At 48.6% G+C, this 70,671-nt stretch overlaps 3 protein-coding genes across 20 annotated transcripts; all 3 read right to left on the reverse strand.

Annotated features, from left to right (window-relative positions):
• Positions 1 to 3,166: 3,166 nt before the first annotated feature.
• Positions 3,167 to 17,118, reverse strand: ACRBP (acrosin binding protein; the record flags this gene model as incomplete). The annotated part of the gene is made up of 10 exons (XM_080705354.1): positions 3,167 to 3,289; positions 4,097 to 4,180; positions 7,496 to 7,663; positions 7,735 to 7,914; positions 11,441 to 11,573; positions 12,557 to 13,058; positions 15,361 to 15,502; positions 16,328 to 16,422; positions 16,581 to 16,799; positions 17,076 to 17,118. 10 exons carry the CDS (start codon positions 17,116 to 17,118, stop codon positions 3,167 to 3,169), a joined length of 1,689 nt encoding a protein of 562 aa, XP_080561480.1.
• Positions 17,119 to 18,904: 1,786 nt separating this feature from the next.
• On the reverse strand, positions 18,905 to 35,450 carry ING4 (inhibitor of growth family member 4; the record flags this gene model as incomplete). 4 transcript variants are annotated; one of them, XM_080705369.1, is made up of 8 exons in its annotated part: positions 18,905 to 18,944; positions 19,041 to 19,102; positions 20,120 to 20,267; positions 20,527 to 20,632; positions 20,778 to 20,892; positions 21,039 to 21,205; positions 29,270 to 29,341; positions 35,414 to 35,450. In XM_080705369.1, 8 exons carry the CDS (start codon positions 35,448 to 35,450, stop codon positions 18,905 to 18,907), a joined length of 747 nt encoding a protein of 248 aa, XP_080561495.1. The 4 variants fall into 4 exon arrangements, with proteins under 4 accessions (XP_080561495.1, XP_080561494.1, XP_080561496.1 ...); XM_080705368.1 differs by having other exon boundaries at positions 20,527 to 20,635; XM_080705370.1 differs by lacking the exon at positions 29,270 to 29,341 and having other exon boundaries at positions 20,527 to 20,635.
• A 3,840-nt stretch (positions 35,451 to 39,290) lies between these two features.
• ZNF384 (zinc finger protein 384) lies at positions 39,291 to 53,110 on the reverse strand (the record flags this gene model as incomplete). Of its 15 annotated transcripts, XM_080705329.1 has the most annotated exons (10): positions 39,291 to 39,701; positions 40,509 to 40,667; positions 42,707 to 42,785; positions 44,846 to 45,028; positions 45,703 to 45,927; positions 50,577 to 50,669; positions 51,439 to 51,772; positions 51,979 to 52,026; positions 52,257 to 52,494; positions 53,045 to 53,110. In XM_080705329.1, 10 exons carry the CDS (start codon positions 53,108 to 53,110, stop codon positions 39,291 to 39,293), a joined length of 1,836 nt encoding a protein of 611 aa, XP_080561455.1. The 15 variants fall into 15 exon arrangements, with proteins under 15 accessions (XP_080561455.1, XP_080561465.1, XP_080561462.1 ...); XM_080705339.1 differs by lacking the exon at positions 51,979 to 52,026 and having other exon boundaries at positions 51,439 to 51,655; XM_080705336.1 differs by lacking the exon at positions 51,979 to 52,026.
• Positions 53,111 to 70,671: the final 17,561 nt, after the last annotated feature.

The raw sequence follows: 70,671 nt of genomic DNA on the forward strand, positions 1-70,671 counted from the left end.
ACTAACTCGCCTCTGCTCCTGGTTCTCACCGTGCCCTCCCCCTCCTTGTAACTCTTCCTCTCTTGGGGCTGCCAGGTGGTTTAGCCCGTGCCCCTTATGGCTGGTACCTTCCCCAGCCCTGGATCCCTCTGTCCAGGTTTGGCAAGGTCCCCTCCCAGCCCTCCCAGAGCTCACCCGACTCCCCCATCTCGGGCTCCCCCATCACTGCCATGAGGCTAAGACTTCCTCTTTGCTCAGGTCTGTTTCCCCTGGGCTGGGAGCTGCAGGAGGGCAGGGACCAGTCCTGGCCTCTGTGTCCTCCACCATCACAGCCCCATCCATAAACAGGCTGTGCTCAATAAACAAAATTTAAGTTTTCCAGTGGGAGGAGAATAAAGGCTTGTGGCCACATGAGTTTGGGAAACACTGGGTTAAACAGTTTCTCCAGTATGGAGCTTGGTCAGGCCTTTAAGGTTCTATTGAATGACGGGCCAGGTCACGTGTTTAAACTGAAGTTGGGGTGAAGGGTGTAAGTCACCCAGGAAATCATGGGTGTGTTTGTTTTTGCAGTACTGGGGATTGAGCCCAGGGGCACTCTACCACTGAGCTACACCCCATTTTTTTTTTTTTTTTTTTTTTTTTTTTTTGTTCTTGTACTAGGGATTGGACCCAAGGGCATTCTACCTCTGAGCTACATCCTAGCTCTGTCTTTTTTTTTTTTCTTTTTTTAATTTTGAAACAGGATCTCATTAAATTGCCAAGGGCCTCATTAAGTAGCTGAGGCTGGCTTTGAACCTGTGATCCTCCTGTCTCAGCCTCCCAAGTACTAAGATTACAAGTCTGTGCCACCACATCTGGCTGTTTTTTGTTAATTTGCGGTCCTGGGCATTGAACTCAGGGGCATTCTACTTCTGAGCTATACTCCAGCACTTTTTTTGTTATTTGTTTTGGAACAAGGTCTTGCTAGGTTGTGGAGAGTCGCTTATGTTTGTGAGGCTGACCTTGAACTTGCCATCTTCCTATATCGGCCTCCCAGATGTGGGATGACAACTGTGTGCCACCATACCCGGCTAATTAACAGCACGCTGGGCATGGTGGCACACACCTGTAATCCTGTACTTGGGAGGCTGAGACAGGAGGATGGCAGGTTCAAGGTTCAAGGACAGCCTCAGAAACTAACCAAGACTCAGCACCCTAGCGAGCTACACCCCCATTTTTTTTTTTTTTTTGTGGTACTGGGGTTCTTGGAAACCCTTCTACCTCCGGGCTACATTCCCAGACCTGTTTTTTTTTTAATTTGGAAACAGGGTCTCTTCAGCCAGCGAGGTTGGCTTCAAACCTGTGCGATCTTCCTGTCTCTGCCTCCCAAGCACAGGGATTACAAGCGTGCGCCACCAAGCCCGTCCCCAGTCCTATTTTTTATTTGGAAACAAGGGTCTCACTAGGTTGAGGAGAATCTCACTACCTGCTGAGGCTGTCTTTGAACCGGCAACCCTCCCATCTCAGCTTCCCAAGTACTGGAATTACAAGCATGTGCCACCATGCCCAGCTATGTCTTCATTTCTGAAGCTCTGGCCCCCGTGATCTAGATATGAGTGTAGAATTGTCCGTCTGTTTGATAAAGGCCAGAGCCTAAGATCATGTCCACTGGGATCAATACTTGGGAAATAGGGTGTAGCTTGTACGTGTGTGTGTGTGTGTGTGTGTGTGTGTGTGTGTGTGTGTGTGAGAGAGAGAGAGAGAGAGAGAGGGAGAGAGAGCTTAAGAGGCAGACAGACAAGACAGGAGATAAACAACACTGGGGTGCTGTACCACTGAGCTACACCTCCAGCTTTTTATTTTTATATGGGAAGGTTTGAACCCAGAGGTATTTTACCTCTGAGCCACATCCCCAGCCTTATTTTTTTCGGAACTGGGAATTGAACCCAGCAGCATTCTACCTCCAAGCTATACCCCCAGGCCTATTTTTTAATTCTTAGAGTATCACTAAGTTGTGGAGGGCCTCACTAAGTAGCTGAGGCTGGCCACGTACCTGCAATCCTCTTGTTTCAGCCTCCCAGTTACTGGGATTACAAATTTGTGCCGTCATGCCAGATGATTATGAGGTGTTAAATCTTTGTGTTGCTTTTTTTTGTTTTTTGTTTTTGTTTTTTAGTACTGGGGATGAACCCAGGGGCATTCTACCTCTGAGCTACACCTCAAGCCCTTTTTACTTTTTTGAAACATAGTCTTTCAGCTGGGAGTGGTGGTGCATGCCTGTAATCCCAGTATTTGGGAGGATGAGACAAGATCACAGGTTGAAGGCCAGTCTCAGTAACCTCATGAGGCCCTCTGCAACTTAGTGAGATCCTGTTTCCAAATAAAAAATAAAACAGAGCCGGGCATGGTGGCACACGCATGTAATCCCAGCATTTGGGAGGCTGAGGGAGGAGGATTGTAGTTCACAGACAGCCTCAGCTACTTTGTGAGGCTCTTTGCAACTCAGTGAGACCCTGTTTCAAAATAAAGAATAAAAAACAGGGCTAGAGGTGTAGCTCGGAGTTAGAATGCCCCTGGGTTCCATCCCCAGTAACACACACACACACACACACACACACACACACACACACACACACACACACACTGCTGAAGTATAGCTCAGAAATAGAATACCTCTGGTTTCAATCCCCTGTGTGTGTCTGTGTGTGTGTGTTTGTGTGTCTGTTTCTCTCTCTCACACACACACACCCATACACACAAAGAAATGAAGACACAGGTGCCCTCATGAACCACATAATCCCCATGGCTCCAGCCAGGCCTTCTTCAGTCTCACTGGCTGCTTAGTCCTTCCCCTTCTCCTGACAGATGGCTGCTTTCCTCAGCACCATCCACATGAGATTCTGTCATCTGCAGACAGATCCATGAAACCTGGGGCGCTGGGGATTGGCTCCCGGGGCACCAAGTGGCAGCGATGACAGTGGACATCAAACCAAACAGGCCACTCATCAGGCTGAAAATAAACACTTTATGGAAAGGCAACCTTGCGGGCAGGCGGAGCCCCCATCGCGGCCCTCTCTGGGACCGCCGCCCCCGCCCAAGGAAACCGTGAGGAGGGGCGAGCAAGAGACCCAGGGGCGCAGCGCCGAGGCAGGCTGATGGTGGAGGCTGTGGAAGGTCAGGCTGGGGTGGGGACAGCCTGGACCCCAGCTCATCCGAACTGGCCGAGTGTCAGGGTGCTGAACTCCTGGCTCCATCGAAGGACGATGTCCTCGCTCTTACTCAGGCTCACTATGTTGTAGGTCTCGTTCTGCAGGCACCTCATGCGGGACACCTGCATGGATGGAGGTGTGCAGAGGGCCCGTGTCACAGAGCCGGGCACCAAGGACCGGCAGGTGAGGACCAGAGGTGGTGGTCAGTAGAGGGGAGGAGGAAACTCAGACAGGGGTTTCTTTCTTTCTCTCTTTTTTTTTTTAGTACTGGGGATGGAACCCAGGGGCATTCTACCTCCCAGCCCCAGCTACACCCCCAGCCATTTTTTTGTGTGTGGGTCTGGAGGTGGAACCCAGGGGCATGTGACCTCCAAGCTACACCCCCTGTCCTTTTTTTTTTTTTTTTTTTATTCTTTATTTTGAAACTGGGTCTCACTGAGTTGCAGAGGGCCTAAGTAGCTGAGGCTGGCCACGAACCGTGATCCTCCAGTCTCAGCCTCCCAAATGCTGGGATTACAAGCGTGTGCCACCACGCCAGACTTGGGGGTTTCTTTTTAAGATGGAGAACACCAAGTAGTCTAACCTACTTGGTTAGTCTTTTGGAATCAGGAGGGTAAGGCTCCTGATTCCAAAAGAAGGGGGCGTGATTTATCCTGGGCTACCGCCTGAGAATGGGGTCAGACTGAAACTCAGCTCAGGCATTAGCTGTGGAGTCCTTACGCCCCCTCTGTGGCCCCCCTGCAGGCTTCTCCTGACTTGGAGGGCCTTGCCTAATCGGGGACCAGGGGACCAGAGGAGGCCTCTGCCCTGATATGCAAGTAGGGAGCTGCTTTCCACAGCCAGGCGCTGCAAGAGGAGACTCAGAAGAGACTGGCTTGGGGGCGGCTGAGGGGCTGCGGGGAGAAGGTGGGAGCAGGGTGGGGACCCACCTTCCGATTCCGGTTTCTCATCAGACACTGCTGGCTTTTGAAGGAACAGTAGTTTGGATACTGCATATAATCTGTGTCACACACCTGAGCCAGAAACCAGGGAGGAGGGAATTCAGAAGCCCACCAAGACAGCATCCCCCAGAAGGTACGGCACAGCCAGGATTGGAGGCAGGGGAATGGCCTTTGAGAACCAGACCCTGCACACCTGGGACACTTCTTATTGTGCCCCTTCCTTCCTTCCTTCCTTCCTTCCTTCCTTCCTTCCTTCCTCTTTCTTTCTTTCTTTCTTTCTTTCTTTCTTTCTTTCTTTCTTTCTTTCTTTCTTTCTTTCTTTTTTTTTTTTTTGTGGTACTGGAGATTGAATCCAGGAAGGAGCCTTCTACCTTCTACCTGGGCTACATCCCCAGACCTATTTTTTTTTTTTTTGTACTGGGGATGGAACCCAGGGACATTCTACCTCTGAGCGACATGCCCAGCAATATTATTTTTGGGGGGGTCTGGGGATGGAACCCAGGGGCATTTGACCTCTGAGCTACACCCTTTGCCCTATTTTTTTTACTCTTTATTTTATTTAAATTTATTTATTTATTTATTTATTTATTTATTTATTTATTTATTTATTTTGCGGGTCTGGGGATGGAACCCAGAGGCATTCGACCTCCGAGCTACACACCCTGCCCAATTTTTCTTCTTTATTTTGAAACCAGGTCTCACTGAGTTGCAAAGGGCCTCACTAAGTAGCTGAGGCTGTCCGTGAACCACGATCCTCTGGTCTCAGCCTCCCGAATGCTGGGATTACAAGCGTGCGCCACCACATCTGGCTTTTTTATCATTATTATTTAATGTTGAAATGGCCTCACTAAATTGCTGAGGCTGGCTTCAAACCTGCGATTCTCCTGTCTCAGCCTCCCAAGTACTGGGATTATATGTATCCACCATGTCCAGTTTCCTTTTCTTTTTCCTTTCTTCAAAACAAACGTTTTGTGGTATTGGTTTTGAGCTCAGAGGCATTTTACCTCTGAGCTACACTCTCAGCCCTAATTTTTTTTTTTTTTTTTAGTTTGAAACAGGGTCTCAGCTGGGCATGTTGGCTCACACTTATAATTATAGTCCTGGTACTTGGGAGACTGAGACAGAAGAATCACAGATTCAGAGCCAGCTTCAGCAATTTAGTGAAGTCTTCAACAACTTAGCAAGAGCCTATTTCCAAATAAGGAATAAAATAGGTCTGGGGGTGCAGTCCAGAGGTAGAAGGCTCTTTATTAACTTTATTAACACACACACACACACACACACACACACACACACACACACACACACCAGCTGGGCCTGGTGGTGCACACTTGTAATCCCAGCATTTGAGAGGCTGAGACCAGAGGATCGCAGTTCGCAGCCAGCCTCAGCTATTTAGTGAAGCCCTCTGCAACTCAGTGAGACCCTGTTTCAAAATAAAGAATAAAAAGAGGGCTGGGGGTGTAGCTTGGAGGTCAAATGCCCCTGGTTTCCATTCCCAGACCCGCAAAAATAAATAAATAAATAAATAAATAAATAAATAAATAAATAAAATAAAAAACAGGGCAAATGCTGGGCATGGTGAGGCATGTTTATAATCCCAGTACTTGGAAGGCTGAAACAGGAGGATCAGGGATCATGGCCTCAGCTACTTATTGAGCCTCTGTTTTGTGGGGGGTTTTTTTTGTATTTTTTTTTTTTTTTTGTGGTACTAGGGGTGGAACCCAGAGACTTTCTACCTCCAGGCTATACTCCCAGATCTAGTTTATATTTTATTTGGAAACAGGGTCTCACTAAGTTGCTGAGAGCCTCACTAAGTAGCTGAGGCTGGCTTCGAACCTGTGCAATCCTCCTGTCTTGGCTTCCAAAGCGTGGGGATTACAAGCGTGCACCACCACACCTGGCATGATTCTGTTTTAAAATAAAGAATAAAAAAAAAAAAAAATAGGACTGGGGGTGTAGTTCAGAAGTAGTACCGCAAAAAATAAAGAGTGCCAGGTGGCCAGGTGTGGTGGCGCACGCTTGTAATCCCAGCATTCCGGAGGCTGAGACCTGGAGGATCTGAGACCAGAGGATCATGGTTTGCAGACAGCCTCAGCTACTTAGTGAGGCTCTCCGCAACTCAGTGAGAACCGGTTTTGAAATAAAGAATAAAAAATAGGGCAGGGGGTGTAGCTCGGAGGTCGAATGCCCCTGGGTTCTACCCCCAGACCCGCAAAAACAAATAAACAAACAAAAATGCCAGGCATGGTGGCACATGCTTCTAATCCTAGCATTCAGGAGGCAGAGGCCAGAGCATTGCGGTTCGCGGACAGCCTCAGCTACTTAGCGAGGCCCTTCACAACTCAGTGAGACCCTGTTTCAAAAATAAAGACTGAAAAATAGGGCTGGGGGTGTCGCTCAGAGGTGCAATGCCTCTGAGCTTCATCCACAGTACTGCAAAAATATAAAATAAAGAACAAAAAATAGGGCTGCAGTGTCGCTCAGAAATAGAATGTCCCTGTGTTCCATTCTTAGTACTGAAAAAAAAAAAAAATAGGGCTGGGTGTGTAGGTAAAGGTAGACTGCCCCTGGGTTCAATCTCAAGGAGAGAGAGAGAGAGAGAGAGAGAGAGAGAGAGAGAGGCGAGGGACTTTTGCTCCCAGTCACAGCAGCTGCCCACTGGTCAGCTTGCGGGGAAAGGGACTGAGGAATGGGAACAAAGAGGGGGCAGTGAAAGGTCTAGAGCGTGGGTTTGGGATGTGTATTGGTGGTAGGTACTTGCTTAGCATGCCCTTGATTTGATCCCTGGCACAAGAAAAAAAAATCCAGCTGGGCATGGTGGTGCACACTTGTAATCCCTGCGTTTGAGAGGCTGAAACAAGAGGATCGGACAGGTTCAAAGCCACCCTCAGCTACTTAGTGAGGCTCTCAGCAACTTAGTGAGACCCTAAATAAAGTATAAAATAGGTCTGGGAGTATAGCCCGGAGGTAGAAAAGTCCCTAGGTTCCACCCTCAGTAACACACACACACACTCACACACACACACACACACACACACACACACACACACACACATATATATATATATATATATATAATTTTTTTTTTTCAAAAAATAGTACCAGGGGGAGTAGCTTGGAGGTAGAATGCCCCTGGGTTCCATCCCCAGTACTGAAAAAAAAAAAAAAGAACCCCTATCTGTCTCTGGCTCCTGCACCAGCTTCCTACTAATTTGCCCCCCAAGTTTTTGCTCCACTGGGGAGAGTGCAGTGGGCCGTTGGAGATAATCAGGAGGTTCCCCCAGGACCCCCAGCATCCTTCCCTGTATCAGGGCTGCATGAAGCCGGTTCTTAGGAGGAACTAGGGCGCGGGCAGTGGGCTGGGCTCTGGGGAGAGGGCCTGACCTTGGTGGGGAAATCGCCATCGTGGAAGCTGAGGAACTCCTTCTGCAGCCAGCTGGACACACGGACATCTTCGCAGCCCTTTGTAGCCAGCCGAGCGCACCAGAAGTCCATGCGGAGCCCGCCGTACATGTCCAGCCCGTAGAAGCGGTCTGCAATGGGGGACTCGACCTGCGGGCGCAGGAGACAGCGGGAGGCGCGCCCCGGCCGGCCGCCCAGCCCCGGGCCGCCCAGCCCCGTACCTGGTTGCCGATGGACACGGTCTGGGCTGTGAGATAGCGGCTCAGGTACGGCGTCTTGTGGGACGTGTCGCACTGCTGCCGCTGCAGGTTGGTCTCCGAGTGGCACTGCTCCAGCTTCAGGGAGCAGAAGGCGCAGAGGGCACAGGTAGCGATGTGCCGCCGGCCGAGATTGTCACAGACCTGGGGCCGGGGTGCAGGTGAGAGGCTGAGGCTGGGGCTGGGCGGCTCTCACAGACCCCGCCCCTGAGGCCCATCTGTCTGCCTGCCTATCTATCTATCTATCTATCTATCTATCTATCTAATCTATCATCTATTGCTGTACTGGGGATGGAACCCAGGGGCATTCTACCTCTGAGCTACACCCCCAGTCCTATTTTTTTCTTTATTTGGAAACAGGGTCTTACTGAGTTGCAGAGGGCCTCACTAAGTAGCTGAGGCTGTCTGCGAACCTCGATCCTTCAGTCTCAGCCTCCCAAATACTGGGATTACAAGCCTGCGCCACCACATCCGGCTTCAGGCTTCATTTATTTTTGTGGTGCTGGGGATTGAAACCAGGGGGTTTTTTTTGTTTTTTTTTTTTTGCGGGTCTGGGAATGGAACCCAGGGGCATTTGACCTCCGAGCTACACCCCCTGCCCTATTTTTTTTTTTTTTTTTGAAACCGGGTCCACCGAAAATGGAACTCAGGAACATTCTACCTCTGAGTGACACCCCCAATCCTATTTTTTATTCTTTTTTTTTTTTCAGGTCTGGGGATGGAACCCAGGGGCATTTGAACTCTGAGCTACACCCCTGCCTATTTTTTATTCTCTTTTTTGAAATAAGATCTCACTAAGTTGCAGAGGGCTTCACTAAGTAGCTGAGGCTGTCTGCGAACCGCGATCCTCCAGGTCGCAGCCTCCCAAATGCTGGGATTACAAGCGTGCGCCACCACACCCGGCTAAACCAGGGGTGTTCTATTTTCTTTCTTTCTTTTTTTTTTTGGTGGTACTGGGGATGGAACCCAGAGGCTTTCTACCTCCGGGCTATACTCCCAGACTTTTTTTCTATTTTATTTGGAAACAGGTTCTCACTAAGTTGCTGAGGGCCTCACTAAGTAGCTGAGGCTGGCTTCGAACCCGTGCGATCCTCCCGTCTCAGCCTCCCAAGCACAGGGATTACAAGCATGCACCACCACGCCTGGCTATTTTCAATCTACAACCCCCAGCCACACACACACACACACACACACACACACACACACACACACATTTTTTACAGTGCTGGGAATGGAACTTGGGTCATTCTACCTCCGAGCTACACTTCCAGTTCTACTTTTTATTCTTTATTGGAAGCAGGGTCTCCCTGAGTCGCAAAGGGCCTAAGTAGGTTTGCGGTGTAGGTTCGTGGCCAGCCTCAGCTACTTAGTGAGGCCCTCTGCAACTCAGTGAGACCCTGTTTCCAAATAAAGAATAAAAAATAGGGCTGGGGGTGTAGCTCAGAGGTAGAATGACCCTGGGTTCCATCCCTAGCACCACACAGAAAAAGAAAAAAAAAAAAGCTTGGGGATATAGCTTAGTGGTAAAGTGCCCTGAGTTGAGTACAAGCCATAGTACTGGGGAAAACAAAACCCCTCAGCCAGCGTAGTGACACAGGCTTGTAGTCCCAGTACTTGGGAGGCTGAAACAGGAGGATCACAGGTTTTCAGACAGCCTTAGCCACTTAGTAAGGCCCTCTGCAACTCAGTGAAACCCTGTTTCAAAATAATGAATACAAAATAGGGCTAGGGGTATAGCTCAGAGGTAGAATGCCCCTGTGTTCAATCCCCAGAACTATAAATAAATAAGTAAGTAAGTAAGTAAATAAATAAAGTAGCTGGGCGTGGTAATGTGTGCTTGTAATCCCAGCACTTCAGAGGCTGAGACAGGATGATGGAAAGTTTTTAGCCTCGGCAACTTAGTGAGACCCTGTTTCAAAATAAAAGAATAAAATAGGGCTAGGGTATAGCTCAGAGTAGAATGCCCCCCTGGAGTCCATCCCCAGTAATACACACACACACACACACACACACACACACACACACACACACACAGAGTAAACCAGGCATGGTGGCACATGCCTATAAACCCAGTACTTGGAAGGCTGAGACAGAAGGATCGCAGGTTTGAAGCCAGCCTCAGCAACTTAGCAAGGCTCTCAGAAACCTAGCAAGACCCTATTGCCAAATAAATAGCCAGGCGTGATGGTGCACGCTTGTAATCCCCGCGCTTGGGAGGCGGAGACAGGAGGATCGCACAGGTTCGAAGCCAGCCGTGCTGGCATAAGAGACCCTATTTCAAAAAATATAAAATAGGTCTGGGAGTGTAGCACGGAGGTAGAAGGGCTTCCAGGAACCCCAGTACCACCAAAAAAAAAAAAAAAAAAAAAAAAAAAAAAGTCAGTTGCGCTGGCTCAAAAGACCCTGTTTCCAAATTCAAAAAGTATTAAAAAAAAAATAGGTAGCCGGGCGTGGTGGCGCACGCTTGTAATCCCCACGCTTGGGAGGCGGAGACAGGAGGATCCCACAGGTTCGAAGCCAGCCCCGCTGGCTTAAGAGACCCTGTTTCCAAAAAAAAAAAAAAAAATAGGTCTGAGAGTGTAGCCTGGATATAGAAAGGCTTCCAGCAACCCCAGTACCACCAAAAAACAAAACAAAACAACAACAAAAAAAAAAAACAACATGTCTGGGAGTGTAGCCCGAAGGTAGAAGGGTTTCCAGGAACCCCAGTACCTTTAAATAAGAAATAAAATTGGGCTGGGAATGTAGCTTGTAGGTAGAATGGCTCTGGGTTCAATCCCCTGTAAAACACACACACACACACACACACACACACACACACACACACACACAAAAACAAAACATAAAATAAATAATATAGGGCTGGGGTGCGACTCAAAGGTGGATCACCCCTGGATTTAAGCCCTAGTACAAAAAAAAATTGCTACTTAGAAGCTGTACAGTGGTACACTCTCAGAGTCCCAGTTACTCAGGAGGCTGAGGCAGGAGATTATTTGAATCCAGGGATTCAGGTTCAGCCTAGCCAACATAGTGAGACCCAATCTAAAAAAAAAAAGGAAAAAGTACAGCTGGGCGCGGTGGCGCACGCTTGTGATCCCAGCATTCGGGAGGCTGAGAAGGGAGGACCGCGGTTCATGGGCAGTCTTGGCTACTTAGTGAGGCCCTCTGCAACTCAGTGAGACCCTGTTTCAAAATAAAGAATAAAAAAAAAAAATAGGGGCATAGCTCAGAGGTAGAATGCCCCTGGCTTTTATCCCCAGTACCAAAAAAAAAAAAAAAAAAAAAAAAAAAGGAAAAGAAAGAAAATCCATTTTTTGGGGAACAGAGTTGTTGGGTATTGGAGATACCCTGAGCCTGGAATCTCTTTACAGGGTTCTAGGAACCTTCTGGGAGGAAGAGGAGCTACAACTAAGGCACGGCTAGACACTGAAGATGCTGAACAGGATCAAGAGATGACTGAGGGATGTATTCCCTACTAGGTCTTGAGAGCCCTCTTCCTTTATGGCAGACAGATGCCCTTCCCAAGTAGGGCATCCCCCAAACAATAAAAAATGAAGAAGGGTACCCTAGTTTCCCCAAATATGCCTAGGCCCCCCACCACGGCCTCGCACAGTGCGGGGACCAAAGGACCCGGTGGCGTGTAGCCATTAAACAGCCCGCCAGGCATTACCGCCTTCCCGAAACCAGACATCTCCTCTTCCAAGTACTTCCAGGCCTTGGCCGTGGGGGTCATAATGCAGGTGTTCTCCACGATAGAATAGCACAGAATCAGCAAGGCGTCCTTGTGGGGCAGCTGCAGGAGGCTGCAGGAAAGACAGTCCTGACTAGTGGGTTGGGCCAGAGGAATGGGACAGAAAACCACACCCGCTGCCTCGCCCCCCATGAGGGCCTGCGGGTCTGTCACGCACACACATCTTGAAGCTGGTCTTTGTCACATACATGTGGTGTGTGCAGCATGGGGCTTTCACCTGCCTGCTTCTACAAACAAGGAACTGGGGTCCGGAAAGGAGAAAGAACTGTCTCAAGGTTGCAATTGCTGATCAGGGCCAGAGGCCAGACCAGAGCCCAAGCCTGGTGGCTCCAGGTTCTGGGCTCACTGTGCCCCATTGTGGAGAGGGACACCTAGAGCGGGCCGCAGGCCAAGGAGGGGCACAGGAAGGGGAGGCCTGCAGTCGCTAGATGTGCCCGAAGCCCAGGTAGGTCTGAGCAGGCCTGGAGGACTCAGCTAGGAGAGTGGGCTTCGCGTTTCCAAAGAAGGCAGCGGGGGAGAGCCAGGCGTGGTGGCGCACGCTTGTAATCCCAGCATTCGGGAGGCTGAGACCTGGAGGATCTGGGTTGGTGGACAGACTCAGCTACTACTTAGTGAGGCCTTTGCAACTCAGTGAGACCCTGTTTCAAAATAAAGAATAAAAAACTAGGGCCAGGGGTGTAGCTCAGAGGTAGAATGCCCCTGGTTCCATCCCCAGTACCGCAAAAAAAAAATTAAAAATAAAAGCAAGCAAGCAGCCGGGCGCGGTGGCGCACGCTTGTAATCCCGGCATTCGGGAGGCTGAGACGGGAGGATCGTGGTTCACAGACAGCCTCAGATACTTAGTGAGGCCCTCTGCAACTCAGTGAGACCCAGTTTCAAAATAATGAATAAAAAAGAGGGCAGGGGGTGTAACTCAGAGGTAGAGTGCCCCTGGGTTCCATCTCCAGACCCCCTCCACACACACATACACACACAAAGCAAGCAAGCAGGCAGCGGGGATGGCAGGGCCCATGATGGAGCCAGGGCTTCCTGTACCTGCCAGTGTTTAGATTTCTCCAGTAGTTCTCCTCGTCGTACATATCATTCCTTTCATCCATTTCCTGGGCCGATCGGATGAGCTCCTGGATATTCTCCATCATCACAGGCGCCGACTCCACTTCCCGGACCCGGGGAGTGAAGGAGGGAGGGTTGGAAACCAAAGGTTCAGGCTGAAACTTGGCCTCTGAGTCAGCCTGTAAATTGGACGTGGCCTCTATGCCCTCCTCGGAGGCCTCCTCCTCCTCCTCCTCCTCCTCCTCCTCCTGCTTCCCTTCCTCCTCCTGCTCCTGCTCCTGCTCCTCCTCCTGCTCCTCCTGCTCCTGCCCTTTGTCCTGCTGGTGCCCCCGAGTGCGCCCTTGCTCGGGTTTGCGCTGCTCCTGGCCGAGCTCCTGTTTGCGGCCGGGCTCTTGGCCTGCCAAGGACAAGGAGGACTGCAGCAGTTCCTCCACGTTGCTGTTGAGCCGCTCGGGCCAAGGCTCGAAGACCTGTCGTTCTGTAGCTACTGTGGGGTTTGGCAAAGACAGAGGGAGAGAGGCTTAGGTTTCTGGCCCCCGAGTGTCTTTGTTCACTGAGGAACAAGCATGCACAAACAAAATGGCGGGGGAGAGCAGACTGAAGTCACACTTCTGTTCACGGTGAAGTATAAAGACCAAACCAAAGCCAGGCATGATGGCACATGCTTGTAAGCCCGGCGTTTGGGAGGCTGGGACCGGAGGATCGCGGTTCACTGACAGCCTCAGCTGCTTAGTGAGGCTCTTTGCAACTCAGCGAGACAGCTTTTATAAGATGTTATCTTATAAAAGGCCTGGAGGACTTCCAGGGCTGAAATGTCAGGGTAGGACTGTAAACCACGACAGAATATACTCTGGGACAGGAAAGCCCTAATCTGTAGTCATAAAAAGTAGCTGGGAAGCCAGGCACGGTGGCACATGCCTGTGTCTCAGTATTTGAGGAGGATCACAGGTTTGAGGCCAGATTCAGCAATTTAGGAAGACCTTCAGCAACTGAGTGAGACTCTGTTTTAAAATAAGAAATAAATAGAGCTGGGGCTGTACTTTGAAGTTAGGATGCCCCTAGGTTCAATCCCCAGTACCTCCTCTTCCCCCTCAAAAAAAGAAAAAGGTAAATGGCCCCCTCCCCATTCTTTCCTTCTTTCTTTCTTTTTTCCTTTCTTTCTCTCTCTCTTTTGTGATACTAGGGATGGAATGCAGAGGAATTTCTACCTCTGAGCTATACCCCAGCCCTATTATTTTATTACTACTACTACTACTATTATTATTATTATTATTATTATTATTATTATCTGCAGTACCAGGATGGAACCCAGGACGTTCTACCTCCAAGCAACACCCCCAGCCCTATTTTTTATTCTTTATTTTTTTTAATTTAAATTTATTTTTTTAATTGGTGCATTGTAGTCATATATCAATCACACTGGAGTATAAGACTTGAGAGGATATACAAGCACACATCATCCAATTAGCCCTCATCCAGCCCCCATCCCATTCCCTCCCCCTCCCTGGATCCCATGCTTCTTTGGTGATTAACTTTGATACATTTGTTTATGTACCTCCTGCGTTTTAAAGAGGCTCCGTCCTCCACTATTCCATACCCTCTGATTGGTCACATTAGTTGCTTCACTATAGGGCCCTTTCTATAGCTCAACCTCTTCCTGTTGCCCCTTTTCTCCTAGTTATTGCTGATTAGGGGAAGCATCTGATTTTTATTTTCTGTGATATTTCTCTGTGCATGCCACGTTTCAAGTACCGATCCCACTCTTGACGGCCCCAATAGTGGCCTGGCTACCCGGTGGACTGATCCAGACCTTGCTGGCTCAAACAGCGGCCTTGCCTCATGGGAGGCCCCGATTCTGGTCTCGCTGGCCCCCACACCAGCCTAACCCCTCAGCTGGCTTCAATCCCGGCCTCGGAGGCCGCAGTAGTGGCCTTGCCTCACGGCAGGCTCCGATGCCGGCCATTGGCCCCGGCACCGGCCTAACCCCTTGGCAGGCTCCGATCCTGGCCTCGGGGGCCCCAGCACCAGCCTTGCCTCACGGCAGGCTCCCATCCCAGCCTCGCTGGCCCCAGCACCGGCCTAACCCCTCGGCAGGCTCCAATCCCAGCCTCGGAGGGCCCAGTAGCGGCCTTGCCTCCTGTCAGGCTCCGATGCCGGCCGTTGGCCCCAGCATCGGCCTAACCCCTCGGCAGGCTCCGATCCCGGCCTTGGAGGACCCAGCACCGGCCTTGCCTCATGGCAGGCTCCAATGATGGCCTCATTGGCCCCAACCCTGGTCTAACCCCTCGGCAGGTTCTGATCCGGCCTCGGAGGCCTCAGTAGCAGCCTTGTCTCACGGAAGGCTCCGATGCCAGCTGCTGGTCCCCACACATGGCCTAACCCCTCGGCAGGCTCTGATCCCGGCCTCGGAGGCCCCAGCACCGGCCTTGCCTCACGGCAGGCTTTGATGCTAGCCGCTGGCCCCGGCATAGGCCTAACCCCTTGGCAGGTTCCGATCCTAGCCTCGGAGGCCCCAGTTGCGGCCTTGCCTAACGGCAGGCTCCGATGCCGGTTTTATTCTTTATTTTGAAGCAGGGTTTCACGGAGTTGCAAAGGTCTCACTAAGTAGCTGAGGCTGGCTGGGAACCTGCAGTCCTCCTGTCTCGGCCTCCCAAGTACTGGGATTCCAAGCGTGCGCCACCACGCCCGGCCTCATTTAATATTCTTCCCCTTCCCCATCACTCATGTCTTCCTTACCTCCTAGGCTCTGGGAATTGCAGTGTCCATAGGGGCTGGCAGGGTCTCACCTGTGGCTTGGGATGAGATCGGGGAGGCGATGGGGGAGGCGACGGGCGAGGCCTTGGTGGTGGACGGGACTTCTACTGCAGCCTCTACCTCCTTGGCTGTGTTAGGTGACAGGATGGACACTGGCTGGGAGCACCGGACCCTCTGCAGGGAGAGAAGAAAAGTGGGAGGCGTTTTCTCCCCCACAGGTCAGACTTGGGCTCCAGTCGTCCTCGGGTCCTTCTCCCAGCTGGTGGCATGGCTCACCGTTCCTGGGCAGGGATGAAGGAACAGGGTCCTGCTGCTGGGAGCCTCTATTCTGAGAAAGGGTCCCTCTAGAAGGTAAAGTCTTGTTTGACTGGTCTATCTTGTTGCATTTTGACTAGAACAAAAGAACTGACCTAGTTGGGAGTGGTGGTGCACGCTTGTAATCCCAGCATTCAGGAGGCTGAGACAGGAGGATGGAGGTTCACAGACAGCCTCAGCTACTTAGGCCCTCTGTAACCCAGTAAGACCCTGTTTCAAAATAAAGAATAAAAAATAGGCCTGGGGGTGTCGCTCAGAGGTTGAATGCCCCTGGTTCTATCCCCAGTACTGCAAATAATAATAATAATAATGATAACAACAACAACAACAACAAAACAACAACAACAACAACAATAATAACAACAACAATAATAATAATATAGGGCTGGGGTGTAGGCTGAAGGTAGAATGCCCCTGGGTTCCATCCCCAGTACCACCAAAAACAAAACAAAAACCACTGATCTGATTGAAAAAAATGATAGAAAAAAATGAAAGGAGTTCTGTCTGTCTCTCTCCCCTACTTTTCTCCCAATGACAGGGTTGTTCAGACACAATGAGTGTCCTGTCCACGGCGAGACTATTCACACACAATTTGGGTGAATGCTTGGCAACATGGCGCTCCTGGGGCCCCACTGCCGCTGCCTGGACCCTGGGGCCCAGAGCCCACCGTGTCCTGGGCCTCACCTTGGCGTAGTAGACGTGGTTGGCGCAACGATACTGAGTGAACTGGCAGAAGGACTCAAACCAGGAGGCATAAGGGAGATCGGAGCAGACGGCGCCTGGAGAAGGGCAGGCAGGGTGGAGGTGAACCTGGGAGGCCCTCGGAGCGCGGTGGAGCCGAGGAAACCGGGGGTCCGGGGCCAGGTGCCAGCCGACCCTTCCCCTGAGCTGGGGTGGACTCTGGGCACCTTGGTTTCCCCACTGGCCTGGCCCTCACCGTCGGGCACCAAGCCGTGGTTTTCGTATTGATCCAGCTGGACCAGAGTGGGGTTCCGGCAGCCATGGGTTGCGCGGAGCCGGCAGGTGGTCTCCGCCTTCCAGGTTGGGGTGAGCAGCGCGAAGAAGCGTTCATATTCGCTGGGGGAGAGGGGGCTGCCTGGGGTGGAGGCCGAGGTCGACTCCTGGGCTGGGACAGGTTCTAGAGACAGGAGCAGCACTGCGGGACAGGGGAACTTATGGATGGACGCCCGCACCCCACACCTGCTCCCGGCCCAGGGCAGACCCAGCCAGGCGAGCAGAACCCCACGGAAAATAGGAACTGGGGTGTTGGGGGCCGGTGATCTCTGCTGGGGGGTCCTGGGGACAGAGCAAATCGGGAAGGATCTCAGAGGGCAGGGCGCAGACCCAGGGTGACCACCAGGAGAAAGCGTCTCAGAGCCCATAAAAAGGGGGCTGAGCCGGGAGGGCTGCGGGAGCGGTGGGAGCCTCTCACCCTTCAGGAGCGAGAGAAGGAAGCCAGGTGGTGGCTTTCTCATGGCCCCGGAAGATCCGCCCGCGCTTACGCGGCTTCTAACCGGCCGAGCCAGTAGCGCGCTGGCGCGGGGTGGGTGCGGCGAGGGCTGGGGGCCGAGCCACGTCACAGAGGGGGCGGGCGGGGCCCGCGGCATCCCAGGTGCCCGGCGGGATGGCAACGCCGGGGGTCCAGTCCTCCGAGGAGCAGCCCTGCTGTGCTCTTGGGGATCACGGCAGGCGGGGGCATCATGCTCCCTCCTTTACTGGGGCTGAGGGGAACCCTGCGCCCAGCCGGCTGGGACCCCGCTGTGAGCACAGGAGGGTTCTGGGCCAGGCCGGGATGGAATGTACAAAACAAAGGGTAACCTGGCTGGGAAAGCCGAGCCAGGCCCCTGGGTCCAGGTGAAGGGGCTCCCGGGGCAGGTGGGCGACACAATCCACTCAGGTATGGGAAGAAAATGTCTTCAGTTTTAAAATAAGACATCAGCTGGGCATGGTGGCGCACGCCTGTAAATCCAGGATTTGGGAGGCTGAGATAGGAGGATTGCACAGGTTCGAAGCCAGCCTCAGCTACTTAGTGAGGCTCTTTGCAACTCAGTGAGACCCTGTTTCAAAATAAAGACTAAAAAATAGGGCTGGGGTGTAGCTCAGAGGTAGAATGCCCCTGGGTTCCATCCCCAGTACCACACACACACACATAAAGACATCAAAAGCTGGGTGTGGTGACATAGGCCTGTAATCCCAGTACTTGGGAGGCTGAGACAGGAGGATTGCAGATGGGAAACCAGCCTCAGCAACACAGCCAGATTCTTAGCAATCTAGCAAGACTGTTTCCAAACAAAAAATAAAAAGGGCTGAGGGTATGGCCTGGAGGTAGAATGGTCTTGGGTTCAATACATGTTACCAAAAAAAAAAAAAAAGAAAAAAGAAACCAAGCTAATATTTAGTCCAGTAGTACACACGCATATATAATACAAATACATCATTTATTGGAAATTAAGACGCTTTATGAAGAGATGTAGTTTGCACAGTTCTGAGGCACACCTAGGCGGTGCTGCGGCTCCAGGTGGAGAGGCTGCGGCTGCAACCCAGGTGCCACCCCGGGCTCCTCGGGCCTTCTCCTCCATCCGGCATGCCAACCTCCCACCTCTCACCCAACCCCAGGTGACGAGAACAGGCAGTCCACGTATTGAAATTGTGTCTTCCAATAAAAACAGCAGGCCAACATGGATAGCTTTTATTTACCTACTCACGCTCCTTTCACATGTGAAGATAACGCTGTCCACCTCGCCCCTCTCCCATCCAAGGCTGGCATGAATCCCCGGGGCACAGAGGAAGGGATGCCCCTTCGATGAGGGCCCGAGCCCTAATGACCTGGGGGGACCCCTCCTCACCATGGAAACACAGGAAGAGGATGGGGAAGAAGCTTTATCACACCTAACTCCCCACAGGGTGGGGAGGGACGATGAAGGGGCCAGGGGGTGCCCCATGCTACGGCCCCAGTCCTTAAATATAAAGCAAGGGAAACTGAGACCCTCCCTCTGAAGACAGCACCAACCTCAGCACGGAGGCAGAAGGACGGGGCGAGATGACTTCCCAGTGAAGGGAGAGGGCTGGGAGCACAGGCGGCAGCGGCCTCCGGACCAGGGCTTGGAGCAGCCTTGGCACCGGGCCCAGGAGGAGGGAGGAGAAGGGATGGCGGTACTGCTCCGTCCACCTCTCCCAGGTCCCGGCGCGGCCAGGCATTCCTCCGCCCACCAGCCCAGGTCAGGGGATGTGGAAGAAACTGTTGGCCTCCGAGGCACTTATCTATTTCTTCTTCCGTTCTTGGGAGCAGCGTGGGCAAAACCTAGAAAGCAAGAGGGTGGAGGGGTGAGGGAAGGGCCTTCTGCCTCGGCGCTCGGGCAGGCCGCTTCGCCACATGCCACCTGCGGCTGCCACTCACCATTTCCCCCGAGGTTTGGTTGTCAGCCCCACACAGGCGAAGTGGAACCACTCGATGGAACACTGGAGAAGGAGACGAAGAGCGATGTCAGGGGCCTGGCGGGCCGAGGAAGGAACGGAAGCCCCAGCAGATTCCCAAGGAGCAGCCTTCTTTGCCGTCCGCCTGCAGACTTCTGGAAGGCTCCAGCCACCCAGCTCCCACCACTGCCTTTTCTTTTTTTTGGTAGTGGGGAGTGAGCCCAGGGGCATTCCACCTCTGATGTACATCCTGGCCCCTTTTGTTCTGAAACAGGATCTAAGTTGTTGAGGCCTCACTAAACTGCTGAGGCTGGCCTCAAATTTGCCGTCTCTTGTCTTAGCTTCTTTCTCTTGTGCTAAGATTACAGGTGTGTGCCACCACCATGCCTGGTTTCCCTTTTTTTTTTTTCCCTTTCAACAGTCTTGCTAAGTTGTCCAGTGAATTCCTGGGCTCAGGTGATCCTCCCTCAGCCTTATGAGTTGCGGGGAATAAAAGTGTCTGGCACCATGCCCATCTTTCAACCATCTTTCTATTACAAAATCCCACTTTGTGTGTGTGAGATACTGGGGATTGAACCCAGGGCCATTCCACCTCTGAACTATATCCCAGTCCCTTTTTATTTTACTTTTTTTGTGTATGTGTGGTACTGGAGATGGAACCCAAGAGCTTTCTACCTCCGGGCTACACTCCCAGACCTATTTTGTATTTGGAAACAGGGTCTCATGAAGTTGCTGAGAGCCTCACTAAGCAGCTGAGGCTGGCTTCAAACCTGTGCGATCCTCCTGTCTCAGCCTCCCAAGTACTGGGATTAAAAGCGTGCGCTACCACGCCCTGCTCTTACTTTTTGTTTTGAAACAGGGTCTCACTAGGTTCCTGAGAGCCTCTATGCTGATGAGGCTGTCCTTGAACCTGCAACCTTCCTGTCTCAGCCTTCCCAGTACTGAGACTACAGGTGCGCACACCACACCCGGCTGAAATCCCCCTTTGGCCACGCTCCCACATTGCACCCGCTTCTCCAGAGCCCCTCCGAGCCCCCTCCCGGCCTGAGGTGCAATTCTCACATCGGGGTTGTCACAGCCAATCATCTCTCCGTAGGAGACCTGGTGACAAAGGCAATAGGTGGGTTCGTTGGGATCCACAGGCATATCCAACACATCAGAGGGGTGGACACTGCCAAAGGTCACTGAGGGCATCCCATACTCAGGACTTCTGCATGCCAAGAGGGAGAGAAGGTGTCACTGGAGGAAGGGGGGCTACAACCTGAGGCTCTCAGAGATGGCCGCGGGACCTCGGTTGCAGTGAGGCAAGCGCTGCGGCGTCTCCTCCCGATCCAGCGGACGGCAAGACGAGGAGAAGAGTGACTGGCAGAGCAGCCGGGCAGAGTGGCAAGGGTCCGTGCGGGGCGGGGGCGGGAGGCCAGGAGAGAAAGGACGGCGCGGGCCAGGGCCTGGTCCTCGGAGGCACTCACGTGCGCACGAGTTTCAGCTTCTTCTGGACAGCCTTGGGGGCTTCTTCGTCGGAGTTCTTCCCTTTGGAGCGGGCGCGGGCGGCTTTCTTCTCCTTCTGAGTCCGGCCTTCTGGGAAGATGGGGGGAGCCAGAGGGCAGGGAGACAAAAGGCTGGGTTAGGCCCTTTCTTCTCCCGGTGCCGGCCTAGGCCTAACTGGAGGAGCGCGGCGCCGGCTCGTGGTCCTCGCGCGCACTGCCCCGCCCCTCCTCACTCTTTTTGCCTTTGCTGGAGGAGCTGTCGTAGTCACTGGACTCGATCTGCTTCTCCTTCAGATCGGCCTCGAAGCGCGCCAGGTCTGTGTCCAGTCGCCGGATGTGTTTGTCAACCTGGGGGACAGGGAAAGGCAGAGGCGCGGGCTGGTCCCAGTGGGATCAAGGCAGGCGGAGGCGGAGTCTGTGGTCTCCCGGACCCACGACGGACCCCACGAGCTGGAGGAGGGTCTCCCGGGGCCGCGAGGGAGGTGAAGCCATACCATCTCATAGGTCTGCATGGCAAGCTGCACCTTGTCGTCACCAAACTCCTTGCACTTGCCATAGGCCTCCTGGATCTGCCTGAGGAGGGCCAGCTTCTCCTCAGAGCTCAGGCTGCGGGCGCTACTCATATACTCAGTAGCCAGCTTGTCAATTTCAGCCTTCAGGTCTACAACAGAGACAGAGGCCGGGTCATGATGGCCCAGGCGGCTCACGAGAAGCACTTCTTCCCGGCTTCCCTTGGATCTTTTCCATGGACTGTCATAACCTTCCACCTTCAACCTACTAGAACATTCACAGGGACTGTGCCAGGTGCCCAAGCAGTGCAAGAGACCAACACGTGTGTGTGTGTGTGTGTGTGTGTGTGTGTGTGTGTTACTAGGATTGAACCCAGGGCCTTCTATCATTGAGCTACAGTACAACACAGCCCTCATTTTTTTTTTTTTTTTTTTTTTTTGGTGGTATTGGAGATGAAACCCAGGGACATTCGACCTCCGAGCTACACTTGTAGCCCTATTTTTGATTCTTTATTTTGAAACAGGGTCTCACTGAGTTGCAAAGGGTCTCACTACTTAAGTAGCTGAGGCTGGCCGCAAACTGCGATCGTCCTGTCTCAGCCTCCGGAATGCTGGGAATACAAAGTGGGCACCACCATGCTGGGTTTCCCCAACCCTATTTTTAACTCTTAATTTTGAAATAGGCTGTGAACCTGTGATCTTCCTGTCTCAGCCTCCCAAGTACTGGAATTAACAAGCATGCACTACCATGCCTGGCCCTATATTTATTTATTATTTATTTATTTATTTATTTATTATTGTAGTCCTGGAGATGAAATCCAGGGGTATTCTACCTCTGAGCTACACCCCAGACCTATTTTTTAGTCTTTATTTTGAAACAGGGTCTGAGTTGCAAAGGGCCTCACTAAGTAGCTGAGGCTGGCTTTGAACCTGCGATCCTCCTGTCTCAGCCTCCCAGGTACTGGGATTATAAGCGTTCACCACCATACCCAGTTTCATTTTATTTTTAAACAGGGTCTCCCCTAAATTGCTGAGGCTGGCCTTGAACCTGCAATCCTCCTGTCTCAGCCTCCCGAGTACTGAGAATATAGGCATGTGCCACCATGCCCAGCTATTACTGGTTTTAAAGTTGCCTTCAGAACTGGGTATAGCTTGTAATTCCAGTTCTTGGCATGGTCATCTGCAATTTAGTGAGACTCTATTACAACAATAAAAAAAAATAAAAGCCAGGCGTGGTGACGCACACTTGTAATCCCAGAATTTGGAAGGCTGAGACAGGAGGATTGCACAGGTTCGAAGCTAGCCTCAGCTACTTAGTGAGGCCCTCTGCAACTCAGTGAGATCCTGTTTCAAAATAAAGAATAAAAAACAGGGCTGGGGGTGTAGCTCAGAGGTAGAATGCCCCTGGGTTCCATTCCCAGTACCACAAAAAAAAAAAAAAAAAAAGTAAATAAAAATAAAGCTGTATATGGTGTTGCACACTCGTAATCCTAGTACTTTGGAGGCTGAGACAGGAGAATCACGGGTTCATGGACAGCCTCAGCAATTTAGTGAGACACTCAGCAACCTAGTGAGACCCTATTTCCAAATAATAAATAAAATTGGTCTGGGGGTGTAGCTTGGAGATAGAATGCCTCTGAGTTCAACTCCCAGAATGCCCACACACACAAAATAAAATTAAAATAAATTGGGTGTGTTGACAAAGGCTTGTAATTCCAGTACTTGGGAGGCTGAGACAGGAAGATCCTAGGACCATGGCCAGCCTCAGCTACTTAGTGAGGTCCTCTGCAACTTAGTTAAGACCCTGTTTCTAAATAAGTAGTAAAATAGGGCTTGGGATACAGCTTGGAGGTAGAATACCCCAGGTTTAACCCTCAGCACCAAAAATAAGTAAATAATAAATAAATAAAATCTGGGTGTGGTGGTGCACATCTGTAATCCCAGTATTTGGGAGGCTGAGACAAAAGGATCACAGGTTCAAAATCAGCCTCAGCAATTTACTGAGGCTGTCAGAAATTTAGTGAGAGCCTGTTTCCAAATTTAAAAAAACAAAACAAAACAAAAAACAGAGCAGGGCGTGGTGGCACATACCAGTAATCCTACTACCTGGGAGGCTGAGACAGGGGGATTGTAGGTTCTAGGACAGACTGGGCAAGTAGTGAGCATCTCATCGGCCCAGTGAGACCCTTTTTCAAAATAAAATAAAAAACAGGGCTGAGGGTGTAGCTCGGAAGTAGAATGCCCCTTGGTTCAATCTCCAGTACTCAAAAAATAAAAAGAAAAAAAAAAAGAAAGAAAAAAAATTGGGGCTGGGAGTATAGCTCGAAGGTAGAATGTGCCTGGATTCAATCCTCAGGGCCAAAAAAGTGCCTTCGGGTGCTGAGAACATTATTATCACAGTTGGAACTTAATTATTGCAACACACCAGGATTTTCTACATACCACGTTAATATCAAGTATATTTTTGTTGATGTTTGAACACGCTTCTTTGCAGGGCTTGCTGCTTCTTGAACCATGAATTTTGTTCCAAAGTCTGCCTTATTTCTTGTCTCAAAAACATCCCACAGGGCCAGGAGTAGTGGCGCACGCTTGCAATCTCAGCATTCGGGAGGCTGAGACAGGAGGATCCGGGTTTGCAGACAGCATCAGCTACTTAGTGAGGCCCTTTGCAACTCAGTGAGACCCTGTTTCAAAAGAAAGAATAAAAAATAGGGCTGGGGTTGTCACTTGGAGGTACAATGCCCCTGGGTTCCATCCCTGGTCCACAGAGCTGGGTGTGACAGTGCACACTTGTAATCCCAGGACTTGGGAGGTTGAGAAGAGAGGATCACAAGTTCAAGAACAGCCTCAGAAAGTAGCGAGGTTCTCATCAATCTTGCGAGACCCTGTTTCAAAAATAAAATAAGGAGGGGTACAGCTTGGAGGGAGAATACTCCTGGGTTTAATCCCCTGTACCACAAACAAACAAAATTATCCCACAGGATCTCTGACTGCTGCAAACCTACTTGGAGCATTGGCTGCTCTGATACCTAGGTCTCAGTTTAAACAGAGATCCAAGCCGGGCGTAGTGGCGCACACTTGTAATCCCAGGACTTGGGAGGCCGAGACAGGAGGAATGCATGGGTTCGAAGCCAGCCTCAGCTATGTGATGAGACCCTGTCTCCAAATAAGAATATAAAGTAGGCCTAAGAGTGTAGCCCAGAGGTAGCAGGCCCCTGGGTTCTATCCCCAGTACAGAAAGAAGGAAAGAAGGAAGGAAGGAAGGAAGGAAGGAAGGAAGGAAGGAAGGAAGGAAGGAAAGAAAGAAAGAAAGAAAGGAAGGAAGAGTAAATTAAAATTAAGACTGGGGGTGTAGCTCGAAGGTAAATGTTCTTGGATTTCATCTCCAGTACCCCAAACACACACAAATTTTTAAAAAATGATAAAATGAGACTCTGCTTCTTCCATGGAACAGTTTCTCTGCCTATCTTACCACCTAGGGTACCACCTACCTTGTTCTTCATCGGCAACTTTTATCCTCCATCTCTTCAGCTGTTTGTTCTCCTTTTCTTTTTTCTTTTGATGCTGGGGATCAAACCTGGGGCACTGTGTGCGCTAAGTAGGCCATCTACCACTGATCACTGATACCACGGGCTCCCAGCCCCCATATCTCTCCTTTCTCCCTCTCCTAAGTTACAGAGGGCTTCACAAGTAGCTGAGGCTGTCCTTAAACCCGTATCCTCTTGTCTCAGCCTCCCAAGTACTGGGATTAAAGCATGTGACATCACATTTGGCTTCCTAATTTTTATTCTTTATTTTTACGGTTTTTTATTTTTTATTTTTTTGTGGTACTGAGGTGGAACCCAGGGGCTTTATACCTCCAGGCTACACTCCCAGACCTATTTTATATTTTATTTGGAAACAGGACCTCACCAAATTGCTAAAAGCCTCACTAAGTAGCTGAGGCTGGCTTCGAACCTGTGCGACCCTCCTGTCTCAGCCTCCCAAGCACTGAGATTACAAGCGTGCGCCACCACGCCCGGCTTTATCCTTTACTTTTAAATAGGGTTTCACTAAGTTGTGGAGGGCCTCATTAAGTAGCTGAGGTTGACTGCCAACCCGTGATCCTCCTGGCTCAGCCTCCTAAGTATTAGGATTACAAGGGTGCACCACCACGCCCGGCTTTTATTTTTATTTTATTTATTTATTTATTTATTTATTTATTTATTTTTGTGAGTCTGGGGATCGAACTCAGGGGCATTCAACCTCACAGCTACACCCCCTGCCCTATTTTTTTATTCTTTATTTTGAAACCAGGTCTCGCTGAGTTGCAGAAGGACTCACTAAGTAGCGGAGGCTGTCCGCGAACCGCGATCCTCAGCCTCCCGAATGCTGGGATTACAAGTGTGTGCCACCACGCCCAGCTTATTTTTATTTTGAAACAGGGTGCACCACACCTGTCTGTCTGTCTGTCTGTCTATCTATCTATCTATCCTTACTGTTTTTTTTGATACTGGGAACTGAACCCAGAGGCTCTCTACTGAGCTGTATCCCAGTTCTTTTTACTTTATTTTGAAACAGGGTCTCGCAGTGCTTGTTTTGGGGGCACATATATTAAAACTGGAATGAAACAGAGTTTTGTTGATTTGCTGAGGCTGGACTGACTTGTAATCCTCCTGTCTCATCCTCTCAAGTACTAGAATTCCAGGTGTAATCCTACGCCACCACACCTGGCTCTATTTTTTTATTTTTACTTTTTGCAGTACTGGGGATGGAACCCAGGAGCATTCTACCTCTGAGTTACATTTTTTTTTATTCTTTATTTTGAAACAGGGTCTCACTAAGTTACAGAGGGCCTCACTAAGTAGCTGAGGCTGTCCACGAACTGAGATCCTCCTGTCTCAGCCTCCCAAATACTGGGATTAAAAGCGTGCGCTGCCACACCTCAGACCACACCTGGTTTTAACTCTTCACAAATAAACTTCACAAGTAACTATTTGTAAGTAAACACAGTAATCTTTTTTTTTTTTTTTTTTTGTAATATTGGGGATGGAACAGAGGGGCATTCTACTCTGAGGTATACCCCCAGCCCTATTTTGTATTCTTTATTTTTTTATTTTTTGCAGTATTGGGGATAAAATCCAGGGGCATTCTACCTCCAAGTGACAACCCCAGCACTATTTTTTTTTTATTCTTTATTTTGAAACAGGGTCTCACTGAGTTACAAAGGGCCTCATTAAGTAGCTGAGGCTGTCCCCAAACCACAATTTTCCTGTCTCAGCCTCCCAAATGCTGGGATTACAAGCATGCGTCATCACGCCCGGCTTGTGTTCTTTATTTTGAAACAGGGTCTCACTGAGTTGCAAAGAACCTCACTAAGTAGCTGAGGCTGTCCACAAACCACGATTCTCCTGTCTCAGCCTCCCAAATGCTGAGATTATAAACTTGTATCACCACACCTGGCTTAAAAGTATTTTTATTTATTTATTTATTTAGTAGGTCTGGGGATGGAATCCAATGGCATTCGACCTCCGAACTACACCCCCTGCCCTATATTTTATTCTTTATTTTGAAACAGGGTCTCAGTCTCACTGAGTTGCGGAGGGCCTCACTAAGTAGCTGAGGCTGGCCGTGAACCACGATCCTCCCGTCTCAGCCTCCCAAATGCTGGGATTACAAGCATGCGCCACCATGCCCGGCTAAAAGTATTTTTATTTTTACTTTGTTTGATTCTAGGATTGAAATCAGGTAATTCTATCTCTGAGCTACACCCCCAGCGCTTTATTTATTTATTTATTGGTACTGGGGATGGAACTCAGTAGCATTGTACCTCTGAGCTACACTCCCAGCCCTATCTTTTTTTTTTTTTTTTTTTGGTGGTACTGGGGGTGGAACCCAGGGGCTTTCTACCTCCAGGCTATACCCCCAGACCCATTTTATATTTAATTGGAAACAGGGTCTCACTAAGTTGCTGAGAGCCTCACTAAGTAGCTGAGGCTGGCTTTGAACCTGCGTGATCCTCCTGTGTCAGCCTCCCAAGCGCGGGGATTACAAGTGTGCCCCACCATGCCCGGCCCAGCCCTATCTTTTTTATTCTTTATTTTGAAACAAGGTCTCACTAAGTTGCAAAGGATCTAAGTAGCTGAGGCTGTCCGCGAACCACGATCTCCTTGTCTCAAACTCCCAAATGCTGTGATTACAAGCATACGCCTGCCACCACGCCCAGCTTATTTATTTTTATTTGTTTTATTTATTTTTATTTTGTGGTGCTGGTCACTGAACCCAGGGGCATTCTACCTCTGAGGTACACCCCTAGACCATTTTCTTAGTTTTTTTTATTTGGAAACAGGGTCTCGCTAAGTTGCTAACAGCTTCACTAAACTGCTGAGGCTGGCTTCGAACCTGTGATTCTCCTGTCTCAGCTTTCTAAATACTGGGGTTACAGGTGTGGGCTACCACACCCAGCTTTTCAGTTTGCAACATGGTTTCACTAAGTTGCAGACAGCGTCTCTAAATGGCTGAGGCTGGCAGAGACCCGGCAATCATCCTGTCTCAGCCTTCCAGGTACTAGGATTACAAGTATGGGCCACCACGCCCAGCAATACAGAGGGTAGAAAAGTAAACCTGATCTCAGTCAGTGGGTAGGAGGATAGCTCCAACACCTCGCATCTTGAAGAGACCAACCTGACCATTGCAGTGCAGCCTTCCTCAGGCTCCAAGTGAATGTCTCAGTGTAGCCAAATCTGCTCAATGTCCAAAGCTGGTATCTAAAGTTTCTGTAAGGTTGAAGAATACAGTGTAGATATCCTGATATTAATTGCTGTCTTTCTTTCTTTCTCCTTTCTTTCTCTCTCTTTTATTTTCTTTTTAAAGACCTCTCATTGAGCAGAACTCTTGCCTAACAACACAGAATGCAGTCTGAAGCTGCACAGAGAATTCTGTGATGGTAACATTAGCCATACGGTGAGGTAGAAACATTCCAGTGAGAAATACACTGAACATGGGAAGCGGAAATGACTCCAGCGTCAACTCTGGTTTTGTTCCTTTGGGTTTTTGCCCCTGCATGGCACTAGGGCTTAACTCGGGGCACTCTACCACTGAGCTGCAGCCCAAAACCCTTTTTTTTTTTCCGATGGTACTGGGGATTTAACCCAGGGGCCTTCTACATCTGAGCTACATCCCCAGTCCTATTTTTTTTTTTTTTTTGGTGGTACTGGAGGTGGAACCCAGGGGCTTTCTACCTCCGGGCTATACTCCCAGACCCATTTTATATTTTATTTGGAAACAGGGTCTCACTAAGTTGCTGAGAGCCTCACTAAGTAGCTGAGGCTGGCTTCGAACCTGCGTGATCCTCCTGTCTCAGCCTCCCAAGCACGGGGATTACAAGCGTGAGCCACCACGCCCGGCTTCCCAGTCCTATTTTTTATTCTTTATTTTGAAACAGGATCTCGCTAAGTTGTTGAGGGCCTCAATAAGTAGCTGAGGCTGACCATGAACCTGGATCCTCCTGTCACAGCCTCCCAAGTACTGGGATTATAAGCATGCACCATTATACCAGGTGAATTTTTTTTTTTTTTTGCGGTACTGAGGACAGAACCCAGGGGTATTCTACCTCTGACTTATACCCCCAGCCCTATTTTTTATTCTTATTTTGTTTTGCTTTGTTTTTGGTTTTTGCGGTACTGGGGATGGAACTCAGGGGCATTCTACCTCTGAGCAACACTGCCAGCCCTATTTTTTATTCTTTATTTTGAAACAGGGTCTTACTAAGTTGTAATAAGTAGTAGCTGAGGCTGTCCTCAAACCGTGAGCCTCCTGTCTCAGCCTCCTAAATGCTGGGATTACAAGTGTGTGCCACCATGCCTGGCTACTTTAATTTTGAAACAGGGTCTTGCTAGGTTGAGAGTCTCACTACTTGCTGAGGATGTCCTCAAACCTGCAATCCTCCTGTCTCAGTCCCCCTTGTGTTGGCATGACAGGCATGTGTCACCACGCCCACCTATCTCTGAGTTCTTGAGGCACTGTCTCAATACACCATTTGTTACAGAAAAGCTGACATAGAAATCAGGATCCATGCCCTCTCCTAAGAATTGCCAGAGAGTAAAAAAGAGCGTTTCAGATTGCAAGACAAAACCACAGTCCTCCAGATCATACCAGATGCTATGCAGTGACAGTGAGTGGAAAAATAAACAAGGATGCACAATCATTATGCAAAGACACCCCTCACCTGTACCTACCCTCGGTTCTTTGGTCTAGGTCCCTCATTAGCTGAAAGTTTCTCTGGAGTTCAAAGGGAAGGTTTTCAATACCTAGGGAAAAGAGAGAAACGGAGAATCACTGGTCTATGCACAGGTCGTGGCAAGGCTCTACCACCAAGCCACACCCCAGCCCCCAAACTTAAAATCTGTGTATGTGCGTGGATGCACGTTGCTAGGGAAGACCCCCCGGTGTTTCACAAATGCTAAGCATGTGCGCGATCGCTAAGCCACACCTCCATTCCTTCCAGCTGTGTGTATGTGTGAGTGTGTGTGTACCGAACCCAGAGGCAGTCTACCACGCAGCTACATCCACAGCCCTTTTTATTCATTCATATACTTATTTATTGCGGTACTGCGAATGGAACCCAGGGACATTCTACCTCCGAGCTACACCCCCAGCCCTATTTTTTATTCTTTTATTTGGAAACAGGGTCTCACTGAGTCGCAAAGGGCCTCACTAAGTAGCTGAGGCTGTCTGTGAACTGTGATCTTCCTGTCCCAGCCTCCCGAATGCTGGGATTACAAGCGTGCGCCATCACGCCCGGCTCTGCTTATTTATTTATAGTGTGTGGTACTGGGGATTGAATCCAAGGGCCTTCTACCCTAGGATATGTCCCCAGCCCTATTTTATTTTTATTTGAAAATAGGTTTTTGTTTTTTTTTTTAAGTGGTACTGGGAATTGAACCCAGACATTCTACCTCTGAGCTACACCCCCAGACAGATTTTATTTCTTATATTGGAAACAGGGTCTCACTAGGTTGCTGAGAACCTCGCTAAGTTGCCGAGGATGGCTTTGAACCTGCGATCCTACAGTCCCAGCCTCCCAAGTACTAGGATTAGGATTACAAGTGTGCGCCACCATGCCTGGTTTCAAAACAGGGTCTTGCTCAGTTGCTAAGAGACTAAGTGGTTAAGGCTGGCTTCGAACCTGCCATCCTTGTCTCAGCCTCCCAAGTACTGGGATTAGAGGTGTGGGCCACCATGCTGCTGCCCTTAGTTTACTTATTGGTATCTGTTTCTCCAGGTAGGTGAACCATGTCTTGTTATCAGGTATTTCCCTAGTATTTAAAATTATGTCTTGCTGTAATCCCAGCGCTTGGAAGGCGGCGACAGGAGGGCGGAGACAGGAGGATCCCGCAGGTTTGAAGCCAGCCTCGCGGCTTAAGAGACCCTGTTTCAAAAAAAAAAAAAAAAAAAGGGTGTCTGGGAGCGTAGCCCAGAGGTAGAAGGGTTTCCAGGAACCTCAGTACCACCAAAAATAAATAAATAAATAAATAAATAAATAAATAATGTCTTGCATATACCCGACAGCCTTTTTATTTATTTTTTGGTGGTACTGGGTAGGGAACCTAGGGGCTTTCTACCTCTGGGCTATACTCCCAGACATATATATACATATATATATTTGTGTGTGTGTGTGTGTGTGTGGTGGTAGTGGTACTGGGGTTCCTGGAAGCCCTTCTACCTCTGTGCTACACTCCCAGACCTATTTTATTTTTGGAAACAGGGCCTCTTAAGCCAGCGCGGCTGGCTTTGAATCTGCGCAATCCTCCTGTCTCCGCCTACCAAGCACGGGGATTACAAGTGTGCGCCACCACGCCCAGCGACCTGTTTATATTTTGTTTGGAAACAGGGTCTCACTGAGTTGCTGAGAGCCTCACTAAGTAGCTGAGGCTGGCTTTGAACCTGTGCGACCCTCCTGTCTTAGCCTCCCAAGCGCAGGGATTACAAGCGTGCGCCACCACGCCCAGCATAGCTTTTTTACTTTTTGAGACAGGTTCTCACCAAATTGCCAAGGCTGGCCTTAAATTTGCGATCCTCCTGCCCCAACCTCCCTAACAGCTTAGATCATAGGCAGGTACCACTCTACTCCAAACTTTTTTTGTATGTGGTAGTAGGAATTAAACCCAGCGGCATTCTACCTCTGGGCGATATCCACAGTCCTATGTATTTTTATTTTATTTATTGGTACTGGGGGAATGAACCCAGGGCATTCTTCCTTCAAGCTACACTAAGTCCTTTTTATTTTTTACTTTGAAATAGAGTCTTACTAAATTGCCAAGGCTGGTCTCCTACCTGCAATCGATCTGTCTTCAGCCTACCAATTACTGGCATTACAGGCACATACCACCACATCTGGCTTGTACTTTTTATTTTCAAACAGGTCTCACTATATTGTTGAGGCTTCCTGGGTATGGTGTTGCATGCTTGTTACTGGGTATGGTGTTGCATGCTTGTTACTGGGTATGGTGTTGCATGCTTGTTACTGGGTATGGTGTTGCATGCTTGTAATCCCAGTATTTAGGAGGCTGAGATAGGAAGATCGCAGGTTCTCAGGCAGCCTCAGCTACTTAGTGAGGCCCTTGGCTATTTAGCAAGACCCTGTTTCAAAATAAAGAACTAAGCCGGGTATGGTGGCGCACGCTTGTAATCCCAGCATTCAGGAGGCTGAGACCGGAGGATCGCGGTTCGCGGACAGCCTCAGCTACTTAGTGAAGCCCTCTGCAACTTAGTGAGACCCTGTTTCAAATTAAAAAATAAAAAATAGGGCAGAGGGTGTAGCTCGGAGGTCAAATTCCCCCTAGGTTCCATCCCCAGATCCGCAAAAATAAATAAATAAATAACAAAAAATAAAGAACTGTACTGCAAAAAAAAAAAAATTGTTGAGGCTGGCCTCAAATCTATGATCCATTAGTCTCAGCTTTCCACGTACTGGGATTACAGGCATGTGTCACTCTGCCAGGCTATACCAAAAACTTTCTTTTTTTTTTTCTTTCTTTCATCTTCTTTTTTTCTTTTGGCAATATAGATTAGACCCAGAGGCATTCTACCTGCAAGCTACATACATAAACCTATTTTCATTTTTAAATTGAAAACGGGGTCTTGATAGGTTACTGAGAATGTCACTAAGTTGCTGAGGCTGGCCTTGAACCTGCAATCTTCCTGTCTTAGCCTTCCAAGTACTGGAATTCCAGGCAACAGGCACATGCCATCATGCCTGGCCACCCCCAATTTTTTTTTCTTTATCTTTTTTTTTTTTTTTTTTGGTGGTACTGGGGATTGAACCCAGGAGCATTCTACTTCCAAGTTACATCCCTAGCACTATTTTTTGTTTTTCTTCCTTTTTTTTTTTTTTTTTTTTTAGCACTAGAGATTGAACCCAGAGGCATTCTACCTCTGAGCCAAACCCCCAGCCCAATTTTATTTTTATTTGGAAACAGGGTCTCACTAAGTTGCGGAGGGCCTCGCTAAGTTGTAGAGGTTGGCTTTGAACCTGTGATCCTCCTGTCTCAGCCTCCTAAGTACTAGGATTACAAGTGTGCGTCACCACACCCAGCTTATATTTTTTTCCCTTTATTTTGAAACAGAATCTCATTAAATTGCAGAGGGCCTAAGTAGCTGAGGCTGGCTCTAAACCTGTGATCCTCTTGTCTCAGCCTCCCAAGTACTAGGATTATAAGCATGCACCACCATGCCCAGCCACCCTAGTGACTCTGCTCCTTTAACTTGTCTTGGACCTGGCTCCACCAGTTCACTGATATTAAGTCACCAACAATTTACACTAAGAAACATCTCAATAGTGTTGATATTATGTATTCTCCTTCAAAATAACTTTCTTCTCATAGGATTCCAAATATATACCCACTGGTAATTACAACTTTGATTTTTTTTTTTTAGCCTCTTAGATATTAATGTTTCCAGCCAGGCATGGTGGTGCATGTTTGTAATCCCAGTACTTGGGAGGCTGAGACAAGAGGATTGAGCGGGTTCAAATCCAGCCTCAGCTACTGCCAGGCGCGGTGGCACACACTTGTAATCCCTGCACTTGGGAGGCGGAGACAGGAGGATCGCGCAGGTTCGAAGCCAGTGGTGCTGGCTGAAGAGACCCTGTTTCCAAATAAAAAATATAAAAATAGGTCTGGGAGTGTAACCCAGAAGTAGAAGGGTCTCCAGGAACCCCAGTACCACCACACACACACATACACACACACACACACACACACACACACACACACACCAAAACAAAAAAAAAAATCCAGCCTCAGCTATTTAGTGAGGCTCTCAGCAACTCAGTAAGACCCTGTTCCCCCCCCCCCAAAAAAATATATATATATAAAAGGTCTGGGAGTGTAGCCCAGAGATAAAAAACCCCTGGGTTACGTGCCCAGTACCATAAAAATTTTTGTTTCCTTGAGATTACATTTTATTTATTTATTTTTGGTACTAAAGATTGAACCAGGGCCATTCTGCCTCCAAGCTACACCCCCAGCCTTACTTTTTTATTCCTTTCTTTTCTTTTCTTTTCTTTTTTATCTTTTTTGCGGTACTTGAGATGAAACCCAGGGGCATTCTACCTCCGAAGCTATACCCCCAGCCCTATTTTTATTCTTTATTTTGAAGCAGAGTCTCGCTGAGTTACAAAGGGCCTCACTAAGTAGCTGAAGCTGTCCACGAACCCAGATCCTCCTGTCTCAGCCTCCCAAATGCTGGGATTACAAGCGTGCATCATCACGCCCGGCTTATTATTCTTTATTTTGAAACAGGGTCTTGCTAAGCTAAGTTTACAGAAGCATCTCCCCTAAGTAGCTGAGGCTGGCCAAACCTGCAATCGTCCTGTCTCAGCCTCCCAAGTACTGGGATTACAAGTGTGCGCCACCACACCCGGATGAGATTACATTTTAAACCTCTCAGTTTTTTTTTTTTTTTTTTTTTTTTTTTGCTTGTTTTACCTGAATGATCTTATTCATTCTTCTGGATACAATTACCATTCCTATGCTTAAATCCAAAATGAACTAAATATATCGCTCTTACATCTCAAGTTCCTATCTTTTGTTAATAGCATACTGTACCTCACTTTCCACACAGGAAGAAGTCACCTTAGATTCTTCCTTCTCTCCCAACCACGCAGTCACTCAGTCAGTTCTGTGGTATCTGTCTCCTAGAAACTTCTGTCACTCCCTCAGGCCAGGTCCTCATCTCTGATCGGGAATGTTATCTCTAACTGATCTCCCTGTTATCAACACCATACTGCTCCAATTTACCACACATCAGCTGTTTTCCTTTAAAAAAAATTACACACGACTTTAAAATGCACAGTTCTTAGGTTACCTGAAAAGACCTTGTCCAATCTAGCCACGGATTCTCTACAGCATCATCTCCTAACCTCCCACCTTAAAGTCGTATCTGTCACACTCTCCCCTGTACTTTTCTCTGACCCTGCCACAGATCCATCAAGACACTTACACAGATGTTTGCCCCAACTTGGAATTCCCTTCCTTTTCCTGCACTTCGAGTTTATGTAGTAAATAAGCACTTAGCTATTCAAACATCTCTGTAAAACTTCCCTTTGAATACCCAGGTGATTAGCTCCTCTCTCCAGTGTTACCAACTGTCCCTGAAATGCATTCCCCTTATCACACCGTTTTATAGTCCTTTGTCTGCGAAGCTGTACTGTGAGCTTCTTTAGGGCAGGGGCTGTGTCTTACTCTTCTCAGCGCTCCACTGTCTGCCATTGTTTGCCCCACAATGTCTCTGTTTGCTGTGCGAAGGGACAAGTCTCAACACCCAAACACAGGCGGGCACATGGTGACGGCCCCGTGGAGGGGATGGCCGGCACAAACAGCTTAAACAGAACACCAGGTTTCCATCTGACTGGCACTGGATCTTCACTCGTGAAGAGAGGCGTTCCAGTTTATCATCTGACGGTGGTCGCACGCCCCTACCCCTCCGAGAAGCCACGTCTGAGAAAAAAATGACTGCAGCCAGCCGGAGCTGCTGCTCCTAATGACAGTGGGTGACACCGATTGTGAACGGCTTTGGAGAAAAAAAAAGGCATCTCCCCTGAAAAATGAGGGCAGCAATTACTTGCCCTACTATGCCTACCAGCCTTCCGAGAGACATCCCGAGTCCCAGCGCGCAGCCCCTCCCTCGTCTACACCCCGAGCGCGGCCCCGACCCTCCTGCCCCGCCCCCTCTCCCTTCACCGCTCCAGCATTCCCTCCCGCGGGTCCCCTTCATAACCGTGACCTTCTGGCCACCAGGCCTTCGGGGCCACAGAGCTTGGCAGCCCCGATCCCCCACCACTCTATGACCCCTGACCCCCTGCTCCAGCCTGCTCTTACTGTCCAGATAATGTTCCAAATACATCCCCGCAGCCATCTTGAAGCAAAACAAAGCAACTTCCGATCCTCCCCGGAAGAGACTGAAAGGCGACGGGAGCTGTAGCTATTCTTGGGTTAGAACGTTTCCGCCCTTAAAGAGAGAACTTCCGCCCTTAGTACGTTACCCTCCAGGGCACATCCGCCCGGCGCGGAGGCTTCGCCTTTTGCGGCAGTCGCGGCAGCCCGGAGCGAGGCTGCTGGAGCACACTTCCGCCCTCACTGAGGCTCTTCCCGGCGCGACCGGGATGGCCATGACGTCACAGGCGGGCGCCATTTTGCATTCTCCTGTACACTTTTCTTTTCCCTCCAAAAAGGGAATGTTGTAGTCTGGGGGGAAAAGGCGGTTGTCTTTAGGATCCTTATTCCCCTGATATCCCTTTTCAGCAACTGGAATCCAATTTTTTTTTTTTCTTTTGCAGATTATGAATCTGGTCACCAAAGCAAGGTCCAGCTGGAGCCTTGGCTAGATTCTTAAGTAGGAGAGGCCCAGCGTGGTGCCACACACCTTTCATCCAGTACTTGCAAAGGAGGTGGAGACGAGAGGATCGCAGGTTCAAGGCCAGTCTTGGCTATTTAGTGAGGCCCTCTGCAATGTAGTGAGACCGGTTTCAAAATACAGAATGAAAAATAGGGCTGGGGGTATAGCTTAAAGGTAGAAGGCTCCTGGGTTCAATCCTAATACTGCAGAAAAATACAAAGCAGGTTCGAGGCCAGCCAGACCTGTAACTTGAGACCCTGTTTCCAAAAAAAGACTGGGGGTGTATCTCAGAAGTGGAATGCCCCTGGGGCTCAATCCCCTGTACTACCAGAAAAGTGGAGTTATCAATCCCAGTGAATGTCAATGGGTGTGTTGTGTGTGATGCTGGGTATTGAGCCCAGGGACATCCTACCACTGAGCTACAGCCCTATCCTACTTGTATATTTTTTATTTGACAGGGTCCCCCTAAGTTGCTCAGGCTAGCTTCAACCTTCAATCAGTCTGTCTCAGCCTCCCAAGGACTGGGATCACAGGCATGTGCCACCATGCTCTGCTCTGGGTCTTGTGAAATTATACTCTGTGCATATTTGTTCACTAGCATCAATGCCACTCCTAGATCCAGGGGCTGGTAAATGCTAAGTGGGAGTTCTACTCCAGAGCTACTTTTTTTTTTTTTTTTTTTTTTTGCAGTACTGGGGTTGGCACCAAGGGGCATTCTATCTCCCCAGCTCTATTTTAGTCTATTTACTTTTGAAACAGTCAAAGTAGCTGAAGCTGTCTGCGAACCACAATCCTCCTGTCTCAGCCTCCCAAACGCTGGGATTACAAGTGTGCACTACCATGCCCGGCCTACAACAGTATTTTTAAAATTGAGAATGGCTTATTTTACATTTCTTCCTTATAAACACAAATAATTATGCAGTAAAGCTATACTTTTGAAAACCTTTCAGGGTTTCTGACCCTTATACTCAAACACACTTTCACATACACTGAATTTGCCTGCTGTATTGCCACTCTTTTTTTTTTTTTTGGTGATACTGGGGTTCCTGGAAGCCCTTCTACCTCTGGGCTACACTCACAGACTTATTTTATATTTTTGAAACAGGGTCTCTTACACCAGCGCGGCTGGCTTCAAACCTGCGCGATCCTCCTGTCTCCACCTCCCAAGCACGGGGATTACAAGCGTGCGCCACCACGCCCGGCTATTGCCACTCTCTTAAAGAGACCTAAGGTTTTTGCCCCCTCCCCCACTTTTTGGTGGTGCTAGGGTTTAAACCCAGAAGCTTGCACATACGAGTTGTACCACTGAGCTACACTGACAGCCCCGTCTCCTTTTTCATTTGAATTTATAGTCGAGCCGGGCATGATGGCACTCGCTTGTAATCTCCGAATTCAGGAGGCTGAGACGGGAGGATCACGATTCGCAGACAGCCAACACCAGTCACTGGTAGAGACCTGCGTTTCCTGACCTTTTTACTTGTTATATAACCACTCTGCGTTATGTGAGGTGAATGTGATAACCACTAACACCGTGGACACTCATGCTTTGTACTGACAACTGGTCCTGCACCCATTAACTATGGTTTCCACCGCTGGAAACCTCTGGTTTTAGGTGCCACAGTCTGACGGACGGACGTATGTACACACATCAACCACTACAATCAGCGCAAAGCAAATGTGAAGGATAAGGCAGGAGTCGGGGGTTTTTTTTGTGTGGTACTGGGGATTGAACACAGGGGCATTCTACCTCCAGGCTACACCTCCAGCCCTGTTTTCTTATTCTTTGAAACAGGGTCTAAGTTGCGGAAGGCCTAAGTAGCTGAAGCTGGCCGAGAACCTGTGATCCTCCTGTCTCAGCTTCCCAAGTACAGGAAGTACCAGCATATGCCACCATGCTGGGCTCTTTATATAAATATATAAGGCGCATAGTGTTAACACATAACTGAAACCTTGCTCTCAGTTTTAGGTAATGTAGGCCCTGTGACAGAATTTGAATGCAGCAAGACTTATAAAGCAAAACAAAATCACACCCCTCTGTGGTGGTAGTCACACACAGAGCCTCATCGTACAAGCGCCCATTTTCACACTGGTGTGGCCTGGGCCCTGTCCTCCGACACCTCCCCATGGACTCTTCCCAGCTCCCTCACATCAGCAGCCCCACTGCCTCTGATCCTTTTACATGAATTTATTTCTATACAATGTTCTAAAAACACCCCTTGGATCGTACATAATTTTTTTTCTTCATTTTTAAATTGCTTTATAACAACTGGTTTCCTGTTTTGTTTTTTAAGTATTTTCTCTGGAATCTGTCATGATTAAAAAAAAAAAAAAAAGGCAAAAGTAAATAAAAAATGCCATGGCCAGGGAAGAGGGTGGAGGAAAAAAAGATAAAAGTAAAATAAAACATCAAATATGAAAATTCTCAGAGATAATGCATTTATAAACACAGAAATGGTTACAACAAAGATGGCCGTGATGAGCGGGTATATATATATATTTATATATATATATTTATATATAAATCCATGTCCGGCATCTGACTGTGGCACCTAGGGGGCTAAGTCCAGTCCTGGGGTTGCCCTGAACTCTCCTCTCTGCAGTACCCTTGTCCTGGGGTTTCATGGAGAACGCCAAGCTCCCTGGGCTGGGGTGGAGAAGCTGGGTCGAGGGCCTTGACTGGCAGAGAAGGGAAGAGAAGCTCCAAGGAGAGCCAGGCCCACACTGCTAGGCCACCCTTGACCACCTGGGGAATCTGGCCCCTTGGGGACCACACTCAGCCCATGCCCCCTTACAAATATAAGGAGGTCTAATCCCACCCAAGTCTCCTTCACCAGCAGTCGGTAAGGAGTGAAGTGAGACTGTGGGAGAAAAAAATGGCTCTTGGGGGCTGGGCACACAAGAAACCTCTGTTCTTGGCAGGCAAGCCTAAGACAGGAGGCTGGTTACATTTAGGGCCCCTTCTCTTTGTTATCAGGGAGGGCCAGCCTCTAGTCTTCGGTCAGCCCAAACTTTGAGGATGAGGAGGGAGGAAAGGGTTAAGTGTCCACACCGGACAAGTTTCTGTGAGGTCATAACAAATTCTTCCCTTGAGCACCAACCCCAGATTTTAAAAGCTTCGCTTGGGAGGGGGCTGCTGGATGACGCCATCAGCTCAATTTCTGTGCCAATCAGGAGGGCTGATGTCCTTTTGAAGAGGAGCTGAAAATAATGGTGGTATCTTGTGAATAAAAGCTGTGCCTGAGGCTCGAGGAGAATGGAGCCAAGGCTTGTCAAGGAAGAAGACCTTCCCACCAAGAGGAGACGGAGAAAGAAGGGCCAGAACTTCTCTCTCCTCTTCCCAATGGATGGCAGCACGGATCTCTAGGAGCTGGCCAGGTGCTCCACCTGGATGGTGCTGGTGGTGACCGTGAGGCAAATGTCCTTGTGATGCTCTGCCGTCTTATAGGGGGTCAGGTCAAAGGAACACTGGGGTGGAGGGTTGGGGTTGCTGTCCCCACCACCCCCGCCCTGGGGGGCTGCCCCAGGGGACTGGAAGTGTGGTGGCTGCGGTGGCTGCTGCTGCTGCTGCTGTTGTGATGCCTGGGAGGCCTGCGCCTGGGCCTGGGCCTGGGCCTGGGCCTGGGCCTGGGCCTGGGCCTGGGCCTGGGCTTGAGCTTGAGCCTGCGCCTGGGCCTGGGCCTGGGCCACTGCTGCTGCTGCTGCTGCCGCCTGCACTTGTTGCTGGAGATCAGGAGGGTTGTGTTTGCGCATGTGTTTCATAAGGTATGTTTCCTGAGGGAGATAAGAAGAAGGTGAGGAATGAAAAGGCAGGAGATGACTGGTCATAGCATCCTGGGCCCCTACTCTGCATCAAGTAGGATATATTTATACAGAGATACTCTGGGGCCGAGTAGGCAGAACTCAAGTAGCACTTTTTTTTCCTTTTTTTTTTTTTTGCGGGTCTCCGGATGGAACCCAGGGGCATTCGACCTCCGAGCTATACCCCCTGCCCTATCTTTTATTCTTTATTTTGAAACCAGGTCTCAATGAGTTGAGAGGACTTCACTAAGTAGCTGAGGCTGTCTGCGAACCGCAATCCTCCAGTCTCAGCCTCCCGAATGCTGGGATTACAAGCGTGCGCCATCACGCCCGGCTTCATCTTTTTCTGGAGTCTAATAGAAACACCTAAATAAAATCTTCCTCCCCCAACATTTCTTTTCTGTGGTGCTGGGGATTAAACCAGAGGGCATTCTACCCAAGCTACAGCCCCAGCCCATCTGATTCTTTACTGTGAAATGGGGTCTACGCTGCAGTGGGCCTCACAAGTTGCTGAGGCTGGCTGCCGACCCGCAGTCCTCCTGTCTCAGCCTCTCCCCAACATTTCAAGTGGCTTTATGTTACCTCAGACATAAGTAAAATGAAGAAACCTTATTTATCGCTCTTTTTAGGATTAGTGGATCAGGAATCCCTTGTACCTCTTGGGTACAGGTCTAACTATTTCTGGATGGTACTTGGAGCAAGAGACCTTTATCCAGAATGAAGGGCGCGGTGGTGGCCGCCACAGGGCTACGAGGAGGAGAGGGAGGGGCGAGCGCTCACCGACGTGTACGCGCGGCTGCAGATGGTGCAGGTGTACACCTTGGCGTGCTTCACTGTGTGCGTGGACAGGTGCACCTCGAGCGAGGCCGCGTCGGTGTACGCCCGGTGGCAGTTGTGGCACTTGAAGGGTTTATCTTTGTTGTGCTGCCGTCTGTGGGACTGAGAAAGTCAGGAGAAACCATGATGAGCGTGTGCGCTTCCCCGCCTCCCTGACCTTTATGGGAAGAGGCCCAGGGTGGCAGCACGCCTGGTTACAATGATGGCTGAGGCTGGCCCCTCATCCGGGGGTCTCAAAGTGAGGCTTGGGGATCTCTAGGGAACGCTAGGGCCTTTCCAGGGACCCACAGTCTCAAAATCCTTTACGAATAATGACACACTGTTTGGCTTTTCACTTATTCTCTCTGGACAGTACAGAGTCTACATGACATGTGGTATCACAAACGGCTGCATGCAGCAGATGTGAGGACAGACACAACTTCAGTCACTCCAGACAGTGAAGACACTTACAAAATATAAAGCAATGCCGTTCTCCCTGCTACGTTCTTCTGGGAGTCTTTTGGAATAATTATATGTTGTTGTTTGGCAGTGTTGGGGATGGAACCCAGAGGCATTCTACCTCCAAGCGACGCCCTCAGCCCAATTCTTTTATTTTTATTTTTTGTGGTTCTGGGGGTGAAGCCCAGGCTACACTCCCAGACCTATTTTATACTTTATTTAGAAACTACCTCCAGGCTACACTCCCAGACCTATTTTATACTTTATTTAGAAACAGGGTCTAAGTTGCTGAGAGCCTAACTAAGTAGCTGAGGATGGTTTCGAGCATGTGCGATCCTCCTGTCTCAGCCTCCCAAGCACTGGGATTACAAGCGTGCACCACCACGCCCAGGTTTTTTATTCTTTATATTGAAATAGGGTCTCAATGAGTTGCTGAGAGCCTCACTAAGTAGCTGAGGCTGTCCTCGAACCACGATCCTCCTGTCTCAGCTTCTCAAATGCTGGGATTACAAGCGTGCACCACCACAACCAGCTTGGAATAGCTGTATATGTTAATGCTGGTTTTTTTTTGTGTGTGTGTGTGTGTGTGGTACTAGGGATTGAACCCAGGGACATTCTACCTCCAAGCTACTCCCCTGATTCTATTTTTTTTTTTTTATTCTTTATTTTGAAATAGCCTCACTAAGAAGCTGAGGCTGGCGGCAAAACTACAATTCTCCTGTTTTAGCCTCCCAAGTACTGGGATTATAAGCATACACCATCATGACTTGCAATATGATGCTTTTTACATAATTTGGGGGGGGGGGTCTGGGGATGGAACTCAGGGGCATTCAACCTCTGAGCTATACCCCCTGTCCTATTTTTTCTTTATTCTGAAACAAGGTCTCACTAAGTAGCTGAGGCTGTATGCGAACCGCAATCCTCCAGTCTCAGCCTCCTGAATGCTGGGATTACAAACCTGTGCCACCACACCTGGCTTCAATACAGCGATGTATATATATATATATATATATATATATTTTTTTTTTTTTTGGGGGGGGGTGGTGCTGGGGGTGAAACCCAGAGGCTACCTCCGGGCTATACTCCCAGACCTCTTTTACATTTTATTTGGAAACAGGGTCTCACTAAGTTGCTGAAAGCCTCACTAAGTAGCTGAGGCTGGCCTTGAACCTGTGCGATCCTCCTGTCTCAGCCTCCCAAGCACGGGGATTATAAGCATGCGTATCACGCCCGGCAATATAGCGCTTTTTAAATAAATTACTAAATTCTTTTTAAGTAACTTTTTAAGTTACAATATCTACACAGACAGGCATTACCCACATAAATCAAAGCTCTCTGGGTTCCTCAGTTACTTTTATTTATTTAATTTTCTGGTGGTGCTGGGAATTGAACCCAAGGCTTTACACACACCAGGCAAGAGCTCTACTGGGTTCAGCCAGGTATGGTGGCATACACTTGTAATCTTAGAACCTGGGACGCAGAGACAGGAGGATTGCAGGTTCAAAGGCAACCTGTGCAACTTAGTAAGCCACTCGGTAACCTAGTGAGACCCTGTTTCCAAATAAATAAAATTGGGCAAACAAAAACAAGAGAGAGAGACAGACAGACAGACAGTCCTGAAGAAGTTTGAGAAGCACTGTACTAGTCAGATGGCACTCTGACCCGTGCCTCAGCGAAGCTGCACGTGGAGGATGGAGCGTTACCTGCAGATTGGAGAGTTGTGTGAAGGCCTTCTCACAGCCTGGGTGTGCACACTTGTATGGTCTATCTCCAGTATGGATTCTGCACAGGATGAGAAAAGAAGAGAGAACAGATGTGAGCAAAGCCACTTAGGAACAGACCTCCTCCAGGCATCCTTAGGTTACCTCCTGTGGAAACTCATCAGATGGGCCCGCAGGAGGCACCAGCCTCAGTTCCTCCTTGGCCAAGAATGGATCGCAATGCCTGATTTCTGGTCACTACCTGCATCAATCCTATATTCTGAAGGGGGGTACTGGGACTGAACCTAAGGGTAGTCTATTTCTGAATTACACCCCAATCCTTCTTTTTTTTTTGAGGTACTAGGAGTGGAACCCAGGAGCATTCTACCTTCAAGCTACACCCCCAGCCCTATTTTTGTTCATTTTGAAACATGGTCTCACTGAGTTGCAAAAGGCCTCACTAAGTAGCTGAGGCTGTCTGTGAACTGTGATCATCCTGTCTCAGCCTCCCAAATGCTGAGATTACAAGCATGTATCACCAGGCCCAGCTTATTCTTTACTTTGAAACAAGGTCTCGCTAAGTTGCAGAGGGCCTCACAAAGTAGCTGATCCTGCCCAATTTTATTTATTTGAGATCATCCTGCCTCAGCCTCCCAAGTACAGGGATTACAAGCGTGCACCACCACACACCTAGGTCCAACCCCTTTTTGTTTTGAAACAGGATCTCTCTAGGCTACAGCGTCTTGCTACATTGCTGAGGTAGTCTTGAACCCGTGATACTCCCATCTCAGCCTCCCATGCACTGGGAGGTGTGTGCCACTGTGCCCAGCTCCTGCATCCTTTCTTGCATCACTCAGCTGAAGGTGAGGCCCTGTCTGTTAGGAAAGGAGACTGAGCCGTGGCGCTCAGGGTACAGGCAATCCAGAATGCGGCATACAGGTCTGCTTCTACAGTAATTGTCCTAAAGAGCACTCAGCAACGTGAGGTAAACATAATAAACAGCACAGAAAGACACAATACTTCTTCCTCAGTCCTCACCCTACAGCCAGAAACTATCTCAGCCCTGAGTATCACATCCAGAGAAGGTTCTGGAGCCAGAGAGAAGCTATGCTGATGGTGGAAAGCAGCAGTGGCATCATTAGAAACTCATGGGAACTCTTAGGGGCTTTGCCCAGTCCAGCCACATAAGGGCACGAAATGCCCAAGTTAGTAGCAATTCAACCTTGTCCTCTAGCACTGCGGGACTCTCATGGAGAGGAGTCTGAGACCTGAGGGCTCCCCGACACCAGCTCCTCACAAGGGACTTCAGATCCATCTTTGTGATCAGGTGCTTTTCTGGGCCTCTGGCATAAAACCTCAGAAGTATCACAGAAGATGCCTCTTCCTTATGAAGAGAGTGTGGCTCCTTTTCTCAAAGCAAGTTATCTTGATCACATTAAGGTGGGACCGTCACATCCACAAGAAGCCAGGTGAGACGGCCCCGGCCAGGCACGGTCTCGACTGCAGCTCACTTGACGTATCGCCGGAGACCATCAGCTCTTGGTTGGCAGCTCCTCCCTTCCTCCAGTCGCTTTGGATTCACGGATGGCGAGCATCCTTATTAAGCAGGCACTCTCCATTTTCTGTCTGCCAGTTCTCTGTGAATATTTGGCATGTTCTGTTTTGTTCTCTGCTCCTGGCATTCCTCGGAGCCTTGCTTGTTGCAGTGAGTGTCCCAGGCTGCGACCAGCTTCCGTCTGATGAGATCCCCTGTCCATAATTGGTGCCCTGAGGGCTGGGGGTACGGTCTTCTCCAATCAAATGCCTCTGCTTTGGCACCAAGAAGGAAATCTTGCAAGATGTGTGCATGGGTATTTTCATGAAGGGAAAGAAACTTGTCTTTGCTCCAGCTGTGTCTGTCTCCCATAGACTGGGGAATGGCATAGTTGCCGTAGCTTTCCAACGTAGTTCGTGCCCAGGGGTTTTCCTCCCATTCACTCGTGTCTTCAGTGTTGCTGCCTGGTCTTCTTTCTCTCCGATGCCAGCCATGCTCTCCTCCAGCCAGGTCTCTCCCCCGCCCCCCGCATGCGGGCTGTTGTGTCCAGGGCGGGGTGGGGAGGGCATGCCAGCGGGGTGGGTCGGTAGCCCGCCACTCTCCCTTACCGTGTGTGCTGCTGGAGGTGGGAGAGCTGGCGGAAGGCCTTCTGGCAGTAGGAACAGTTGTAGGGCTTGGCCCCCGAGTGGATTCGGAGGTGCTGGGCCAGGTAGGAGGTGTTGGCGAAGGTCTTGGAGCAGTGCGGGCACTTGTGGGGCTTGGTGGTCTCCGTGTGCATCTTGGAGTGGATCCTGCCGGAGAGGAGAGGAGGGAAGGGGGAGGAGGTAGCAGCTCGACACCACGGGCTCAGCTCTCTGCTGCATGAAATGATGTTGCTTGACGGATGCAATCACCCCTCCCCCCCTCCCCAAAATGCTCCAGCCTGGCGAGGCTGATGAAGAGGACACCCAGAGCTAGGTTGCTGCTGATCGCAAGTCGGTGGCCAGGATGGCAGTGAGGTGATGAAAGCTGCAGCCCATGGCTCCTGGTAACCTTATTCAGTCTTGTCAACCCTTGTTTCTTCCTAAGGCCACACACTCACCACAGACACCCTGCTTCCAAATGGCAATCTGAATAAAGACCAATACCGCCTGTTCCCCATGGACCTCAAGTTGAACGCACACCTTGGCTCTGAACTGAGGCCTTTAGTAAAAGCAGGGCCTGCTCTGCAGAAGATTTCCAAACAAAGACACAGAGAGAAACCACAAAAATTGTTCCAGACTTAAGGATTGGAGATTACAATTTTCAAGGTTCCCCACACTGTTGAGGTACATGATTCAGTTTTCATAGATAGTGACAGGAGAGAATTAAGGATCCCAAGGGCAATGGTGAAAGGGAAAGAAGAATACAGCTGGACAGAGGGATCAGTGCAGGCACCACGGCCTGGGAGGTTTCACAGCTGGAGTGAAATCAAGAGGACCCTTACCGCGTGTGCTGCTGGAGGTGGGAGAGCTGGCGGAAGGACTTCTCACAGAAGTTACAACTGTAAGGTTTAGCCCCTGAGTGTATACGGACGTGCTGGGCCAGGTAGGAGCTGTTGGCAAAGGTCTTGGAACAATGTGGGCACTTGTGGGGCTTGGTCTCCGTGTGCGACTTGGAGTGGATCTGCATCTCCGACTTGGAGTAGAATGTCAGTGAGCACATCCGGCACCTGGGCCAAACGAGGGTGACGTTAGAACCTTCCCACGAGCAGCACCGCTGAGCCCTCCCTCCCACTTCCAAGACCCGCCACTCTGGTCCCATGTTCCAACTAGAGAACATAAGGTCCCTGAGAGGAGGGGCTTGTTATCATTCATTAATGCCTAAGCGTCTAGCACAGCGTCCAGCACGTTACAAATATCCAGTAAGTGCTTACTGAATGACTGGACTCCCTACATGGACAAAAAAGAATTCAACCCCGGTAAAGCAGAAGAATACTACAGATCAGGGTGGATATGGATTTCACTGGGTCAGGAACAGCCGCTAACTGGTTTTCCTCCTGCCTCTAACTTACTTCAAACATTTAAAGCGCGCCTTCCTCCAAGTTCCCATGTGTAAAGTCTGCCTATACTCATCAGGTCACCTGGATGAGAATGAAGGGCAACTGAGGGAGGGGTCCTCTCCTGTCCCCACAGACAGCCCTTCCCTAGAACCCCTTCGTGCTTTGGGCAGTTATTCCTAGAGGGAGGAGGTGGGGCAGATCAGAGTTACTTGGAGATATTTCTCTAAACCACGTATATCTGGCTGATGTTCCATCAATCACCTAAGCCCCCACCCGCCCAGCCTCCTGGTGACCAAGTGAGAGCCACTTCTGCAATACGCCAAGGTAACTGTCGGGAGCAGGTTGTACCCTGAGTCTAGGGGAGAAGGTCTGAAACAATGATCGTCCACACTAAACCTCTCCGCTGTCCTACCCGCGAAGCCAGCGCAGCCCTGGGGGTGGTGTCAACAGCACCAGGCCTGAGAGTGTCAATGCGGTGCCTCTGCACAGGTTAAGCCACATCCCTTAGACTCCTCTGGATAAAAGCTGTTATCTGTGAGCTAAAATCCTGTCATCTAGCAAGCACAGTGTAAGTAGGAAGGGAAGTGCCTGGAGCCAGTGATGGGCCAGCCCTCTCCTCAGGGCTTCTTCCACCTTTAGAAAAGGCTCTTGTGGGGAGGGGAGTGACTGATGATTTCTGCATTTTCTTCATTTCAGAAGTTGTTTTTTTTTTTCTTGGTGTGTGTGTGTGTGTGTGTGTGTGTGTGTGTGTGTGTGTGTGTGTAGGTGCAGGGAATTGAACCCAGGGCTATACGCCTAGCCCTTTTATATTTTTTGAAACACAATGAGGTCTTGTTATTGAGGGTCTCCTAAGTTCTGGAGGCTGGCCTCAAACCTGTGATCCTGTCTTAGCTTCACCACACTGGCTTATTTCAGGAGAATATTTAAAATGGATAACTGAGATCAAGACTAAAAAGAACACGGAGTTCTTCAGAGAAAAATGGTATCACTGTTAGTTGAGGTATCCTTTGAATTAAATTCCAATCACTAATATCAATTTCCTGTTCTCTACTCACTTGATAGCTCTGAAGGACATCTGACTACCAGTTTATCAACCTCTGGCTATTGAATCACTGCATGAGAGGGAAGGAGGTTCTGTTTATAATCAGTATGGTCCACAAGACATGGCCAACAGGAGTCTGCATACCTAGGCTCTACTCTGACAGAGTTCAGTTAAAAGCTTGCTTCTTATAGATCTCAACTTTCTGGTCTATAAAATGCCCCTAGAGGGGTAGCAAATACCTAGGACAGTCAAAGATTAAGATAAATGCTAAGAGCCTCGAGTCTGATTGATGCCACCAAGTATTTCTCTAAGACTGAGGTCAGCAACTGGATGTAACTGTCACTTACAGGGCAACTGTAAACAAAATAATTTCTCTTGGTGGCTAAAATTTCTCAAGTCAGATAGAACCACACATTCATTCATTCATTCTTTCTTTCTTTTTTCTTCAGTGCTGGGAATCAAACCCAGGGCCTCCATGCTGGGAAAGTACTCAACTGAGCTACATACATGGCCCTAAAACATCCATTTTAATTCAAATAAAATTCCATTTGTGTGTGTGTATAAATATTCAACACACAAATGTATTTCTGTGTGTGTGTGTCTGTGTCTGTGTGCGCGTGCGCGCTGGGGATTGAACCCAAGGACATTCCACCTCTGAGTTATATCCCCAGCCCTATTTTATTTTATATTTGGAGTCTCAGCCTCCCAAGTACTGGGATTACAGGCATGCGCCACCATGCCCAGCTCACAACTGTACTGTTACTGTATAAGTTAATCATCAGGAAGAATGTAACCCTCTTTATCCAAGTTTCTCATCAGGTTAAAACCTACAACACCTGAATTAATCGATAATGGGTTGGTGACAGGATGAGCAGTACTGCCAAGTGTATTAGCAGGTCTGTAAGGGTGAAGACAATGGCAGTGATAGCAGCCATGTGCTACTGTGCCCGACACTGCCAGGCAGTGGCACTTAAATACATCGTTTCCATTCTTCACAACAACCTGGCAAGCATTACCCCTGCTGCACATAAAGGAAGGAACACAAAGGCTCAGAAGCAAGTAATTTGTCAAAGGGCAGGTATTCACTCTAAAGCCAACCTACTACAAGATTTCTGACACTAGAGGTATTCAGGCAGAGGCCGGACAGGCAACTGCAGGCACAAGGACTGGCCTAGGTGACCACTGAGTACAGGCTGATGGCCATCCTAATCAAAAATAAAAATTCACCAACGGTCCAAAATCTAAACTCTGAGCACTCACGTGATACCACAAATTGAAAATTCCACACCTGCAGTCATGTGATGAGGCTGCAGTCAAAACCCTTGCTCCCTAAATCACCTTCAGGCTATGTGTGCAAGTGCACACAACACATATATGAACTGCATGCAAAGTCTCGGGTCCCATTTCCAAGATATAACCTATACACGAATACTCAAAAATCTGAAGGAAAAAAAAAAAACCCAAAGGCAAAACACTTTCTGGTCTGAAGATTTTGGATAGGAGCACTCAACCTGTATTCCCAACTCTGAAAACCTACGAGGCCAAATAAGAGAGCAGCGAGTCCTCTACTGCCGGTTCCTGGGCAGCTGGAGAGAAATCTGACTCAGGGAGCTGTAGCAGCTGCAGGGAGGAGCAAAGCCGGCACCCCGCCCCGGGCGCGCCACTGCGAGGGCGCATTCACATTCAACAGGTAAACGGACCTTGGGGACGGGCAGTGCAGTCGCCTTGGCCACAATGACCACTCTGAATTATCATCCTATTTTTTCCAAGACTCAAAACAATTTCAACTATTCTTGTATGTCCCTCAAAAACATTCCCACAAGATGAGGATGTGACTGATCTTCCTCTTTCATAGATGAGAACAAAGAGATAGGTTGACTTGCCCAGAGTAACAGAACCCAATTCCCCCAATACCCAGTCAAATGCTACTGCCCACTGGAAGGGAGGCAGTTAACCTAACCCACCCCTGCATCAAAATCCAGATTCTCTGCAATTAAAACGAGTCCTCTGGAACCTCAGAGTCCTGAGTTTCTGCAGGATATGATTAGCCACCTTTCAATCTATAGGTTATGACCAGTCACCCTTCAATTTTGGAGTTCTCTTTAGCCACTTGGATGCTGGGTTTTTCAAGAATTTCAAAAACACTGAGGGTATAGAATACTAACAGGCTTCCTTCTAACTGTGTATTCACATATATAGTTTGGGAAGTCTAGAGATAACTAAAATACTGATTCAAAAATAAATACAGTAACTGGGCAGAATCAGAGGCCTCTCATCCATCAGAAGCGCTTCATAGGGAGCCGATCCTCCAGATACTCCTACACTGTATTCTGTACAGATGTACCCTGTCACAGTGACCTCACCTTAACCAAATATGAGATGAAAGGGATTTTCATCTTATGAAGTGATACATATAAAAAGACTGTATTTATTTATTTATTTATTTATTTATTTTATTTATTTTTGGTGGTACAGGGGATGGAACCCTTCTACCTCCGGGCTACACTCCCAGACCTATTTTATATTTTATTTGGAAACAGGGTCTCTTACGCCAGCGCGGCTGGCTTCGAACCTGCGCGATCCTCCTGTCTCCGCCTCCCAAGCGCGGGGATTACAAGCGTGCACCACCACGCCTGGCTATAAGACTGTCTTTAAATGAACCAAACTTGTTAGGTACCCTTATAACATAAACATTTTCCAAGAACAATTTTATTGTATAAAGTGGGGTATATCTTAATAAACTGCAATGAACTTTTGGATTACAAGCTGGAATTCTATGGTGATAAATACTTTTCTGCACAGAAGCACTCCCTTCATTTCCATATAAATATTTTTTATTTTATTTTATTTTTTTGTGGTACTGAGGGTGGAACCAGGGGCTTTTCTACCCCCGGGCCATACTTCCAGACCTATTTTCTATTTTTTTGGAAACAGGGTCTCACTAAGCTGCTGAGAGCCTCACTAAGTAGCTGAAGCTGGCTTCGAACCTGCGCGATCCTCTTTTCTCAGCCTCCCAAGTGCGGGGTTTACAAGCGTGCGCCACCACGCCCGGCTAAAGAGGGATTTAAAAACTAGTTGTGGCTACTCTCCATGGTAGAGCTAAAGAACAGAAATAAAAATAAAATGCTAAGTGATGATTGCTTATCTTTCTGTTGAAGCACCCAACATTTCAAAGCTATTCTGATATATATACTCCCAACAAATGGGAGGCATAAACGGAATGCTCCCCATTTTACAGATGAGGAAACTGAGGCCCAGAGAGGGGAAAAGGACTTGCCCAGGGTCACACAGCAAGTTCGTGGTGGAGCCGGGAACTGAATCCATGAGCCCAAGGCTCTGTCCATTTCCTGTGCCGCAGTTCCCTTCGCTCCTAAAATGGGAACAACATTGCCCATCTCGGTACACTAAGGACAGACCCAGTCTCCCAGCCATGCACACGGGCCCGTCTGCAGAGCTGACAGTGGACACACCACTCTGTACACCGGGACCAAACTTCCCGAACCCCCTGACAGCTTGCAGGAGGGCGAAGAGAGTTCCAACTTTCAAAGGGCAGGGGTCTACTTACATAATTATTTTTGCATAATACTACATGCAAATATATATATATATATATATGTTTTTTGGTAATGGACAACTTAACATAAAGGACCAAAAAATACTTCTCTGAATTAGAAATGAAGAGTCATTTTATAACCATATATTCCAAAGCGGGGAGGCCTCCTATTCCTCCCACCACCCCCACCATGCAGGCTCAGGTGGGCTCTGTGCCCAAGCACGGGCTAAGAGCTGGTACAGGGCACACAGCTTAGGTCTTGGAAAATGGGGATGGGAACACAGGAAGCAAAAAGGAGCTGCAGAGTCCTAACCCTGCTATAATAAGCCCGCAGCCTTGCTGTAACTCAGAGCTCCCGTTATCCCAGAACCAGGCCAGGCTGATGGCCTCCAAACCCAGGGTTAGAAGACTAAGGGGGAACAGCCTCTAGAGGTTCCAGCAGCTCTGCCTGCCAAGCCAGGGCAGAGCACCTGACATGCAAGTGGCTCCAAGGCGGGGAGCTGTCCTGTCAGTACAGGGCCTGACTGGGGCAGGACACAAGACGACAGTGACCCTCGCCCCGTCCTGCCCTGGCTCTGGTCCCTACCTGTAGGTCTTGCCATCCTTCTGATGGTCATCGTCATCCTCAGGGGAGAGGACATAAGGATCGCTCATCTCGGGCAGCCCAGATTCCAGCATTCGCTTCTTCTTGCGGCCCCGGGCAGGCTTGGGGGCCACACTGCCACCGCCTCCACCGCCTCCGCCTCCTTCCTCTGTTAGGGTCGATGCCACCTTCTTGGAGAGGTCAGGGACCACCTGCAGGGCTTGTGAGCCAGGGGGAAGAGCTGAGACAATCATGGGAGCCGAAATGGGGAAGGTCTGAGCTGACGAGGCTGTGGTCACAAGAGAGCCTGAGGGGGATGTGATTACCAAACCGGGACCTAGGGTTGGGAGAGAAAGGAGATGGTGTCATGTTGTTCAGTCTTAACCCCAATCCTATTTCGTCTTACTCCCTTCCCCCCAGACTGTCATCTAATGGACCCCTCACCACCACCCCCATCCCACAGTATACAGGAAACCCCAAACCACAACAAAACAATTGCCTCCTAGCCCCTGGCCCCGCCCCCCTGGTAACAGTGAGATTTACCCCTTGATTGACTCCCTTCTCTTCTCCACCTCTGAGAACAGGAGACTCCTTGATTCAGAGAAGGAAAGAATGTCACCTCCTCAAAGGCAGGGACCGCATCTTCTACTTCTTTGTATCCCCCACAACGCCTAGCACATTGCTAGGCACACAGTAGGCACTTAATAAAGATCTGATTGAGCAATCAAGCACACATCCCTCCCGTCCTGGGAGCCCTCCAGCCTGGGGTCCTGATCATGGAAGATCAACACCTCAGATTGGAGAAGAGCAGAGGTGCTCACCCGCACTCATCAGCCCTGTCGACGGCACAGGGACCACCGTGATGTTCTGGGTGACGGACGCCTGGCTGTGTGGAGTCAGCTGCTCCGACTTGGACTCTGTGTCCATGCTGATGCCCGAGGGCAGGGACACGGAGGCGGGCACGGTCAGCAAGGTGGGGTAGTGGGGTGGGGCCAGCCCACAGCCCTTCTCTGGCAACAGCTGATCCTTCATCTTGTTGATGAACATCGTGTTCTCGATCTAAAATCAAAGAGTGGGAGGGGAGCGCCTTCCTCAGACCAAGAGCCTGAATTGTCTGTTCCCTGAGTATTTTTCAGTGTCTGTCCCCCTCTTTGGTGATTAAGAAACAAGTAGTTAATAAGTAGTTAAAACATTTGGCTTCCAGATAGAAGCCAAAAAAGAAATGCTCTACAGTTCCCAGTGAGGGCGCCTGGCATCGGCATGTGGTTTCCTTGCTTCATTGTTCCAGTAAAAGAGCCTACCTACTCAGTAACAGAAGCGAGCAACGGCCTCGGAATTCAAAACTAAACAATGGGGAGAGCAAACAATCAAACACCACAAGCCGGGCGCGGTGGCGCACGCTTGTAATCCCCGCGCTTGGGAGGCTGAGACAGGAGGATCGCACAGGCTCAAAGCCAGCCTCAGCTACTGAGTGAGGCTCTCAGCAATTTAGTGAGACCCTGTTTCCAAATAAAGTATAAAATAGGTCTGGAAGTGTAGCTTAGAGGTAGAAGCCCCTGGGTTCCATCCCCAGTACCACACACACACAAACAAACAAACCACCACTTACCTGTCCTGAGACCGTGGGGATAGAAGGCCAGAAGTATGGGTTAGAATTGAAGTGAGATTCTTCCATTCTACCTGAAGAAAGAAAATATTACACCCAGAACTAAGTGTGCAGAAGCTCAGCAATAGAGAAAGGGAGCCAAGGGGCTCCAGGTCTCTTCTTCGGCACCTCGCCATAGGGCTGGGAATCAGCGGTCACGACCTCCATGTCTAGTGTACTGGTTCCCTTGGTCAGAGCTACTCAGCATCACAGCCCCACCCGACAGAGGCTACCTTAGCTAATGCTGGTGACAAAACTAAGTAATCTCACGACGCCACAGAATGCTCGCCAAGCTCCAAATCAGTATTACTTTCCTTTGTTGAACAGAATCAGTATTACTTGCCTTTGCTGACCAGAAGGAGAATGAGGTCAGGTGAGGCAAAGGGATGTGCCCAAGGTTACAGAAACTATCACTCGCTCCACAATGGTCAGGATACCTACCAGGGCTCCCCTTTCCCTTACGGCCATCTTACTTCAAATAAAAACTCCAAGATTTCCAATGTGTCTGCAATTCTACACAGCTTGAAAAGGCTTTAGGCCAGAACACAACAAAACCCAAGGGAATAAAAGAAGAAAACTGGCAGGAATCAGAACCAAGGTATTTTTTAAGTACCAGGCTGTATGGGGACAATAGCACACCGATCCCACCGAAGTCCAAGAGCATCCACGGTGTTCTATTACTGGATACCATGCTCTCTGGGCTGAGCAGTGGGAGCCAAGGAACTACTAGTTTAGAAAGGTTCGAGTACTACCAGTAGTAACACCCAGATTTGAACTCAGTGGTGTTCAGAACAGCACCAGATTTTCTTTCCCTTTTTGTGTGGTACTGGGAATTGAACCCAGTGGTACTCTACCTCTGGGCTACACCCCCGCTCCTATTTTCTTATTCTGAAACAGAGTCTCACTAAGTTGCTAAGGGCATCTCTAAATTGCTCAGGCTGAGCTGGGCGTGTTGGCGCAAGCTCGTAATCCAAGCATTCGGGAGGCTGAGACCAGAGGATCCTGGTTTGTGGACAGCCTCAGCTACTTAGGCTCTCCGCAACTTAGTGGAACTTTTTTCAAAATAAAGAATAAAAGCCAGGCGTGGCGGCGCACACTTGTACTCCCAGTATTTGGGAGGCTGAGACAGGAGGATCGCACAGGTTTGAAGCCAGCCTCAGCAATTTAGTGAGGCTCTCAGCAACTTAGTGAGACCCTGTTTCCAAATAAAATAGAAAATAGGTCTGGGAGTATAGCCCAGAGGTAGAAAGCCTGTGAGTTCCACCCCCAGTACCACCAAAAAGAAAAAGAAAAAGAAAAAAAATAAGTGAGGAACAAGTCGGGCGTGGTGGTGCATGTTTGTAATCCCGTACTTGGGAAGCCAAGAGAGGAGGATCACAGGTTCACAGACAGCCTCAGCTACTTAGTGAGACTCCGCTTCAAAATAAAGAATAAAAAGTAGTGTTGGGCGTGTAGCACGGAGGTAGAATCCATGGCTCAATGCCCAGTACTGCCAAAGAAAAAGAAAAAGAGAAACAGCAGGAAAAAAACATTACCCCAAAGGAGAGAAAAATGCTAACTACGCCATTTCACCATCACCATACATTATACACTTGTATCTATCATACAACACCCCATAAATATGTACAATAAATGTGTCAGTCTATTGCTACTCTGAGGGAGAGTATCCAAGGTTCAGGTGGGGAAGGAGGGCACTGCTGACTCCGCTCAGGCTACCCTGTCTGGGGCAGGCCAGAGAGTGAGGAGCTTGAGACCCAGAGAGTGAGTAAGGAAACTGGAGAGACCACCACAAAGGAGCCAAAGCCCAAAGGGAAAAGGATGGGGGGAGGGGGTGTGTCTCTGGGGATTGAACCCAGGGGCATTCTACCTCCAAGCTACAACTCAAGCCCAATCCATCCATCCACCCTTCCTTCCTTCCTTCCGCAATACTGGGGATGGAACCCAGGGACATTCTACCTCCAAGTGACACCCCCAGCCCTATTTTTTATTCTTAATTTTGAAAGAGGGTCTCACTGGGTTGCAAAGGGCCTCACTAAGTAGCTGAGGCTGCCCGGGAACCGCTATCCTCCTGTCTCCGCCTCCCGAACGCTGGGATCAAAAGCGTGCGCCACCACGCTTGGCAGTACTGTGCTATTTTTATATAAAAGGGACTAGAGCAGGTTTTGGTACTTTATGATATGGGAAGCAGCTGGGTTTGGTTGCTCCTCAGTCATTTAATATTGAGCCGTATTTGTGCGAAGCCGTCAGTCACAGCTTGTTGAGCTTGTGCAAGTGTGCGCGCACAGTACTCTTTTATCTTTTTTGGTCTTGAAACAGTGTCTCACTAGGCTTTGGAGACTTGCTGACTTGCTCAAACCTGTGATTCTCCCAAGTTCTGGGATTATAGGCTGCACTGCTGCACCTGTTTGAGGTCACAGATTTCATACAGTCCTCTTTTTTGCTACTTTCTAGAAAAAGGCTGAGAGTTCTTTCCCTTTGTAAAGTTTATGATAATTGAGGGTGCTGTTTAATAGGCAAAAACTGTGATAAGCCTTGTGGAGAAGGATAAGAAATAGACCTGTGTTTTAAGAGAGAACCTTTTAGTGAGGTGTGGTGGTACACCCTTGTAATCTCAGTACTTAGAGGCTGAGACAAGAGGATCACAGGTTTGAGGACAGCCTCAGTAGTGAGACTACTACCTACATCAACCTAGTGAGACCCTGTTTGTTTCATTTATTTATTTATTTATTTATTTATTTATTTATTATTTATTGTAGTGCTGGGAATGGAACCCAGGGGCTTTCTACCTCCAGGCTACACCCCTAGATATATTTTTATATTTTATTTGGAAACAGGGTCTCACTAAGTTGCTGAGAGCCTCACTAAGTAGCTGAGGCTGGCTTCGAACCTGTGTGATCCTCCTGTCTCAGCCTCCCATGCCCTGCGATTACAAGCCTGCGCCACCACACCCGGCTAGAGACACTGTTTAAAAAAAGAAAAAATTGAACCGCATGCATGCTTGTATTCCCAGTATTTAGGAGGCAGAGACAGGAGGATTTCACAAGTTTGAAGACAGCCTCAGCTACTTAGTGAGGCCCTTTGCAACCCAGTGAGACCCTGTTTCAAAATAAAGAATAAAAAATCGGGCTAGGGGTGTAGCTTGGAGGTAGAGTGCCCCTGGTTCCATCCCCAGCACCATTAAAAACAAAAGTCTGTACATGTCCAATACAGACACACCATTTTAGTCCTAAGTACATACTGCATGTCAGGTAATGTTTCTGGTTGAATCCAGAGACAGTAAGGTCCAACTGAACAGTAAAACTACAAAGTTTCTACCCTCAGCAATCTAATCAGGTTAGAGGGATCCAATTTTGCTAAACTTTTGGAAAGCAATGATCAAAATACTCTGCAGGTGTGTCTTCCCAATGTTCCTGACATAGGATTTATCACTCAAAAAAAGCAATTATACCCGTGGGCTCTATAATTTTTTTTTCCCAGTACTGGGGATGGAACCCAGAGGCATTCTACCACCAAGCCATACCCCAGCCCTGTTTTTTATTCTTTATTTTGGGATTACAAGCATGCACCACCACCCTGGCTTAATTATTTTTGTTTGTATGTGTGGTACTGGGGATTGAGTCCAGGGGAATTCTGCCTCTGAGCTGTATCCGTAGCCTTATTTATTTATTTATGTATTTAATTCAGTGGTACTGGAGATGGAACGAAGGGGCCTTCCTAATTCCGAGCCCTATTTTTTTTTTTTTTTTTTTTTTTTGGTGGTACTGGGGGTGGAACCCAGGGGCTTTCTACCTCTGGGCTATACTTCCAGTCCTACTTTATACTTTATTTGGAAACAAGGTCTCACTAAGTTACTGAGAGCCTCACTCAGTAGCTGAGGCTGCCTTTGAACCTGTGCGATCCTCCTGTCTCAGCCTCCCAAGTGCAGGGATTACAAGTGTGCGCCACCACTCCCGGCTTCTATTTTATTTATCTTATTTGGAAACAGGGTCTTGCTAAATTGCTGAGAGCCTCACTAAGTTGCTGAGGCTGGCTTCGAACCTGTGATCCTCCTGTCACAGCCTCCCAAGTACTGGGATTACAAGTGTGTGCCACCAGGCCTGGCTTTTTTTAAAATTTGAAACAGGCTTTTATATATTGCAGAGGGTCTCACTAAGTTGCTGAGGCTGGCCACCAACTGGCCGGCCTTCCTGTCTCAGCCTCCCAAGCACTAGGACTGCAGGTGTATACTACCATGCCCAGCTAACAGTGGTAACTGACAAAAAGAATGAATAAGAGGATCCAGCTACAGAGTAACAGAAGGGAAAAGTCTAATATATAATTTCTCTCTACAGAACCAAGAAAAGCAGTCAGGGCAGTGACACACACCTGTTATCCCAGATACTTGGGAAGCTGAGGCAGGAGGTCAGAAGTGCGAGATGCACCTCAGCAACAACGTAAGAACCTGTCATAAAACCAACCAGGTGTGGTGGGCACGCTTGTCATCCCAGCACTTGGAAAGCTGAGACAGGAGGATCACGGTTTGCGGACAGCCTCAGCTACTTAGAGAGACACTTCGCAACTCTGTGAGATCCTGTTTCAAAAATAAAAAGACTAAAAAAAATAAGGCTGGGGTACAGCTCAGAGGTACAATGTCCCTGAGTTCCACCCCCAGTACAGCCAAAAAAAAAAAAAAAAAAAAAAAAAAAAATTAAACCGGGTGTGGTGGCCAATACTTGTAATCCCAGGAGTTGAGGCTGAGACAGGAGGATCAAAGGTTCAAGGACAGTCTCAACAGTACTGAGACTCTCAGAAACCTAGCAAGACCTTATTAAAAGAAAGAAAGAAGCCGGGCATGGTGGCGCATGCTTGTAATCCCCACACTTGGGAGGCAGAGACTGGAGGATTGCGCAGGTTCGAAGGGAGCCGCGCGCTCTAGCTTAGGAGACCCTGTTTCCAAATAAAAATGTAAAAATAGGTCTGGGAGTGTAGCCCAGAGGTAGAAGGGCTTCCAGGAACCCCAGTACCACCAGAAAGAAAGAAAGAAAGAAAGAAAGAAAGAAAGAAAGAAAGAAAGAAAGAAAGAAAGGAAAGAAAGGCAGGCAGGCAGGCAGGCTGGGTATTGCTCAGTGGTAGAATTCTCCAGGGTTCAATCCCAAGTACCACAAAAATAGGGGGAAAACATGGAAAGTATTGTTCACCCAGATATAAGCAATATTTACCTATAAAATGATACCTTAAAATGCCATAAAAAAAAAATCGCACAGGGCCGGGCGTGGTGGCGCACGCTTGTAATCCCCACGCTTGGGAGGCAGAGACAGGAGGATCGCGCAGGTTCGAAGCCAGCCGCGTGCGCTGGCTTAGGAGACCCTGTTTCCAAATAAAAATGTAAAAATAGGTCTGGGAGTGTAGCCCGGAGGTAGAAGGGCTTCCAGGAACCCCAGTACCACCAAAAAAAAAAAAAAAAAAAAAAAAAAAAAAAATCGCACAGGTTCGAAACCAGCCTCAGCAACTTAGTGAGACCCTGTTTCCAAATAAAATATAAAATAGGTCTGGGAGTATAGCCCAGAGGTAGAAAGCTTCTGAGTTTCACCCCCCAGTACCACCAAAAAAATAAACTATATAAAGTTGGACGTGGTGGTGCACTCTTGTAATCCCAACATTTAGGAGGCTGAGATAGGAGGATCGCAGTTCACGGACAGCCTCAGCTACTTAGTGTGGCCCTCTGAAACTCAGTGAGACCCTGTTGCAAAATAAAGAATAAAAAATAGGGCAGGGGGTGTAGCTTGGAAGTCAAATGCCCTTGGGTTCCATCCCCAGACCCGAAAAAAAAAAAAAAAAAAGCTATAAAAGCGTGCACTACCATGTCCCCCTTCTTATTTTTTGTTTTGAAATAGCATTATGCTAAATTGCTATGGGCTGAAGCTGGGAGTAGTGGCACATGTCTATAATCCCAGTAGTTGGGAGGCTAAGACAGGAGGATCAAAGGTTCAAAGCCAGCCTCAGCAACTTAGTGAGGTCCTCTGCAACTTAGACTCTGTTCCCAAATAAAAAAATAAGGCTGGGGTGTAGCTTGGAGGTAGAATGCCCCTGGGTTCAATCCCAAGCACCATGAAAAAAATATACCTGTAAGAAATAAAATTAGCCGGGTGTGGTGGTACACACTTGTAATCCCAGCATTTGGGAGGCTGAGACAGGAGGATCTCGGTTCGTGGACAGCCTCAGCTACTTAGTGAGGCCCTTTCCAACTTAGTAAGACCCTGTTTCAAAATAAAAGAATAAAAATAGAGATAGGGGTGTAGCTTGGAGGTAGAATGCCCCTGGGTTCCATCCTTAGTACGGAAGGAAGGAAGGAAGGAAGGAAGGAAGGAAGGAAGGAAGGAAGGAAGGAAAGGGGAGGGAGGGATAGAAAGAAAAGTTAGTTATTGAGTCTGGCCTCAAACTTGCGATCTTCCTGTCTCCGCATCCCAGTCCTGGGATGTACCACCATGTTCTGGCAAGAGACATTAAGTAATATCCAGGAACACATAGTAGGACATGAACTCATGCACCAGAGTTTTGTGCATCTGATCACAATTTCCATAGTGCCACCAACCAATCATCAAGAGATAAAAGTATCAGGGCCTCCAGCATGTGGTTTTGGCAAATATTGTGAAGGTCATCTCTCTCCCAACATTTACTACTGTTCTTTTTTTGTGTGTGGTACTGGGGATTGAACTCAAGGGCATTCTGTTTCCAAGATACATCCTTAGATTTTTTTTTTTTTTTTTTTTACTTTAAAACAAGGGTCTCTCTAAGTTGTTGAGGCTAGTCTTGAACCTGTAATCTTCACATCTAAGCCTCCATAGTACTGGGATTATGAGTGTTCAAGGCTACTTTTTTTTTGTATTGAAGATTAAACCCGGGGCATTCTACATCCAAGCTGTTTTATGTCATTTATTTTATTTTTATTTACTTATTTACTTATTTTTTGAAGTACTAGAGATGGAACCCAGAGGCATTCTATGTCCAAGTTACACCCCTAGCCCAATTTCTTATTCTTTATTTTGAAACAGGGTCTCCCTAAGTTGTGGAGGGCTTCACTAAGCAGGTGAGGCTGGCCACGAACCTAGATCCTCCTGTCTCAGCCTCCCAAATGCTCAGATTACAAGTGGGCGCCATCATGCCCGACCCAGCCCTATTTTTTACTCATTATTGTATAACAGGGTCTCTCACTGAGTTGCAAAGTGCCTCACTAAATAGCTGAGGCTGACTGTGAACCTGTGATCCTCTTGTCTTAGCCTCCCAAGTACTAAGATTAGAAGTGTGTGCCACCACACCTGGCTCCCAGCCCATTTTACTTATTTATTTTTAAATTTTATTTATTTATTTATTTTTGTGGAACTAGGGATTAAACCCAGGGGCATTCTACCTTTGAGCTACACAACCAGTCCTGGTTTTTTTTGTTTTGTTTTTGTTTTTGTTGGTACTAGGAGTGGAATCCAGGGCCATTCTACCTCTGGGCTATACTCCCAGACCTATTTTCTACTTAACTTGGAAACAGGATCTCACTAAGTTGCTGAGAGCCTCACTAAGTAGCTGAGGTTGGCTTCAAACCTGTGAGATTCTCCTGTCCCAGCCTCCTAAGCGCTGGGATTACAATCGTGCACCACTACGCCCAGCTTCCAGCCCTATTTTTTATGCTTTATTTTGAAATAGGGTCTCATTAAGTTGCAGAGGGCCTTTCAATAAATAGCTGTGGCTGGCCATGAACTTGCAATCCTGTTTCAGCTTCCCAAGTACTAGAATGTGTGTGCTACCATGCCCGGCTAGCCCATTTTATTTTGAAACAGGGTCTTGCAAAGTTTTGGGGGCTGACTTCAAATCTATGATCCCTCTGTTTCAGTCACCTAAATACTAAGATTATAAGAATATACCACCACACTTGGCTACTACATTTTTGTGTGTGCATGTGGTACTGGGGATGGAACCCAGGGGCTTTCTACCTCCGGGCTATACTCCCAGAACTATTTTATATTTTATTTGGAAACAGGGTCTCACTAAGTTGCTGAGAGCCTCACTAAATAGCTGAGGCTAGCTTTGAACCTGAATGAATAAAATAGGGCTGTAGGTCCGGATCAGAGGTTGAAAGACTCTAGATTCCATACCCAGTACCACACGCACACGCACACAAAAAAAAAGATAAGAAAGGAAAGAAAATAACATTCCCTTAACACAAGCAACCTTTAAAAAAATCATAAAGGAAAGAAATATTTCCACATGATGAGGACTATTAATAACAATTAGCAAAAATTATGAAGACCACATAATTACACAGACACTACCAAAAAGTAGAGATCTATAGTCTCTAGCTTAGTAATCATCCACAAAATATCAACAACAACAACAACAACAACAACAACAAGATGCAAAAAACAATCAACTCAAATTCAACTACAGAATCCGGCATGGTGGCACATGCTTGTAATCCCTTGTAATCCTAGTTAGGCTAAGACGGGGGACAGCAGGTTCGTGGCCAGCCTCAGCTACTTAGTGAGGCCCTCCACAAATTAGTGAGACACCATTTCAAAATAAAGAATAAACCGGGCGTGGTGGCGCAAGCTTGCAATCCCAGCACTTGGGAGGCTGAGACAGGAGGATCGCACAGGTTCGAAACCAGCCTCAGCTACTGAGTGAGGCTCTCAGCAACGTAGTGAGACCCTGTTGCCAAATAAAGTATAAAAATAGGTCTGAGAGTGTAGCCCAGAGGTAGAAAAGCCCCTGGGTTCCACTCTCAGTGCCACCAAAATAAATAAGTAAATAAATAAATAAGGAAAGAAAGAAAGAAAGAATTAAAAAATTGGGCTGGGGATCTAACTCAGAGATAGAATGTCCCTAACCCATCCCCAGTACTGCAAAAAACAAACAAACAAAAAAACTCAATTTCAGAAATAACTCTATTGAAAGAAACAATACCAAAATGCACCATTGCAGAAAGTGCAACCTTAGCTATGGATGTAAAAGGAAGAAACATAGAATCATTTTCTTAATAAGAAACGGAATCTCTTTCTCTCTGGTTCTAAGGACATTCCAGAAGGCCATCCCAGGGCTGGGGATGTGGCAGTGGTACTTTGCCTAGCATGTACAAGGCCTTGGTTTGATCCCCAGTACCACATGGAAAGAAAAAACGGAATGATGCTGTATCAGTAGAAACCGAGGCCTTCCTAGTATTACCATCTCTGAACTCCTTCAAGTACAAAATAACTCAGAAGAACTTTATCCCAATTTTATCTCAAATGACCATCACAGCATAATGCAAATACACAAACAGGACGACTATCACCATGCTACCTGGACCAGCAGCTTCTACCCTGGGCACCTATGGACAACTGCACCCCATCCTCCATGGGAGGAACGGCACCATGGTCTCCCTGGCCTGCCTGTTCCACTCTAAATGATGGATCTGTGAAATGTGGGTAAACAACATGCTCAGTGGGAGAGCGTGAGATTAGCATGTCCTGATGCCCTGGGTTCAATCCCAAGCCCCAAAGGAAAATAAACTGCTAAATAAGGCTAGAGAACAAGGAATATATATTAGTTAATGCATATGTAATACTTAATGCATCAACCTGGCTGAGAAGCCTGTGGGAAATAAGCTTTATAAAGCAACCTAGAGTTATTTCATAAGATATCTACCTTTCCGGTTTAGTGCAGAAGTACAGACCTGCGATCTCAGTTCTGCAGAACTGCCAAATTCAAGGCCAGCCTGAGCAATATAAGACCCTATCCCCAAAACAAATTTTTGCCCTGGGTTCAATCCCCAGCACTGCAAAACAAAACAAAATGATCTATCTCTAGAGTTACAAGTTTTTAGAATACTTAATAACTCTCCCTATTTTCATCAGGTCTCATACATTGAATTTGCCTGAACTTATTTCTGGCATCTACGCCATAGTTTTATCTACTTTACTTCAAGCTACCAAAGAAGTAGGGTTTTTTTTTTTTTTTTTCTTTTTTCATTTTTCAACTGGTACTTGGGTTTGAACCCAGGAGCAATTTACCTCTGAGCTAGAACCCTCGCTCTGTTTTATTTTTATTTTGAGTTGCTGAGGCTGGCCTCCAACCTGTGACCCTCCTGTCTCAGCCTCCCGAATACCAGGAATTGGTACACGACCAGATCACAATTGTGCACCATGACACCTAGCTATATTTTATTTTGAACAGGATTTCCCTAAGTTGCTGAGGATGGCCTTGAACCTGTGACCCTCCTGTCTTAGCCTCCCAAGTACTGGGATTACAAGTGTGTGCCAATAGGCCTGGTTCCAAGACACAGTTTTTTTCCTTCCTTTGAAAACTTCACGCTGCATCACCAAATTTAAATAATGAATTCAAATTCATGTCACAAATTCTAATTATTAAACATATGCACTTCAAATATGGAATACCTGGAATATTAAGGATAGGAACCCCAATTTAAACAGCTCTGCTTGTCCCAAATACAGAAAGTAATCCCATAAACTACTGTCATGTATCCAAAGCAGAATAAATTCTCCTTTGGACAGAATGCAACCTCTTCAGTGGTTTTACTTAGGCATTTCCCATTTCGTTCCTGCTGAGTACTAGTGAAAATAGAAGGTGAAAGGGTCCAGTGCCAAATTTTTACACTGAAACTTCTTGAGTATCCTTAAGTAATAACAGAAAAGGCTTTCACAGTAAACACCAGTAGTACAATTGCTGTTACTTGAAAAATTCTGTTGCATTGTCCGAAAAAAGCCCCTATTTGATTATGACTCCTTCTCCCCCCAAACCAGAAAAAAACATGAACCCCAAATTGTCTTACCCTCTCTCTCTCTTCCTCCTGTCGTCTTATTCTTTCTCCTTTCCAGGGCTCCTGAACTTTCTGTAAACAAATGGTCTAGGTTACAGGGACCAGTAAAGGTGCAGCCACCACAAAACTATGGAGAACCTCAAGAATTGTGATTGTCAGTAGTCGGTCTGGAAGGCAGCCACCCCCCAAAAAACAATTCAGAGATTTTGGGGAAGGAGAGTGACAGGGAATTAGTGTCACCCTCGATATAGATAAAAGGGGAATAAATCCAATTCCCAGAAACTAAGATGAACTCTTATCACCAGCCTTTGGGTTCCTGAGTGATTCTATGTTCCGGGGTCACAACAGGGGTCCAAGAACCGAGGAGCTGGACGAGCAGAGTCCCTGTCCCTGACGAGAGGCTTCAGAAGTCAAAGCTGAGGGCTGGGGGCCATGCACAAGCCCTTGGATCAGGCACAGTGCCAAGTTCGGGCCCAGCCACTTCCTCCAGCCTCCCCCTCCCACACTTCTGCGAGGACTTCGCCCCCTGCCTACCCAAGGCCTGGTGCCAAGAAGTACCTCCCTCAGCCTGCAAGTGGTCTATCTACTGGAGACCCTAGCTGTCCCCCCAAAACCTCCGCTCCCCTGAGACAGCCTCTGGAAGCTTTCCCCCGATGTTACCCTCCACCCCTTCCTCCAAGCCCCTTCCTCGGGACGTCCCTCGTTTCCCTCCAGGGAGCTGAACTCTGCCACCCACCAGACAGGCACCCGCCCCCTAGGCCCCCCCCCCCATTCCTCCCCATCGCCCGCTCCTCCACAGCCACTTCCGGTTCCGGGACAGACACACGTCCAGCCCCATCGGGGCCCCCCACCCCCGGGAAAAGGGAGGGGGAGGCGCGGGAGCTCGGCGCGAGACTCACCCGGCGACGCCGGCGCCAGCCCGCGCGCGGGAGGGCGGGGGTGCCGGGGAAGGAGGGAGCCGAGGGGCGGGAGGGCGCGGGGGGCCGGGCGCGGGCGCGAGACGGGGCCCCACGCTCGCACCGCGGAGCCGCCAGACGCCCGCAGGCGGGGGCGCGGGCCAGGGGCCCCTCCCGCCCGAACACTCACCCGGAAGTGGTGCGGCCGCTCGTGCTCCCGGGAACCCCAGCTCCACGCCCCCCTCCAGCCCGCCCCCCAAAGGCTCCGCGAGGAGTCGTCGCGGAGGGAAGGCGGGAGTGCCGGAAGCGAAAATGGGGGGAGGGAGGGAAACAGCTACGTGGGGGGGTAGCGGCAGTGAGGAAAAGGGGGAGGCAAGGGCCGAGTCACTTCCGGGAGCGGCCGGGCGCGTCCGGCGCGGCTCGCGCCCCGGGAGAGTCGGGCGGAAGTGACGGCCGTAGGGGCGGAAGTGGCTTCGCCTCGGGGCCGCAGACCCGGGGCGGATGTGACGTCACGGCGGAAGTGGAGGCGGGCTCTGTTAAGGGCAGAAGCCTACTTTTAAGAATTTCGGTCCTGGGCTTCCGGAAGGGACTTCTGGAGAAGCGGGAGGGTGGCGGTGCGACAGGGTCATGAATTATGTATCAAGGTACTGGAGGCGGCGTGGAGTCTTTGGAGGGCTCCGTTTTCTTTTCCTCAGGGTGTAGTAGTCTGATGTAGAAAGTTACCTTTTTATTTTTCTCTTTTATACCCTTAAGAATGTCTCGATGCTTTGAATGGATATACGAGAAAGAATACGGACGTGTCTGAGATCCCTGTTTAAAGCCACAGTGCGAGCCGGGCGTGGTGGCGCACGCTTGTAATCCCCGCGCTTGGGAGGCTGAGACAGGAGGATCGCACGGGTTCGAAGCCAGCCTCAGCTGCTTAGTGAGGCTCTCAGCAACTTAGTGAGAGCCTGTTATACACACACACACACACACACACACACACACACACACACACACACACACACATATATATATATATGGGTCTGGGAGTATAGCCCGGAGGTAGAAAGCCTCTGGGTTCCACCCCCAATACCACCAAAAAATAAATAAATAAATAAATAAATAAATAAATAAATAAAGCCACAATGAGTGGTGGAGCACACTCATAATCTCAGTACTTGGGAGGCTGAGACAGGAAGAAGGATCGCAGGTTAACCGCCAGCCTCAGCTACTTAGTGAGGCTCTCCGCAATTTAGACCCTTGTTTCAAAATAAAAAAAAAAGAAGAAAAATAGGGTTTAGGGATGTAGCTCGGAGATAAAATGCCCCTGGTTTCGATATCCCTAGTACCTAAAAAAAAATTTTTTTTCAGAGTGCCATCAAAATCGGACCCCGTGTGTGTGTGTGTGTGTGTGTGTGTGTGTGTGTGTGTGTGTGTGTGTGTGTCTGGTGATTGAACCCAGGGGCAGTCTACTGAGCTACACTCCCCAGCCTTTTTTATTTTTACTTATTATTTATTTTTGTGGTACTGGGGATGGAACCCAGGGTCATTCTACACCCCGCCTTATTTTTTATTTATTTATTTATTTTTAATTGTGGTACAGGGGATGGAACTCACTGGCAATTCTACCTCGGAGTTACACCCCCAGGCCTATTTTTTATTCTTTATTTTGAAACAGAGTCTCACCGAGTTGCAAAGGGCCTCACTAAGTAGCTGAGGCTGTCTTGAACCACAATCCTCCTGTCTCAGCCTCCCGAATGCTGGGATTAGAAGCCTAGGATTACAAACCTGTGCCACCATGCCTGATTCCTTTTTCTTTTTTGTTTGGAAACAGAGTTGCTAAGTTGCTGAGAGTCTAGCTAAACTGCTGAGGCTGTCCTCCTACCCTAAAACAACATTCAGGGAGGCTGAGAGGATTGCAGGTTCCTGGCCAGCCTCGGCTACTGAGTGAGACCCTGTTTAAAATAAAAAAGAAAGCCAGGCCGGGCATGGTGGCACATGCTTGTAATCCCAGTTATGGGAGGCTGAGACAGGAGGATCACAGTTTGCGGACAGCCTCACCTACTTAGGCCCTTTACAATTCAGACCCTGTTTCAAAATAAAGAATAAAAAATAGGGCTGAGGTATAGCTCAGAGGTTGAATGCTCCTGGGTTCCATCCCCAGTACCGCAAAAAAAAAAAAAAAGCCTTTCGTGGTGGCGCTTGCTTGTAATCCCTGCACTTGGGAGGCTGCGACAGGAGGATCACACAGGTTCGAAGCCAGCCTTAACTACTTAGTGAGGCTCTCAGCAATTTAGTGAGACACTGTTTCCAAATAAAATATAAAATAGGCCGGGCGTGGTGGCACACACTTGTAATCCCAGCTTTTGGGAGGCTGAGACCAGAGGATCGTGATTCGAGGACAGCCTCAGTTACTTAGTGAGGCCCTTTGCAACTCAGTGAGACTCGGTTTCAAAATAAAGAATAAGCCGGGCATGGTGGCGCACACTTGTAATCCCCATGCTTGGGAGGCGGAGACAACCTCGCTGGCTTACGAGACCCTGTTTCCAAATAAAAAAGTATAAAAAATAGGTCTAGGAGTGTAACCCGAGGCAGAAGAGTTTCCAGGAACCCCAGTACCGCCAAAAAATAAAATAAAGAATAAAAAAATAGGGCAGGCGGTATAGCTCGGAGGTCGAATGCTCCTGGGTTCCATCCCCAAAACCACAAAATAAAAATAAAATATAAAATAGGTCTAGGAGTATAGCCCGGAGGTGGAAAGCCCCTGAGTTCCACTTCCAGTACCACCAATAAATAAATAAATAATGAAATAAAAAAGAAGCCTGCCGGGCGTGGTGGCACACGCTTGTAATCTCAGCATTCCGGAGGCTGAAACCAGAGGATCACAGTTCACGGACAGCCTCAGCTCCTTAGTGAGGCCCTCCGCAACTCAGTGAGACCATGTTTCAAAAGAAAGAATAAAAAATTGGGCAGAGGGTATAGCTTGGAGGTCAAATGCCTCTGGGTTCCATCCCCAGACCTGCAAATATAAATAAATAATAAAAATAGTTTAAACCACATAAGGCAAACTCCTGTAATCCCAGTACTTAGAAGGCTCACACAGGAGGATCATGAGTCTGAAGGCAGCCTCAGTAACACAGCAAGACCCTCATCAACTAGAAAGGCCCTGTTCCAAAATAAAATAGGGCTGGGAATGTATCTTGGAAGGAGAATGCCCCTGGGTTAGGCAGTCATGGTGTCACATGCCTGTAATCCCAGTACTTGGGAGGCTGAGGCAGGAGGATCACACAGGTTCAAAGCCAGCCTCATCTATTGAGTGAGGCTCTCAGCAACTTAGTGAGACCCTGTTTCCAAATAAAGTATAAATTAGGTCTGGGAGTATAGCCCAGAGGTAGAAAACCCCTGGGTTCCACCCCCAGTACCGCACACACAAAAAAATGTTAAAAGTGTCTACTCCCTGCCCGGCATCTTGGTACACCCTTGTAATCCCAGTTCTTGGGAGGCTGAGACAGGAAGGACTATGTCAGTTTCAGGACAAACCTCAGCTATTTAATGAGGCCCTCTGCAACTTAGCAAGACCGTGTTTCAAATAAGGAATTAAAAAAAATGGGCTGGGAGTGTAGCTCAGAGGTAGAGTGTCCCTTGGTTCAATCCCCAGTACCACAAAAAAAAAAAAAAAAAAAAAAAACAGACTTGGTGGCTAACTCTTGTAAGCCCAGCATTTGGGAGGCTGAGACCAGATGCCTGCAGTTTGTGACCAGCCTCAGCTACTTAACTAGGCCCTTTGCAACTCAGTGAGACCCTGTTTCAAAAGAAAGAATTAAAAAATAGGGCTGGTGGTGTAGCTCAGAAGTAGAATACTCCTGGGTTCCATCCCCAGTACTGCAAAAAAAAAAAAAAAAAAAAGTCTGTTTCTTTGTTTTGCTTTTGTTTTTGTTTTTGTTTTGTGGTACTGGGGAGGGGCATTCTTCTACCTCTTCTCAGAGCCCTATTTTATTTTTTTGAAGTGGTGCTAGGGATTGAACCCAGGGGCATTCTACCTCCAAGCTGTACTCCCAGTCTTATTTTATATTTTTTATTTTGAAACAGGTTGGAGAAGGCCTCACTCAGTTTCTGAGGCTGGCCAGGAACCTGGATCCTCTTGTCGCAGCCTCCCAAGTACTGCAATGAAAAGCCTGTTCCACCAGGCCCAGCCCTTTCACGCTTTTGGGCTCAGCATTCAGTGTGTGTTGACTGAGTATCAACAGCTGTCAGTAAAAAGGTCATAAAGGGTTGATGTGACCCGCTACATGGGTTATTTTATTTGCCTTGCACTTCTGCAGATTGAACTCAGGGCCTCCATCATGCTAGGCTCTACTGCAAGCCTCACCCCAGCCCCTTTTGTTCAGAGACAGGTCTCAATTGCCTAGGTCACCTTGGACTTGTGATTCTTCTGCCTCCCAAGTATTCCTGGCATGTACCACTATACTAGTCTGCTCCATAGGTTATTTTTTTACTTATTTATTCATGTATTTATTCATGTATGTATGTATGTATGTATTAAATTGTGGTACTGGGGATTGAATCCAGGGGCATTCTACCTCTGAGCTACATCCTCAGCCCTATTTTTTATTCTTTTTTTTTGTGTGTGTGTGTGTGGTATGGGGCTGGAACCCAGGGACTTTTCTACCTCTAGGCTATACTCCCAGACCTTTTTTTAAAATACTTTATTTGGAAAAAGGGTCTCATGAAGTTGCTGAGAGCCTCAGTAAGTAGCTGGGGCTGGCTCGAACGCCTGCGATCCTCCTGTTTCAGCGTCCCAAGCACTGGATTACAAGCCTGCGCCACCACGCCCACCTTATTCTTTATTTTGCAATAGGGTCTCACTAAGTAGCTGAGGCTGACTGCGAACCCAGATCCTCCTGTCTCAGCCTCCTAAGTACTGGGATTACAAGCGTGCACCACCACGCGCCCCGCTTGCTCCATAGGTTATTGATGGCTGATTGGAGAAAGCTTGACTTTGGGGTTTGTAGAGAAAAGCGAAAGCAAAATAGTAGGACTCTCTTTTTAGGTCCTGGTTCTCCTATTCTTCCGGGTACATCAGCTAGCCACTTCTGGGCCTCTGTAGGCCCTGCTCTTGCCCCTGCTATGAGAAGCAAGTTTTAAGAACTTTGAACTCTAGAGCAAAGCTGTAAGCAGTAAATGTGGGGTGTTGGGGGAGGAGGGCTGTTAATTTTAGCCCGGGGCTCTCCAGCTGGCACACTGCTTCCCTCTGGAATCAGGTCCACACCCAGGCTCTGCCTGGGAGATCCCTCCTCCTGGGGGCTTCTCTTTCCCCAGTTTGGTCTGAGCCACAATGGAAGGCATTCCAGAAACCTGCTTAGGAGAAGCCTCGCTGAGTCATTTGATGCACCACCCAGGGGCCCAAGAAAGCTCGGTGATGAGGGATGCCTCCCTCCAGGCTGCCTGTGATGTGGGGCCTCCAGGAACCTTCCCGGTCCCCAAAGCCCTATGGCCACTGTTTTGTTCTGGGTCCCCTACTCCGTTTCTCTTACTGGCAGCCTTCTGAGACCTCCCAAGGTTCCACACACTGTTTCAATTCCAGGAGAGAGAGAAGTTAGGGTCTGTTCTCCACAGCCTCCTCCCTTTTCATGGTTAGCAAGACAATACAACTTAGTCTGGGAAGATTCCTCTAGAACAACCCAGAAGCCGAGGACAGGCTTTCTCTGTCTTTCCCACCATCCGCAGGCTTCCGGCGTCCTGTGGGGAGGGAGCCATTTCGGGAGAGGGAACAGGTGAGGCTTCCCAGTGTCTGGCTGGTATATTTTAATTTATTTAAATTTAGGGAAACTGCGGTCTAATCAGGCAGCAATTAATTCCCTCTTCATTAGGGGCCTTGGTGTGTGCCTCCTGCATAAGGATGAGCAGGTCACGCTGCCCCTCTGAAGGTG

The sequence above is a fragment of the Muscardinus avellanarius genome, assembly GCF_963383645.1.
Source record: "Muscardinus avellanarius genome assembly, chromosome: 11".
NCBI lineage: Eukaryota > Metazoa > Chordata > Mammalia > Rodentia > Gliridae > Muscardinus > Muscardinus avellanarius.